General features: G+C 34.5%; 2 protein-coding genes across 2 annotated transcripts; one reads left to right on the top strand and one right to left on the bottom strand.

Annotated features, from left to right (window-relative positions):
• Positions 1-37574: 37574 nt before the first annotated feature.
• Positions 37575-52195, bottom strand: LOC127075114 (AP-1 complex subunit gamma-2). Its single transcript, XM_051016561.1, has 18 exons — positions 51828-52195; positions 50047-50349; positions 49283-49424; positions 48664-48837; positions 47789-47968; positions 45067-45221; positions 43777-43867; positions 43517-43680; positions 42937-42991; positions 42357-42479; positions 42178-42273; positions 40919-41046; positions 40491-40595; positions 40118-40386; positions 39061-39306; positions 38799-38974; positions 38265-38369; positions 37575-38153 (listed from the first exon to the last, which is right to left on the bottom strand). Exons 1-18 carry the CDS (start codon positions 51857-51859, stop codon positions 38058-38060), a joined length of 2640 nt encoding a protein of 879 aa, XP_050872518.1. The 5' UTR covers positions 51860-52195; the 3' UTR covers positions 37575-38057.
• Positions 52196-59037: 6842 nt separating this feature from the next.
• Positions 59038-61422, top strand: LOC127075112 (uncharacterized). Its single transcript, XM_051016560.1, has 6 exons — positions 59038-59187; positions 59271-59444; positions 59549-59713; positions 60379-60576; positions 60706-60806; positions 60891-61422. The coding sequence occupies exons 1-6, from the start codon at positions 59121-59123 to the stop codon at positions 61344-61346; spliced, it is 1161 nt and encodes a 386-aa protein (XP_050872517.1). The 5' UTR covers positions 59038-59120; the 3' UTR covers positions 61347-61422.
• The last annotated feature ends 10667 nt before the right edge of the window (positions 61423-72089 follow it).

Here is a 72089-nt window from a genome sequence, read left to right as displayed (position 1 = left end):
GTGAGCGTACTCCTTGAACGTCTCCTTATCCTTCTGAGACAATGACCTTAACTGGTCCCTATCCGGCGCCATGTCCATATTATACTTGTACTGCTTTACAAATGCTTCACCCAAATCATTGAATATGCGGATGCTCTCACTATCCAAACCCATGTACCACCTCAAAACGACACCAGTCAGACTGTCTTGAAAGTAATGAATCAATAACTGATCATTATCAGTTTGCGTCGACATCTTTCTAGCATACATGACGAGATGACTGAGCGGACAAGTATTTTCTTTATACTTTTCAAAGTCGGGGACTTTGAACTTTATCGGGATTTTGACATTAGGAACCAAGCAAAGTTCTGCAGCACTCTTACCAAACACATCTTTACCCCTCGAAGTTTTCAACTCCTTTCGCAGCTCAAGGAATTGGTCTTTCATTTCGTCCATCTTCTCATAAACATCTGGACCCTCATACGGCTCAGAATGATAGATGGTGTCTTCAACACGGGGTAGAGTATGCACAACTGGTGGTGGCATAGACATGATTGGGCTAGATGTCAGCATGGAAGCAAATGTAGGTGCGAAACCTTCAGGCACAAAGTTAGGTGGCATTCCCCATGGGAATCCGACAGGCATGGCAGGCGCAAAGTGAGCACCAGTAGCAGGAATGGTAGAGGTAGCAACCTCGGAAATAACAGCCCTCTGAGGAGGAGGATTTGTAGGTGTTGGAGAAGATTGGCTCTGAGCGGCTAACACTGACTCCATCATGGCAATCAAGCGGGTGATCTCGTCCTTCAAGTCTCTGTTCTCTTGTTCTAGATGTTCCATGATCCTTGAGTGATTGGCGCGGGTATTGTATTGATGAGTCAGCTTGGCTGAAGCACAGAAGAAATACCAATAAGACATTTGGCAAAAAAGAAACTTGTTATGCAAATGATGCATGAAATGCAATGCTTGATTGTTTTTATTTTCCAAGGAACTTACTATATTATTTGCATATATGTATGATAATAACGATTGCAACAATTTGATTGACCATAAAAATCTCTTTTATTTATATAATTGGAAGGATTACACTGGGTACAATTTCAGAAACCAAAAATACAAAATACAAGAGCAAAGGAAACTAGTCATCCTAAGGATCCCTAACAACAACTACATAGGATCTAACTGTAGGTGTGTACTTCCTTCTAATGCGTCGAATCTCAGACTCAAAAGAAGTCTTCATCTGAGTCTTCTCGAGGACAAGCCGATCAACAATCTTCTTCCAAGCAACGGAAGGTTGAGGCGTACTAGATGAAGATGAAACCTCTAGCTCTCTCTGTCTCTTCATTACTCGATCTTCAAGAAGCTCAATAAGTGCATCTTTTTCCTTAGACTCAAGTTGCAACTCCTCATACTTTCTGCTTAAAGCATGGAAACGCTCTTCCCACATGTCCTTCTCTTGCTTCATCTTGGCGAGTGCGTCTTCCAACTCCTCTACATCTTGGTTAGGGAGAGTTAATGGCTCAACCACAACCATAGACATAGGTCTTTCACAAGCATAAGGCATCTTCAACTCCAAAGCTCTCTTTTTCACCCAAGGAGAGTAAGCTTCCAAAGCTACACAATTGCACGGACCGAGCTCGAATCTTCCTTTCTTATGCACCTTATGCCAAGCATGCACAATCTTCTGCTTCAAACTTTGGGGATCTTTACCCTCTTTATAGAAAAGACCATCTAACAAAGTGTTATTAGGTTTGTCTCTCAAGGGGAACCCAAGTTGACGTCGAGCCAAAGCAGGGTTGTAGTTGATTCCTCCTTGTGTACCAATGAGAGGCACATTAGAGAATTCACCACAATAATCAATAATCTCCAAACTACTTAATGAATGATCATACCAAACTATATCATCATTAGTGAGATACATAAGTCTCCGAGACCACCGTAGACATTGTTTGTTCTCCACAAAAGCAGGCGTCTGAGGCAAGTGCGAAATAAACCACTTGTACAGAAGAGGAACACAAAACACAATCGTTCCACCACCTTTAGAATTCCTTATATGCAAAGAGAAGTACATATCTCCTAACAGAGTAGGCACGGGATTCCTAATCAAGAAAATTCTAATGGCGTTAACATCAACAAAACTGTCAATTTTAGGGAACAAAGCCAAACCATAGATGAGCAGCACAAAGATGGCTTGAAAGGCGTCCACACTACTGGCTTGAGCAAAGGCAGTAGCTTCCTTGATGAGGAAATCGGAAGGCAACCCAAACAATCCTCCTTTATTCACCCAATGAACCTCTATCTCAGACTTCTTCAAGTGAAGAGCTTCAGCTATGATGTGAGATCTAGGAATCTCCTCCAATCCACTAAAGGGCACTTTGTTAGAAACAGGTATTCTGAAGAGATGGGCGTACTCCTCTAACGTAGGCACAAGCTGATAATCAGGAAAGGTGAAGCAACGGTAGAGAGGGTCATAGAACTGAACCAGCACACTCAAAAGTCCTTCAACCACATCAGCAGACAAAATAGATAGAAGCTTCCCATGACGTTGCTTGAAGTCCAAGGGATCTGATACAAAAGATGATAGCTTCCTTAACTCTTTCAAGTCTGGACATCTAAAACTGTACTTCTTAGTGTTCCTTCGTCCACAATCCATGGTCTGAAAATATTTGCATATAAGACCTCAGTTCCTTGAAATTTTTGGTGCGATGAATGTTATGATGTGCATGAATGCATGAATGCAACAATCACAAATAAGGGATCACACACAAGGCAAACAAACAAAGGTCAAGGGATGAATCAAGTCATTGTCAAGATCAATCATCCATGTTGGTGGATTATGGCTTTCGCCTTATCAACACCCAAGTTCCATTGATATTGACAAGACTTGATTGGATCAACCAAGAATCAAGGGTTCGTTGTGAGTCACGAGCATGGAGTATGGGTAAGAACCATCCCAAAGGAGTGTACTAAGGATAAAAACATGTAGATCATGGTCTAAAAAGTTCCCAGAGTCTTAATTCCATCTATCGGATATTACAGGTTAGGATGACTGACTCATCAACCCATAATATTCTCAAGAGAAACTCGTCTGAGTGTAGTATCGCGTAACAACTGTTATCAAGTCTAGACTTGAACAGTCTCTGCACTACATCCCAAATAGGCCAAGAGGGGTTAAATGTTCTACGATCCTCAGCTTCTCGGACCCCAAATCAGAGGAAGTAATGCCTAACCACAAATAACTTGTGTGACATCATAACTCCAAAAGGGTCTCCACTGAGTAGATGGGTCTCAAGCCAACTTGCTAAGGACTACTCCACACAAGTCGAACATGACTATACCATCCTCATATCTTAATTGCACTCAAGTTAGGGTTAGAACTTATTTCACCACTCAGAGATCACCAAGCACAACAAGCAGATTATATCATACAAACAAATATACATACATCAAGTATACAATTATATACACACAAAAAAGCAGGTTAAATCCACTGGAGACTACTCCCCAACAGAGTCGCCACTTAATTTCTATAGCGGTAAATTCATGACCATCAAGCTATGGATAAGCTAGACGTCAATTAAACCAGAGTTGCCACCGCGCTTTTATTGTTTCCAAGGGAAAAGGGAAAAGTACGAACAAAACCCAAAAATAAGAATTTTTCAAATCAAAACTAATAAAATGTCAGAGATTACAAGTAAGGGGGTTGGTTACACATAGGGAAGGTGTTAGCACCTAAAGTGTCCTAGGTACTCCTAGGGAGCCCTTTTTTGTGTGCATATGTGTTTTTGTACAAATTGATATTTGCAATAAATAGAATCGAGGGATGAGAAAAGAATTCATTAATTATATTTTTATTTTTGACAAGACCTTCATACTTGTGCCTACGTACCAACATAAGAACGAGTGATCAAAACCTCGTAGTTCGTGGTATCAATTTCAAAGTGAGTGGATTGCTTTTAACAAAATTTTAAGTTTAACAAAGGCACAGGAGGCCTATAAAGGTTTGGATGAGTGTTAGTTCTTTTTTGCTTTTAAAAATTTTAAGTCAAGTATAGTTAAGTTTACTTACAAGTTTGATTTAGGAATATAAGTTTGAAAATGCAATGGCATAAGGCCAAAGTTTCTAATTTGCAATATGGTCTAAGTTTAGAAAAACCCAGTCAAAGAAGATTTTTAAAAGGAGGGAGAGATTTTGAAATTAAAGAAATGGGGAGGAGATGAAGAGACTAATCCTAAGCATAAATTTAAAAGTTAAGAGTTGAAAAGATCTGACCAATGGGCTGCAATCCAATAGACAAGAATGTCATATAAAAACCCAAGTTTCTCTTGGACTTTAGAATCAAGCAATATCAATACACATACAGCAAGATGAAGAGCAAGGCATCAAATAAAGACAGCCACATCCAAGCTTAACAACTTCATGATCTTCAAAATTTCCCATGCATCAGATGACTTCAGAAGTTAGCATTAGACACAGATTCAAAATAACAACTTCAATATGATCATGTTGCAGATGAACTCAAATGGATCTTCAATATTGTATCAGATGAATGTTCACTTCACAAGCACTTGGTTTCATGAAAGTTGGCATTGTCCAAGTCCTTTGCATAGGGAGTGTTGCCTAATTCTAAGTCCAATGTCTTGGATCAAATCCAACAGTCCACACAAAATGTTTTTTAGGTTTTTTGTTCTTATTATGTACATTAAGGTCAAAAGACCATAAAAACAAACAAGTATATACAAGCACAATATATCACAACATATGGCTCAAGTGAGCAAAGTGAAAATGACATTAAGATAAACAACTTGAATGGTATGAATAATGGCAAATGAATAAAGCTTGAAATTAAAGTGCAAAAAAGTAAATGGCTTGAAATTAAATGTTAATGGTTAGTTGATTAGAAGTTAGTATTGCTTTTTCTTTTGTATTGTTGAAGTCATTCTTTGGAGAATACTCAACCCACTTGTCACAAGCATGGATCCTTGAACCAAGACATCTTCCAAAGGAAGGAAAAAAGGCCAAGTTTCCACATAATACCATGAAAGAGTGGAGACTTACAATCTCACTTACTAGAATGTTATGCCTTTTGTGTCACAAACTTAGCGCTATGTTAAGCAATCATAATTGAATTTATGTAAAAGTCACAACTATTTGAGGTCGGGCAATAGAATTTTGGTGTTAATGCATGTTAGAGACATAGTATAATGGACTATGCTCATAAAACATAACACACACAAAAAGAATATGCAAAATGATGGACCTAATCTCATTCATACTCATGTTGATTTTGCAATCAACTAGCCTTAGGATATAGAGATGTCATAGGTCCATGACATGAATGAATAAAGAAGAGGAATGAGATGAAGATGGAGGGGGAATGGAATCAACACAAATTGGTCAAAGGAAGACTTTTACCAAATTAAAATCATTCATTCATTTTGAGAGATGAAATATACATTTCATCAATCCCCTAAATCCAATTATCTTAACTCAACAAAGTCAAATCAACCTTGACCAAGGCCCAACAACACAAGTCAAACTCAACAAGTCAAAGTTAGAAGCTCAACACAATTTATTTGGCATTTAAATAATTAAAATCAACTAAAATATGCATTAAATTAAATTATGGTTGGTCAATTTCCTAAAACCTCATCAAAACACCAAAGAAATGGCCATGAGATTTATCGTAGGTCAATTAAAGTCAAAGGACCTTGGAGAAAAAATTTCATCATTTTTGGAGACTTAAAACTATTTTTTAACAATTAAATTTTTCCATAAAATCAATTAAATCATGAAAAATAATAATGATGATCCAAAAAATAATTTTAATTCAGAAAATGAAAGAGGAATTTATTTTAAAAAAATTGGTGAAACTCTCATATTTTTTGGATCAATATTAAAATTAATATGAATTAATGAAAATAACACAAATAAAATGAAAATCAAATAATCAGAAAAAACGTGGACCACTTGATCTCCCTCATTAATTGAGGTGGCAGATCAAGTGGCCACAAATGCGCAATCCATGATGGACTCTAGTCAGCGCGCCACAAACAAGATCAAACAAACCAACGCTCGTGATTAGATTAATTCAAACAGATCATGTGGCTCTGGACCTTGCCAACTAACCATCGGAGCAAATCTCCGGTCTCCTTCTCAGGCGAGCCTCGTCGGACTGGTCCAATCATAACCATCACTAAAATTAAAAAGAAGGACCTGATTTTAAAGTAAAAATGGCACTGAGCACGAATCTGGCCTCAATTCATCCTAACTCCAAGTATATTGAGAGATACAAGGAGTTGAAATTTGAGATGCATGATCTGAGTTGCTTCGATTTGACCTCAAAGCAACTCAATCTTGTTGCCTACATTGGTAGGACTTCAGACAACCAAGGATCCAAGAGAATTATGGAGAATTGAGTGAAATCTAAGAGATGAAATTTTCTGGAAAATACCTTCAATGCAGGTCTGGATTCAAGTGTTCTTGCTTTGGCTTGTGTTTGATCTTACTCAGGATGCTTGCAGAAGTAAATTAGAATGCACAAAAGGTCTTGGATCTCTGGAGTTTTGAATCTCAAAATAGTGAGATTCAAACTCAATTTCCAAAGGAAATTCTCAGGATTATCCTCTCAAATGGAAGGGTTTGGTGTTTGGGATCAAAGCTGGCGCAAAGGAGTCTTTAATTCTGAGCATAGGGTCTCTATTTATAGCTGAATCAAGTGTTATTTGCACCTTACAAATGAGATTCCAAAATTCGCAATGAGTGATGCATGTGTGCATAGGCGTGTACAGGCCCATGCGATCATTCCATTTGATCCATAATTGAGTGTGAACAAGTCTGAAATCAAATTGGAGTGCTTGGTAATTGTACATGGAAGCTTGAAGTTTGATTTTTACCAAATGATGATACAATGTTCAAGCCATGTGCAGACCATTCAAATCTTGTCCAAAATGGATGAAATTGGACTTTTTGGAAAGGTTAGATCAAGAGGAACAACTTTAACATTGAACACTTTGTCATTTGAAGCTTGTATCATGGTGAATTTCGAGGTGGAAGTTTGAAAATTTTAACATATCAAAAAAAATTCTAAGTGTCAAGCCATCTGTTCACTTTTTCCACCTTGGCTAACTTTTTATGTGAGCCTAAAATGAGAAACTTTCCTTCATAAAAGTTGTATCTTTTCAAAGTAATTAAAAATGATCACAAATTTGACCTCATTTGGATTTTGATATGAAGGAGTTATGCATTTTTGAAGTTGAGGAAAATCACTTGTTCAATGGTATTGGTCCAAAATGACCTATAATGTATCCTCATATCACATGCTCATAAAAGTTGAATTAGCTCTTCTTCAAAACATAAAAGTTGAAATAGACATCCTGAATTTGGTTGTGCAACTTGGAAATCTTTCATCTCATAAAAATTGAGCAAGTTATGGTCTTGGGAAGTTGACCTCCAAATTAGGGTTCAGACAAAATGACCTATAATCGTTCACCATAAAAAATGACTTTCCAAGCAAAACTAGCTCTAGACCTCAACATGAAAGTTGTTTGGAATGTCATTTAGAGTAACGTTTATCTTGGAATAATTTTCATATAACAAAAATTGTAGGAGGTAGGGTCTAGGGGACCCCAGATTTGATCAGATGAATTCCTCTGGTCAACCACATCAACCAACTTGCTAGCTTGCAAATCTATTGACTTTTGGGACTCATGGAAGATCATATATGCATAAGATGGTGAAATTTGAAGTATCCCTTGAAATATTTGATCAATTTTTGAAGAATCTTGATGAAGAAGTTACACAAGATACCCAGATGAACTAGGGTTTCCAAGGCAAACCAATTCCAAACTTTTGATGAATTCTTGACCAAAATAACATGTGATGCTCATGGGGATCCATATATGATGCCTAGAGCCATTGTGGATCATTTATTGATTGAGCTCTTAGCAATGGGGGTCTTAAACCCTAGATATGAACTTGATAGATCACAGGTGATCATGTGCCCTACCTACAAAAGAGTTAGACAAATGCAAAGACATATTTTTGGTATTTTGGTTAGTAAAGATGATAAAATACAAAGTATGATACAATCAAATGGTGCTTGGTGATCTCTCCCCATCAAACCCAATGAATGAGGGGGAAGGAGGATGCCAAGGTGTGATCCCAATGCTAATGCATATGATGAGATAGCATGAGGGATCTTAGGGTCAAAATTGGGGTCTTACAGGTGTCCACTTTCCCACGATTGAATCCTTGTTTGATTAGAAATCAACTTCATCACTCATACCAAGATTTTGGAGCTTGTTTGAGACCATAGAGAGCTCTTTTCAATTTAAAAACATGATTAGGATTATTGTGGTCCTCAAAACCCGAGGATTGTGAGACATGCATCTCTTTGCTTATATGGCCATTAAGAAAAGCAGATTTAGCTTCCATTTGGTAAATCTTAAAGTCCAAGGAACAAGTGAATGCAAAAAGGAGTCTAATAGCTTCTAGACGAGCTATATAAGCATAAGTATCCTCGTAGTTTATTCCTTCAACTTGAATATATCCTTTTACCACTAACCTTGCTTTATTTCTAGTAATTACACCATTTTCATCCATCTTGTTCCTAAATATCATCTTGTGCCAATGACGATTTTATCAACCGGATACGGAACAAGGTCTCAAACATCGTTATGTTTAAATTGGACTAGTTTTTCTTGCATATCAAGTAACCATCCCTCGTCAAGTAAAGCATTGAATATTGATTTATGTTCAATATGATAAATGAAAGCATAAAACTTATTGAAATTATTAACTTGTGACCCTAGTACTTAAACCTCTTTTGATATCGCTCAGGATTTGATCTAACTGATTATCCTTTTCGATTGTCCAATCTTGAGGCAGCTGGTTCGAGGTCTCTTGTTTTTCATCCTCGTGTAAGATTTCCTCTTTATCTTTCATAATGTCCTCATCCTTTGTTAAAGAAGTAAGATCATATTTTAGAATTTCTCCATTGATCAACTTTTCCATTATTACACCTGAAACATCAAAACAAATATCATTCTCCGTCTTTTGGGGTGAGAACTCATCAAAAGCAATATGAATGGACTCTTCTACAGAAGCAATTCTATGATTGTTAACCCTATAAGCCTTACTCGTAGATGAGTACCTTAAGAATATAACTTCATCTAATTTAGTAATGAATTCACCAAGATTGTCCTTTCCGTTATTTAAAATAAATCATTTGCAACCGAAAATGTGAAAATAAGAAATATTTGTTTTCTTACCCTTAAGTATCTCACAAGGTGTCTTCTTTAGGATGGATCTGTGAGGGCAAAGGTTCATAGTCCTTGTTTTAATGATGCAAAACCTTTTAGTAGCTCATAATGTGTACTTTGGACGGTGTCATCATATCATAGAATGCATTCATTCCTTAACATGCTCAAAGTATCAATTCAATGTGTCTATGTATATAGCAGCATCTCATATATGTCAATATTGCACTTGATCATTGTTGGTACCTTACGTCCATAAGAGAATGGTTTGGGTTGAACAAATACATCTTAAAAACTCATTTTTGACCATTTAAAATCCTTGAGTTGACTCATAAAATCTTTGAGTCGTCTCATAAAATCTTTTAGTCGACTCATTCATGCATGTCATTTTCTCTATAACTCACGTGTCTGAGCAGGTCGAGTCTTTGAGTCGACTCATTTTTGGAAAACAAGATGAGTCGATTCATCTCCTGTTAGAGTCGACTCATAACCTGTTTAATTTTAATTGTGTTATTGCGGGTCTGAACAGGACAAGTCTTTGAGTCGACTCATTTCTGGAAAAACGAGATTAGTCGACTCATCTCCTTTTTGAGTTAACTCATAACCTATTTTATTTGAATTGTGTTGCTGCGGGTCTGGACAGGTCAAGTTTCCAGTGTGAACAGGTTGAGTGGTCGCTGATTTCACTCATCTTTCTGCTGTGCATTTTTGCTAAAAAATTCTACTGTGTTTTCACTTGGTACATACATCATATATATATTCTTGAGTCTCATTTTCAATATAACAACAAGAAAAGTAAAAGATATACACTAAAGTTACTTTTCATCTTCATTCTTCATTGCATGTTTCAACAACCACACATAACAATTTTTGTTGATCATAGTGCATTGTTATGGTGATAACATCCAAATAGGATTGTGTAATCTTGGTTTGGGTAGAGGTTTTTAGTGGATTTTTCTTGAATAAAATCATAGGGTTTTTTCCTCCAAGATTTGGGTTTTTTTGCATAAATCTTTGCTTCATAGATTCAGCCGAGTGAAAGGTTTGAAGAACGGTGGGTTCATTCGAATGAGTAACGGTAACCTGAGGATTATGAAGAAAGGTTTGGGTTCAAGCGTGTTGTGATTGAAATCAGCCGAGCTAGAGTTTTGAAGAGCTTGGAGTTATTGAAATAAGGTAGCTACAATTGGAGATTTCACGCATATCCAATCGAAACCAGTCGAGATAGAGTTTTTGAGAACTTGGAGTTCTTGCAATAAGGTAGCTACAATCGGAGGTTTGTTCAGAATGTTTGATGCACTTGGTTCAACTCGAATCAAGGGGAGAGAAGTGAATAGGATCTACAACAACACTTAGGTTTGCTTGGTGGTGGTCATTTCTTCTCTTGTATAAACTTTGCAATTGATAATAAATATCTCAATTCTAGTTTTAGAATTGGGGGCAGACGTATCCTAAGCGATGACGAAAGGGGAACTGCCTAAACAAATTTGGTGTTGTTCTCTCTTTCTCTAACTCTTTAATTTATGCATAAATTGAATCTTGTATGAAACTAATTTGTAACTTCATAACGCTTAATTGTTGTGCATTAAAGTTGTTTGATAAATAGTTGTAATCACTTTGGTTGTAACTAAGGAAAATTATGCACAGTCAATTCTAGTGAAATTAAGACTTGGTGTAGTGCACACACAAGTGTTTGATAAAATTAACTTCACACAAGTTTGTCAATATTTTTCTTGTTTTCTCATTATTTTAATTCATTATTGGTGGTAGTCATGTCAAGGAGTTGTGTATTTGATTGATTGATTAAGATTATTGTTGATTAGCTTTATCTTAGTCATTCCATTAGGTTTCATGCATATTCGATCTCTCCAGTAACGGATCGTTTAGACGATTATGGTCTAGGGAGCTTTCACAACCTTTAAAAACAATTTTAAAAAGTGCTAAAAAATTTAAACATTGATATATTCAAACCCCCCTTCTAGATCGGTACTATCGTCTAACAAGTGGTATCACGAGCACCGATTCATCTAGTTCTTCGCATATAACTTTTCAGAAAAAGGATAACGATCCTAAAGGGGCGTACAATAGAGTGCCTATTTTCACAGGTAAAAACTACAGTTATTGGAAATATTGTATGCGTATTCATATCAACTTTGTTGATAGGAAGGTATGGAAAGTCATCCAAGATGGTCCTATGGAAATAACTGTGACCAATATGGATGATGTTGTTATACCTAAACCTGAAGCACAGTGGAATGAAGAGGATGAGAAAAAATATAGCTATGATTGGAAATCCAGGAATATGATCATCACCGCCTTAGGTGTTGATGAGTATTATATGGTTTCCCATTATAATAGTGCTAAAGCTATGTGGGACTCGTTGCAAATTTCCCATGAGGGAACCAATGATGTCAAACTAGCTAGAATCAACACTTTGACTCAAGAATTTGACCTTTTCATATGAAGGATGGTGAAACCATTACTGATATGCAAAAGCGATTTTCTCGTCTAATCAAACGGTTAAATTCTCTTGATAAAACTACCCCTAATGATGTTGCTACTAACAAAATCTTAAGATGTCTTAACACGGAATGGCAACCAAAGGTCACCGCGATTAAGGAAGCCAATGATCTAAGAACATGGGATATGACAAAATTGTTTGGTAAGCTTAAAGAGCATGAGCAAGACCTCATGAACCTTGAGAAACATGAAAAGATTCAAAAGGAGGAAAAGAATAAGAAAGCAAAGGACACCAAAAAGAAGTTTATCGCTTTAAAGGCTTCAAGTTTTAAGTCATCCAACAATGATACGTGTGAGGGTGAATCAAGTGATGATGATAAAGATTCAAATGAAGATATGTGGTTGTTTGTAAGGAGTTATAATGGATACCTTAGAAAGAATGAAGTTCAACATTCGGATAAAAATCTAGTCAACTATAGAAGACAATCAAAATTCTCAAACTCAAGAAGAGAGTAAGACAGCTAAGTCAAGAGGCTCATGTTACAATTGCGAAAAGGCCGGTCACTATAGGTCAGATTGTCCATTGTTGAAGAAAGACAAAGGAAAATACAAACGTGGCAAGAAATCTAGCAAAGCTAGAAGAGCATACATTACATGGGAAAGCGATAGTGAGTCATCAAGCAATGGTAACTAAAGTGATAAAGAAGAAAAGGTGAATCTTTGTCTTATGGCTCATCAAAAGAATAAAAAAGAATGTAAGTCATTATAAATATGATCATGTTGATAAAATCTCTTATTTGGATTTGCAAAAAGCCTTTAGTACTCTACACAATGAGGCCAAGGAAGCTTTTAAACGCTTAGCCTCAAATAAGAAGATTTTCTGGTATTTAGAAAAGAAGGTTTCTGATTCCAAAAAGGAATTAGAAACTCTTAAGAAATCTATGATAGAGGCTACTAAAGGAAAAACTGAAGATGATAGGGGATTTTGGTTTAGATGGTCTGGATGTGAAACTTGTCACATTTGGCAAAGAGAGGTTAGAACTCTTCAAGCTAAATTAGACAAGGCTTTACAACCTAAAGTTATCTTTGTTGTTGATCAATCACATTCTAGAAGTAACATGAATAATCCTTATCAAAAATACACTTATGTGGTAAAAAATCAAGTTAGCGAAAGCAACTCTCATCCAAACTTAAATTGTTTATATTGTTGCAAGAGGGGACACATTATTGCTAAATGCTGATTTAGGAGATTTTTGGTTCCTAAATGCATTTTCCAATGGTTGCCCAAATGCAACCAAAGTTTCACTCACACATAAGGACCCAACAAATATTGGATACCTCCTTCCCTTGTTTAATTTGAAGGTGGAATGTCTTGAGGCTACGGAGAGAAGATGGTTTCTCGATAGTGGATGCTCAAGACATATGACGGGTGACATTTCCTTATTCTTTGACTTTGTGGCTAAGAAGAAAGGATTTGTAACCTACGATGATGATGACAAGGGAGCTATACTCATAAAAGGTAGTGTAGGTAATCCCTTTTCTACTACTATCTCAGACGTCCTTTTAGTTGAAGGACTTAAGCACAATCTTATTAGCATTGGCCAATTATGCCAAAGGATATAAAGTATCATTTTCAAAATATTGTTCCATGATTGAACATAATGATAAAAAGAATGATGTGTTTAAGGGCTTGAGTGTAAATAACGTATACATGCTTAACTTGAATGAAGTATCTTTGACTAGCACTAAATGTCTTATCTCCATGAGTGAAGACTCTTGGCTTTGCCATAGGTGATTAGCGCATGTCAATTTTGACTTGCTGTAGCGGTAAATTCGTGACCATCAAGCTATGGATAAACTTGACGTCAATAAAACCAGAGTCGTCACCGCGCTTTTATTTTTTCCAAAGGAAAAGGGAAAAAGTACAAACAAAACTAAAAGGTAAGAAGTTTTCAAATCAAAACTAATAAAATGCCAAAGATTGCAGGTAAAGGGGTTGGTTATACAAAGGGAATGTATTAGCACCCAAAGTGTCCTAGGTACTCCTAGGGAGCCCTTTTTTGTGTGCAAGTTATTTGGCTTAAATTATGTTTGATAAAATATAGAATGTGGGGGATGAGAAAAGAATTCATTAATTATATTTTTGTGTTTGACAATACCTTCGGTCTTATGTCTACGTATCAACATAAAAATGAGGGATCAAAACCCCGTAGTTCATGGTAAAAATTTCAAAGAAGTTGGTGAATTAATTTTAACAAAAGTTTAATAAGAAAATACATAAGAGGCCGAAGATTTGAATGGGTTTTTTAGTTATTTTTATCTTCTTGAAATTTAAGTCAATATGGTTAAGTTTATTTACAAGTTTGATTTAAGAGAAAAGTTTGAAAATTCAATGGCCTAAGGCCAAAGTTTCTAATCATTAAAATATATCTAAGTTATAAAACACAAGCAAAGAAAGTTTTTGAAAAGAGGGAGAGATTTTGAAATTTAGGAAGTGGGAGGAGATGAAGAGGATAACCTAGACAAAAATTAAAAGTTAAGGGTTGAAAAGATCTGACTAGTGGGATGCAATCCAACAGACAAGAATATCATATAGAAACTTATTTTCCTTTGAACTTTTCCAAGCAACAAGCATAAGCAACGAGTAATATCCAAGCATTATATGAAGACCAAGGCATCAAATAAAGATATCCATAATATCCAAGCATGGAATCCAATAGCTAGTAGTCTTCAATCTCTTCCAATGCATCAGATGAAATATTCCTTGATCAACTCAGAACAAAACATCAGACATAGACAATAATAAAAAAATAACAATTAAGCATAAAGACAGAGTAGTAGATGAATCAAGGGCACTCAAGGTCTTGCATCAGATAGAGGCATAAGCAGAGATATCTCAGTCTCAAATGTTGGCATTGGCTAAGTCCTTTAGCACAGGGAATGTTGCCTAGTTCTAAGTCCAGAAGTTAAGATCAAATCCAACAGTCCACCAACATATTTTTTAGGGTTTTTTGTTGTTATTAGATGTTTTAAAGTCCTAAGACCATAAACAAAAACAAAGACAAACAAACAATATACATAATCACAAGATATGGCTCAAATGAGACAAGTGAAAAGGACTTGAAACATAAACAAGTTGCATGAAATGTAAAGGAAATGGATGATAAAGGTACTTGAAATTTAAATTGCATAAAGTAAATGACTTGAAAATAAAACAACATTAATTAAGAGTTAGTCAATGGTTAGTCAAATGTCAGTGGTGAGTTTTAATTGATTAAGTCATTCTTTGGAGAACACTCAACCATTCATTCACAATATGAATCCTTGAACCAAGACATCATCCATGAGAAGAGCTCCAACTTGGATAAATCAACAAGTATGCCACTAGCTCTCATGAATGAAAAAAAGGTCAAGTTCCCACACAATGCCATGAAGAATGGGAGACTTACAATCTCACTTACTAGAATGTTATGCCTTGCGGGTCAAATTTAGCTCTATGTTAAGCAATCGTAATTGGAATTATGTAGAAGTCACAACTATCTAAGGTTGGGCAATAAAAATATAGGTGTTAATGCATGTTAGAGATTTGGTACAAGGAACCAAACTCCTAAAACATACCACACACTAAAAGAAATGGGAAGGACATATCTCAGTCAGACCTATGTTGATTTATCTGACGCAGGGTCATTGATGAACCAACTAGCATTTAGACATTAGAGAAGTCATTGATCAAATGAAGGATTGGGAAAGAATAGGGATGGAGATGAAGAGGGAAGAAGAAATAGAATCCAAGTTGATCACAAGAGGAATTTCATTCGATCAATATTATTCATTCATTTTGGGAGATAAAATGTACATTTCATCAATCCCCTAAATCCAATAGTATTGGTCAAACAAAAGTCAAATCAACCATGATCAAGGCCAAACACAAAGTCAAACATCACAAGACCATAAAAATAGTTCAACATAATTTTCAAGCATTTATTCAATTAAAAATCAAATTAAAAGTGAATTAAAATGGATTTTAATATGGACAAAACCTCAAATCCCTTCAAAACCCCAAATAAATGGCTAAGGGATTTATCCTAGGTCAAACAAGGTCAAAGGACCTTAGACCAAAAAATTCATGATTTTTGGAAAGCCATAAGTATTTTAAAACAATTAAAAATATGCACAAAAACATTTAATTCATGACAAATATCAAAATTAATCCAAAAAATAAATTTAATTCAAAATATGAAAGAGAAAAACATTTAAAGATTTTTGGTGAAAGTCCCATATTTTTTGGATAAAAAATGAAATTTCTTTGAATTAAACAAAACAGAAGCAATTAAAAGAAAATCAGAAAATACAAAAAAACAAGGGCCATCAGTTCTCCCTCATTAATTGAGGTGGCAGATCTGATGGCCAAGCGTGTGCTATCCATGATGCATTTCAGTCAACGCGCCACACACATGGTAATCTGGCCCAAAGGTTGTGATTAAAACATTTGAAACAAATCAGAAGGTTGGGAAGGTGCCAACGCACCACCGGAGCCCTAGCTCCGGTCTTCTTCTCCGGTGGACCTCACCGGACTGGTCCACCACCAATCTTCACTAAAATAAAAAGTGAGTACACTATTTTAAAGAAAAAATGCTCAGGAGCTCGAATCTGGTCTCAATTTCACTCAATTTTAAGTATATTGAAAGATACATGGATTTGAAATTTGAGGAGCATGATTTGAGTTGCTTCAATTTGACCTCAAAGCAACTTAATCTTGTTACCTACATTGGTAAGTCTTTAGACAACCAATAATCAATCAAAATAATTGAGAAATAATGGAGAATCGAAGAAGAGAAGTTTGATAAAATTCACCTTCGAGTAGCTTCAATTGAGCTTGATCTTGATCTGAATCCACTTGGTTCTTCCTCCTCTTGCTTGCAGTGACCAATTAAGATGAAAAAGGAAATGAATCCTTAGAATTTGAATCTCAAAATAGAAGGTGAAATTCAAACTCGATTTCAAAGAAATCCTCAAGGTATCCTATGGTGTAGGGTTCATAAATGGTTTGGCAAGGGTTGGGAAATGTGTGTGTGAAGTTCTGAGGCAATGCACTTGTTTATATAGGCAAAGGAAATGCTTTCTACACCATTTTAATTTTTGCCAAAATTAGCAAGTTTGGTTGCATGGACGCGTGCATATGTCACAAGGCCTATTGAATGATGTCAAATGGTCCAACATTCTGTGTTAATCAACCTGAAATGATATCATGTAATCAAGCATTATAGAAATGAAAATTGAACATTGATCTTACCAAATGAAGCCTTGTAAATAACCCATGCGCAAGTCCTTCCATTCTTGTCCAAATAAAGTGATCTTGGATGTTTTGGAAATGTGACATCAAGGGAACAACTTTAATGTTAAACACTTTTTCATTTGGATCTTGGATCATGATTATTTTTTAGGTGGAAGTTTGAGAAATCGAACATGATTGAAAATTTTCTAAGTCCCAAGTCAAATGACCACTTCTTCCACCTTCAATAACTTTTGCTATGAGCTTCAAATAGAAACATATTCTTCACCAAAGTTGTAGATATTTAACTTCTATTCAATTTAGCCACAAACTTGACATCATTTGGATTTTGCATGAGGGAGTTATGCATTTTATAAGTTGAGGAAAATTGCTTATTCAATGGTGATGGCCCAAAATGACCTATAATGTTTCCTCTTGGCACATGCCCTTGCAAATTGAATTTGACATTTCTAAAAGAATAAAAGTTGGAGAAGACATCTTGAAATTAATCATTAAACTTGTATGGCATTCATATCATAATAATTGAGAAAGTTATGGTCCTTGGAAGTTGACCTCCTAACTAGGGCACAAACAAAACGACCTATAATATTTCACCATAAAAAATGACTTTCCAAGCAAACCTAGATCTTGATGCCAACAATAAAGTTGTTTGTAATACCATAAGGAGTAACGTTTCTCTTGGAATCATTTTCATATGACAAATATTGTAGGAGATAGGGTCTAGGGAACCCCAGTTTTGACCAGTTGACTTTTCTCTGGTCAACCTCTTTGAACCAACTTACAAACTTGAAGTTATCTTGATCTTTGGCTCATGGAGGATCATATAAGCATAAGATTATTTATAATGAAGTATCCCTTAATATATTTTACGAATTGTTGAAGAAACTTACTGAGGAAGTCACACAAGATACCCAAAATGAATTAGGGCTTCCAAGGCAAATAAGCTTCAAACACTAGATGAATTCTTGATCAAACTGATAAATGAAGAACATGGGGATCCGTATATGATGTTTAGAACAAATTTGGATCATTGTAGGATTGATCTCCTTGCATTGAGGGTCCCAAACCCTAGTTGTGAACTTGGTGGAGGTACAGATGAACACACACACACACACCTACAAAGAAACAAACACATACATAGACATGTTTTTGGTATTTTGGTTAGTAAATAAAATAAAATAAAGTATGATACAATCAAATGTGTTTGGTGATCTCTCCCAATGCAAACCCAATGAATGAGGGGTAAGAAGGATGCCAAGGTGTGATCCCAAAGCCAATGCAAATGATGAGATACCATGAAGGATCTTAGGGTCAAAATTGGGGTATTACACTTGATAAATAAAGTAGTTACAAAAGATTTAGTAGTTGGTGTAACACCCTTCTAAATACCCCAAAAATTAATTAAAATAATAAACATAAAATCAGAGTACTAGTGCACCAAGGGTGTCACACAACATTCCACACCATAGCCAATATAACAGTCATGCTCTTTTATTTAATTTAAATATAAAGTATTTGCACAACTACGCAGCGGATAGAGATCAACTCAATCATGCCAAAACATGTAACATCACATGTAATTTAGTTCAACAACAACAACAATAATAATCAAAGTGTTCCCGCCCGATGTTACATCTATCAGAGCATGACCCATAAGAACTACTCTAGACTCCAAGCATTAGCTTCTACTCGACTCATTTCTCGTTACCTGAAAAATAGGTTGTAAGGGTGAGTTCCTCAATCAATATAATAAGCATTATAGAACAACATGTAATGCTAAGTAAATAACACATCAATTCACCCTAACCAGACTACGCATTCAGCAACGGCAATATCCGTCCCAACATCATATTCAACAATAATATATATCATATGTATAATCCTCAAACCATATTCAACACCAACAACACAACACAACGATTTACTCACTAATTCCTCACAATGGGAATTAGCTACAGCCCCACAGGCTATGCCATGCATTCATTATGCAATGAGACTCCATGAAATGCGGTACCGACTCTTCTTGAACATACAGTTCAAGCTCACCGATCCCTCCGGATACGGCTACTAAGCTCACTAGTCCCACTCATTGAGATCTAATGACTCACTCACTAATTCCTCACAATGGAAATTAGCTACAGCCCCAAAGGCTAGACTCCACAATGATTCACTCACTAATTCCTCACTATGGGAATTAGCTACAGCCCCAAAGGCTAGACTATGCAAGCTAATCATCTAGTATGCAAGCATCAACAGCAATTATCACAACAATTCACTCACTAATTCCTCACAATGGGAATTAGCTACAGCCCCGAAGGCTATGCCATACACGCTAATCATCTAGCAATGCAGCATCAACAACAATTCACAACGGACATAAGCTCACACTCTAAGCCATACAACAGTCCATTTACAACACAGGTAATATATGTGCATACACATCATTAGGCATGCCCTCATACATCAATCAACACATCATTATCATGTAAGTCAATTAAACACCGTATTAGCACTCTCTACTAATACTTATACTGCTCACAACAGCGGGGTATAATCCCTATCACATCATGTGCCAACATAGGCCAGCTCTCAATTAAGTACACAACATTAAAATATCCATTTTTCCACTCTGCAACGTACTATATCAATTTTTTCCACAGCTCAAAGCTCACAGGTCGGCGCAAAGACTCTGCTCAACTGGAGGGAGTCAGCGCAAAAGCCCTATGCGTCGACGCATACAGTCGACGCTTAGCTTACTGGTCGGCGCAAAACTACCATGCGTCGACGCATGCAGTCAGCGCATGCCTCACGGGTCAGCGCACGCCGACCCTATGGTCGACCGCTCGCGCGCAGACTCAGATTTTCTGAGTTATTTCCAGGTTTCCGTCAGCTTACGTTTATCCGGTTTCCCGGCCGTTTCCTCAACTACGACCATCTCTGAACAGAACAATTCGTCCGGTAAATTGGTAGCGCCGATTCAAGTTTTCAATTGGGATTCGTGCCCTAGTCTAACATTCAAGACTCACACAACTACCGATTCAATTTACAAATTTTACACAGTTTAACCAACATCAATTTCAGCATATACAGTTCCAATTAGGGCTAACTTAACGGCTTATCACTACCCACTACATATTATCCCATAATACCCATTAATCGACGATAAACCCCCCTTACCTTAACAATCCGGCAGAATCTTTGAGCTTCAAGCTTTCGTCCTCCAACCTTTGCTCTTCAGTTCCTCTTCTCTGCCCTTTTTCCCTTTTCTCTCACGATGCTTCTCTGTTCTGTTTTCACGTGAAATGCTTTTCCAAATGAGAACTTTTCCTTATTCCAACATATATATATTTTCCAATAATAATAATCCAAAAAAATAATAATAATAAAATTTCCAATTATTTAATTAAATTAATAATTAAATTATTAACTCAATTCAAATAATTATTTTATTATTATCGGGGTGTTACAACCCTCCCCCACTAAAAGAGTTTTCGTCCTCGAAAACATACCTCAAGCGAACAACTCTGGGTAAGACTCCTTCATCTTACTCTCCAGTTCCCAAGTCACATTGCCACCTGCTGGTCCTCCCCAAGCTACTTTCACCAAGGCAATCTCTTTACCCCGCAACTGCTTCAATTCTCGATCCTCGATCCTCATAGGTGATGTTTCAACAGTCAGGTTATCTCTCACCTGTACATCATCTACTTGGACAACATGCGACGGATCATGAATGTACCTCCTCAACTGAGACACATGGAACACATCATGCAAATTCGCAAGCGACGGCGGTAAAGCGATACGATAGGCTACCTCTCCTATCCTCTCCAAAATCTGATAGGGACCAATAAATCGAGGTGTCAACTTCTTCGACTTCAACGCCCGACCAACACCAGTTATCGGAGTAACACGAAGAAACACATGGTCTCCCTCTTGAAACTCAAGTGACTTCCTCCTCTTATCATGATAACTCTTCTGACGACTCTGAGCAATTCTCATCTTCTCCTGAATCATCTTAATCTTTTCCGTAGTTTGTTGAACAATCTCCGGTCCACCCACAGCACTCTCACCGGACTCATACCAACATAAAGGCGTCCGACATCTCCTACCATACAAAGCTTCAAACGGTGCCATACCAATGCTCGAATGAAAACTATTGTTGTAGGTAAACTCAATCAAAGGTAAATAACAATCCCAAGCACCTCCTTTTTCTAAAACACAAGCTCTCAAAAGATCCTCTAGTGACTGAATCGTCCTCTCAGTCTGTCCATCAGTCTGCGGATGATATGCAGAACTCAATCTCAGCTTAGTTCCCAAAGCCTTCTGCAAACCTTCCCAGAACTTCGATGTAAATCTAGGATCTCTGTCCGAAACAATACTCGACGGAATACCATGTAGACTTACAATCCTCTCAATATACAGCTCAGCTAGCCTCTCTAACGGATAATCCATTCTGATCGGAATGAAATGAGCCGATTTTGTCAACCTGTCCACAATCACCCAAATGGCTTCAAAATTCTTATTTGTCCTCGGCAAACCAGAAACAAAATCCATACTGATACTATCCCACTTCCACTCTGGAATAGCCAACGGTTGCATTAGCCCAGACGGCTTCTGATGCTCAATCTTCGACTTCTGACAAGTCAAACAGGAATACACAAAACTTGCAAATTTCTCTTTTCATTCCCGGCCACCAAAATAACCTTTTCAAATCATGATACATCTTCGTAGCTCCAGGGTGAATACTCAACCCACTACGATGTCCTTCCTCAAGAATACTCTTCTTAAGTTCGGTAACATCCGGAACACACACCCGATTACCAAATTTCAAAACCCCATTCTCATCAACTCTGAATTCACCACCTTGACCTTGATTCACTAAAGTCAACTTATCAACCAAAAGCATATCGGATTTCTGACCCTCTCTGATCTCATCCAGAATACCACTCGTTAACTTCAACATTCCCAATTTAACACTATTGTGAGTACTTTCACACACCAAACTCAAGTCTCTAAATTGCTCGATCAAATCCAATTCCTTAACCATTAACATAGACATATGTAATGATTTCCGACTCAAGGCATCAGCCACTACATTTGCTTTACCCGGATGGTGATTCAAACCAAAGTCATAATCCTTCAGAAATTCTAACCATCTTCTCTGTCTCATATTCAGCTCTTTCTGATCGAACAAATACTTTAAACTCTTATGGTCACTGAAAACTTCAAACCTTGACCCATACAAATAATGCCTCCACAACTTCAGAATAAATACCACAGCTGCCAACTCTAAATCATGTGTCGGATAGTTCCTCTCATGAACCCTTAGCTGTCTCGAAGCATAAGCTATAACTTGCTTATTCTGCATCAACACACCACCTAAACCCAACAATGAAGCGTCACAATAAACCTCAAATAATTCCGACGAACTCGGTAATATCAGAATAGGAGCAGTAGTCAACCTCCTCTTTAACTCTTGGAAACCTTCTTCACATTTTGAGTCCCAAACGAACGCTTGCCCCTTTCTGGTCAACATCGTCAACGGTAACGCCAACTTAGAAAATCCCTCAATGAACTTCCTATAATAACCGGCCAACCCAAGGAAACTTCGAATCTCAGCAACAGACTTAGGAGCTTCCCACTTAGATACCGCTTCTATCTTAGAAGGATCGACAGCAACACCACCTCTGGAAATCACATGACCAAGAAAACTAACCTCTTCCAACCAAAATTCACACTTGGATAGTTTAGCAAATAACTTCTTTTCTCGTAGAACTTCTAAAACCACCCTCAGATGCTCAGCATGCTCTTCTTCAGATTTCGAATACACCAAAATATCGTCAATAAACACCACAACAAACTTGTCCAAATACGGATGGAAAATCCTATTCATATATTCCATGAATACTCCAGGCGCATTAGTCACACCAAAAGGCATTACAGAATACTCATAATGTCCATACCTTGTTCTGAAAGCAGTCTTCTGAATATCCTCAGTCTTCACACGTATCTGATGATACCCAGATCTCAAATCTATCTTGCTGAACACACTCGCACCAACCAACTGATCCATCAAATCGTCAATCCTCGGCAAAGGATACCGATTCTTGATCGTCACTTTATTCAGTTGCCTGTAGTCCACACACAACCTCATAGTACCTTCCTTCTTCTTAACCAACAACACTGGTGCACCCCACGGTGACACACTTGGACGAATAAACTTCTTATCCAACAAATCTTCCAACTGACTTTTCAATTCAGCTAACTCAACAGCAGACATACGGTACGGAGCCATCGATATCGGTCTAGTACCAGGTACCAATTCAATCGAGAACTCAACTTCACGCTCTGGCGGTAACTCATTCACTTCTTCCGGAAACACATCAGGAAAATCACACACCACAGCTAAATCGCCAATCACCAGTTTACCTTTAGCCTCCAAAGTCGCTAACAGCATAAACAACTCTGCTCCACCAGTTACTTCCTCATTCACTTGCCTTGCCGATAGAAACAAACTCTTTTCTTCTTCAATCTCAGGAAAAATCACAGTCTTATCAAAACAGTTGATATAGACTCGGTTAAACACCAACCAGTTCATACCCAGAATAACATCAATTTGCACTAACGGGAGACACACAAGGTCTATCCCAAAGTCTCTACCAAAAATACTCAAAGGACAATTCAAACAAACTGAAGTAGTAGTCACTGAACCCTTCGCAGGAGTATCAATCACCATACTACTAAACATCTCAGATATCCCTAACTTAAGTTTCACAGCACAATCCAAAGAGATAAAAGAATGAGTCGCACCTGTGTCAATAATAGCTACAAGAGGAAAGCCATTAATATAACACGTACCTCGGATCAAACGATCATCTGCAGAAGTCTCAGAACCCGATAAAGCAAAAACCTTGCCTCCTGACTGATTCTCTTTCTTCGGCTTAGGACACTGTGGACTGATATGACCCACCTCTCCACAGTTGAAACAAGTCACATTCTTCGACCGGCACTCTACAGCCAAATGACCACCTTTTCCACACTTGAAACACTTCATCTCAGCACTGGTACACTCATGAACACGATGTCCAGCCCGACCACATCTATAACACTTAACAGGAGCACTAGAGTCTCCCCCACTAGGCCTCTTCATCCCACTCTGCTTCTGGAAACCCTTGCCAGCTGCATACGGTTTCCCACGATCAACCTGATTCTTACCCCTCCTATCAACCCTTTGCTGATAGCTCTCTGCTCTAGCCTTGGAATCCTGTTCAAAAATCCTGCAACAGTCAACCAAATCAGAAAACACCCTGATTCGCTGATATCCAATCGCCTGCTTGATCTCGGGACGCAACCCGTTCTCAAACTTCACACATTTCGAAAATTCTCCCGCAGCCTCATTATAGGGAGTATAATACTTTGACAGCTCTGTAAATTTAGCAGCATACTCAGTAACAGACCGGTTACCCTGCTTCAATTCCAAGAACTCTATCTCTTTCTTCCCTCTAACATCCTCTGGAAAATACTTCCTCAGGAATCTCTCTCTGAACACAGCCCAAGTAATCTCAGCATTCCCAGCAGATTCCAACTCAGTGCGGGTAGCAACCCACCAATCATCAGCTTCCTCTGACAGCATATGTGTACCGAACCTGACCTTCTGGTTATCAGCACACTCAGTTACTCTGAAGATTCTCTCAATCTCCTTCAACCACTTCTGAGCACCATCTGGATCGTATGCTCCCTTGAACATTGGAGGATTGTTCTTCTGGAACTCACTCAGTTGACGAGCAGCTCCCATTCCCATAACATTCTGATTTCCTCCAAGTACTCCAGCTAGCATTCCCAGAGCCTCAGCAATCGCAGCATCATCTCTACCTCTTCCAGCCATCTCTATTCTGAAAACCCAACAAGCTAAACAATAAGTACTGATAGGGTTACACAACGCCTATCCCGTACAGGGGAATTAGAATAGTTACGACTCGACACGACCGACTATGCTCTGATACCACTAATGTAACACCCTTCTAAATACCCCAAAAATTAATTAAAATAATAAACATAAAATCAGAGTACTAGTGCACCAAGGGTGTCACACAACATTCCACACCATAGCCAATATAACAGTCATGCTCTTTTATTTAATTTAAATATAAAGTATTTGCACAACTACGCAGCGGATAGAGATCAACTCAATCATGCCAAAACATGTAACATCACATGTAATTTAGTTCAACAACAACAACAATAATAATCAAAGTGTTCCCGCCCGATGTTACATCTATCAGAGCATGACCCATAAGAACTACTCTAGACTCCAAGCATTAGCTTCTACTCGACTCATTTCTCGTTACCTGAAAAATAGGTTGTAAGGGTGAGTTCCTCAATCAATATAATAAGCATTATAGAACAACATGTAATGCTAAGTAAATAACACATCAATTCACCCTAACCAGACTACGCATTCAGCAACGGCAATATCCGTCCCAACATCATATTCAACAATAATATATATCATATGTATAATCCTCAAACCATATTCAACACCAACAACACAACACAACGATTTACTCACTAATTCCTCACAATGGGAATTAGCTACAGCCCCACAGGCTATGCCATGCATTCATTATGCAATGAGACTCCATGAAATGCGGTACCGACTCTTCTTGAACATACAGTTCAAGCTCACCGATCCCTCCGGATACGGCTACTAAGCTCACTAGTCCCACTCATTGAGATCTAATGACTCACTCACTAATTCCTCACAATGGAAATTAGCTACAGCCCCAAAGGCTAGACTCCACAATGATTCACTCACTAATTCCTCACTATGGGAATTAGCTACAGCCCCAAAGGCTAGACTATGCAAGCTAATCATCTAGTATGCAAGCATCAACAGCAATTATCACAACAATTCACTCACTAATTCCTCACAATGGGAATTAGCTACAGCCCCGAAGGCTATGCCATACACGCTAATCATCTAGCAATGCAGCATCAACAACAATTCACAACGGACATAAGCTCACACTCTAAGCCATACAACAGTCCATTTACAACACAGGTAATATATGTGCATACACATCATTAGGCATGCCCTTATACATCAATCAACACATCATTATCATGTAAGTCAATTAAACACCGTATTAGCACTCTCTACTAATACTTATACTGCTCACAACAGCGGGGTATAATCCCTATCACATCATGTGCCAACATAGGCCAGCTCTCAATTAAGTACACAACATTAAAATATCCATTTTTCCACTCTGCAACGTACTATATCAATTTTTTCCACAGCTCAAAGCTCACAGGTCGGCGCAAAGACTCTGCTCAACTGGAGGGAGTCAGCGCAAAAGCCCTATGCGTCGACGCATACAGTCGACGCTTAGCTTACTGGTCGGCGCAAAACTACCATGCGTCGACGCATGCAGTCAGCGCATGCCTCACGGGTCAGCGCACGCCGACCCTATGGTCGACCGCTCGCGCGCAGACTCAGATTTTCTGAGTTATTTCCAGGTTTCCGTCAGCTTACGTTTATCCGGTTTCCCGGCCGTTTCCTCAACTACGACCATCTCTGAACAGAACAATTCGTCCGGTAAATTGGTAGCGCCGATTCAAGTTTTCAATTGGGATTCGTGCCCTAGTCTAACATTCAAGACTCACACAACTACCGATTCAATTTACAAATTTTACACAGTTTAACCAACATCAATTTCAGCATATACAGTTCCAATTAGGGCTAACTTAACGGCTTATCACTACCCACTACATATTATCCCATAATACCCATTAATCGACGATAAACCCCCCTTACCTTAACAATCCGGCAGAATCTTTGAGCTTCAAGCTTTCGTCCTCCAACCTTTGCTCTTCAGTTCCTCTTCTCTGCCCTTTTTCCCTTTTCTCTCACGATGCTTCTCTGTTCTGTTTTCACGTGAAATGCTTTTCCAAATGAGAACTTTTCCTTATTCCAACATATATATATTTTCCAATAATAATAATCCAAAAAAATAATAATAATAAAATTTCCAATTATTTAATTAAATTAATAATTAAATTATTAACTCAATTCAAATAATTATTTTATTATTATCGGGGTGTTACAGTTGGTCTACCCAAAATCAAAATTTCAAAAGATCACTTATGTGATGCGTGCCAAATGGGAAAGCAAACAAGGATCTCTTTTAAATCTAAAAACATTGTTTCTACAACAAGACCCCTTGAACTTATCCATATAGAGATTTTTGGGCCATCTAGAATTAAAAGTCTATGTGGAAACTACTATGTTTTTGTTATTGTAGATGACTACTCTAGATTTTGTTGGACCATTTTCTTAGCAAGTAAAAGTGACACTTTTTCCGCTTTTGAAAAGTTTTCCAAGATTTCTCAAAACAAATTGAACACTAGCATAGTTACTACCCGAAGTGTCATGGAGGTGAATTTGAAAACCACCTCTTTGAGAAATTTTATGAAACAAATGGCATTGATCATAATTTTTCCGCTCCAAGAACTCCACAACAAAATGGAGTAGTGGAACGTAAAAACCGAGTTTTAGAAGAGCTTGGAATGACTATGATCAATGAAAATGTCCTTCCTAAATATTTTTGGGCAGATGCCATAAATACGGCTTGTTATGTCTTGAATAGGATACCCATCCGTCTTATTCTCATCAAAACTCCTTATGAATTGTTAAAGGGAAGTAAACCTAGTATTTCACATATTCATGTCTTTTGATGTAAATGATTTGTGTTAAATAATGGTAAAGAAAATCTTGGTAAATTTGACTCAAAAGTCGATGAAAGCATCTTTCTCGGATGCTCTCAATCTAGTAAAGCATATAGGATATACAACAAAAGGTTACGTATCATTGAAGAATCCGTGCATGTTTCCTTTGATGAATCTTACCCGAAAATTGTCGAAGAAGGTACTTTTGTTGATGGTGCAGATGTTCCTTCGAAAAATATAATAGAATATCAAGAAGAAAATAGTGTCGAACCCAATTCGAAAAAAGTTGAGGAGGAGTCAGATCATGTATCTGAAAAGAAAGAGGAGGATCATCCAATTAATAACAATGATTTTCCTTTGGAATGGAAATCTTCTAAGGATCATCCCATCGATAATATTCTAGGAAATATCTCAAAGGGAATCACCACACGGTCAAAGATAAGTAACTTTTGTTACCATTTCGCTTTCGTCTCTCAAATTGAGCCTAAAAACTCCAAAGATGCATTACTCGATGAACATTGGTTTTTAGCAATGCAAGAGGAACTTAATCAGTTCAAGAGAAATGAGGTGTGAGATCTTGTCCCCCTTCCGCAAGGCCATCGCGTAATTGGTACTAAATGGGTATTTAGGAACAAGTTAGACGAAAACGGAGTTATAACTCGTAACAAGGCTTTCCTTGTTGCTCAAGGGTATAACCAAGAGGAAGGCATCGACTATGAGGAGACTTATGCTCTGGTCTCCTGACTCGAGGCTATACGGATTTTGCTTGCTTATATTTGTTCTCAAAACTTCAAATTATTTCAAATGGATGTTAAGAGTGCTTTTCTAAACTGAGACATTAATGAAGAGGTCTATGTATCTCAACCTCCCAGTTTTAAAACTATGAGCATCCTAACTATGTTTATAAGCTTAAGCGTGCCTTGTACGGTCTCAAACAAGCCCCTAGGGCTTGGTATGAGCGTCTTAGCAAGTTTCTACTAGAACAAGTATTCTCAAGAGGGAAGGTTGATACAACCCTTTTTATTAAGCATTAAGGAAAACACTCTAATTTAGTTCAAGTTTATATAGATGGCATTATTTTTAGATCTACTAACATAAATTTGGTCAAGGAAATCTCTAAGTTGATGCAAGGAGAATTTGAAATGAGCATGATGGGGAAGTTAAATTACTTCCACGGACTTCAAATCAAGCAACTTGAAGAAGGAACTTTTGTGAGCCAAACGAAGTACTGTAATGAGTTACTCAAGCACTTCGACATGGAAAACTCCAAAGTAATCGAGACTTCAATGCCTACTACGGTAAATATGGACCGGGATGAAAATGGTAAGGTCGTAGATATAAAAAGGTATAGAGTTATGATAGGTTCCCTCCTCTATCTTACCGCATCTCGTCCAGATATTATGTTTAGTGTATGTATGTGTGTTAGGTATCAATCAAGTCTCAAAGAATCACACTTAAATGTCGTCAAGCGCATACTTAGATACTTCTGTGGTACTTCAAAGTATGGGCTTTGGTTTTCTAAGGGAAGTAATTATTCTTTGGTTAGCTAATCTGATTCTGACTTTGCTGAATGCAAATCGGATAGGAAAAGCACTAGTGGTACTTGTCATTTTTATTCAAATTCCTTAGTGAGTTGGCATAACAAAAAGCAAGTTTTTATTGCTCTGTCAACAGCCGAGGCGGAATACGTTGTAGTCGGTAGTTGTTGTGCTCAACTTGAACGTATTTCCATTTGGTGTGATAATACAAGCGCCATTAATCTAACCAAAAATCCTATACTACATTCACGCACTAAACATATTGAAATTCGGCATAACTTCCTTAGGGATAATGTTGAGAAAGGTGATGTCATTTTCGAGCACGTTGATAGCAAAAACCAACTTACCAATATTTTCACAAAACCACTTGCGACCGAATCTTTCTTCCACATCCGTAGGGAACTTGGTGTTCTCGATACCTCGGATCACTTTTAAATTTATATATGATGCTTGCTTTATATTTATGCTTGTCTATTCTTTGATTAATCACATTGATAAGTGTGAGTTATGTGAGGGCATTCATTATTTATCGTCATTGGAGGTAATACCATTCCTATCTATTTGAATTATCTTGATCATTTATATATGTATGTACTTATTCTATATAATGCACTTTCTTGATGTTTATTTTATGGTTTGGTCTAAGCTTAATCCATTTCTACGTTTGAAATATGTGTAAACTTGCTTAGGAATCATATTTAACATGCATTCATCATTAGGACCATTGTTGCATTTCATGTTTGTATGTTATTGTGTTTAGTTTATTTGTCTTGGAACTTATGTTAAACAAACTTCGCTATGTAGTATACTAAATTTCTTTTTCTAGTTTTGTGTCCTATTTATGATTATATTTCTTACATTAACTTCATTTTATGTGAATGGTTGTTAATGTTATCTATTGCAAAGTGGTTGATTATGTGCTTATGAATATATTTTGATTCCGATTGACCTTGTCCTTGTCTCTTTTTGATGTTGTCAAAGGGGGAGAAGTAATGGAAACACAACCTATGATTATGATAGCATATTTTTTCAAAGGAATGCATAAAATCAGGGGGGAGGATGTCTATCAAAGTATGCGATATATGAAAGATTGTTCCACGGTTTGCCATCATAAAAAGGGGGGAGTATGTGAGGGCAAAGGTTTTTAGTCCTTGTTTTAATGATGTCAAACCTTTTAGTAGATCATACTGTATACTTTGGATGGTGTCATCATATCATAGAGTGCATTCATTCTTTAACATGCTCAAAGTATCAATTCAATGTGTCTATGCATATAGGAGCATCTCATATATGTCAATATTGCACTTGATCATTGTTGGTACCTTAGGTCCATAAGATAATGGTTTGGGTTGACCAAATACATCTTAAAAACTCATTTTTGACCATTTAAAATCTTTGAGTCGACTCATAAAATCTTTGAGTCGACTCATAAAATCTTTGAGTCGACTCACTCATGCATGTCATTTTCTCTGTAACTCACGAGTCTGAACAGGTTGAGTCTTTGAGTCGACTCATTTTTGGAAAAACAAGATGAGTCGACTTATCTCCTGTTTGAGTCGATTCATAACCTATTTTATTTGAATTGTGTTGCTGCGGGTCTGAACAGGTCGAGTCTTTGAGTCGACTCATTTCTAGAAAAACAAGATGAGTCGACTCATCTCCTGTTTGAGTCGACTCATAACCTGTTTTATTTGAATTGTGTTGCTGCGGGTCTGAACAGGTTGAGTCCCCAGTGTGAAAAGGTCGAATAGCCGCTGATTTCACTCATTTTTTTGTTGTGTATTTTTGCTAAAAAATTATGTTGTGTTTTTTACTTGGTCCATACATCATATATATATATACTCTTGAGTCTCATTTTCAATATAACAACAAGAAAAGTGAAAGATATACACTAAAGTTCATCTTCATCTTCATTCTTCATTGCATGTTTCAACAACTACACATGACAATTTTTGTTGATCATAGTGCATTATTATGGTGATAACGTCCAAATAGGATTGTGTAATCTTGGTTTTGGTATAGGTTTTTAGTGGTTTTTTGTTGAATAAAACCATAGGGTTTTGTCCTCCAAGATTTGGGGGGTTTTGCACAAATCTTTGCTTCATAGATTCATCCGAGTGAAAGGTTTAAAGAACAGTGGGTTCATTCGAACGAGTAACAGTAATCGAAGGATTATGAAGAAAGGTTTGGGTTCAAACGTGTCGCGATTGAAATCAGCTGAGCTAAAGTTTTGGAGAACTTGGAGTTCTTGCAATAAGGTAGCTACAATCAGAGGTTTCACGCATGTCCGATTGAAATTAGTCGAGCTAGAGTTTTGGAGAACTTGGAGTTCTTGCAATAAGGTAGCTACAATCAGAGGTTTGTTCGGAACTTTTGATGCACTTGGTTCAACTTGAATCAAGGAGAGAAGTGAATAGGATATACAACAACACTTAGAATTGTTTGTTGGTGATCATTTCTTCTCTTGTATAAACTTTGCAATTGATAATAAATATCTCAATTCTAGTTTTAAAATTGGGGGCAGACGTACCCTAAGCGAGGACGAAAGGGGAACTGCCTAAACAAATTTGGTGTTGTTCTCTCTTTCTCTAATGCTTTAATTTCTGCATAAATTGAATCTTGTGTGAAACTAATTTGTAACTTCATATCACTTAATTATTGTGCATTAAAGTTGTTTGGTAAATAGCTGCAATCACTTTGGTTGTAACTAAGGAAAATTCTACACAATCAATTCTAGTGAAATTAAGATTTGGTGTAGTGTGCCCACCAAGTGTTTGATAAGATTAACTTCACACAAGTTTGTCAATATTTTGCTTGTTTTCTCATTGTTTTAATTCATCATTGGTGGTTGTCATATCAAGGAGTTGTGTATTTGATCGATTGACTAAGATTGATGTTGATTAGCTTTATCTTAGTCATTTTATTAGGTTTCACGTATATCCGATCTTTCCAGTAACGCGTCGTTTAGGCGATTATGGTCTAAGGAGCTTTCGCAACCTTTAAAAGCGCTAAATTTTTTAGACACTAATTTATTCAACCTCCCCCCCCCCCCCCTTCTAGATCGGTATTATAGTCTTATAGGATCGATTGATCACCTTGTTTAAGACATGGCATGCAGTATTAATCGCATCCGCAAAAAAAAATACTTAGGTGGGCTCATTTCATTTATCATAGTTCGAGCCAATTCTTCCAAAATACGATTTTTACGTTCAACAATACTATTTTGTTGTGGAGTTTTCGAACATGAGAAATTATGAGCAATCCCATTTTCGGTGCAAAAGTTTTAAAATTGATGGTTATCAAATTCACCACCATGATCATTACGGAGAGTGATGACTTTAAGACCAAAAAAAATTTAGACAAGCTTAGGAAAAATCAACGAAAGCCTTGAAAGTTTCATCCTTATGGGCTAAAAACAACGTCCAAGTAAATCTAGAGTAGTCATCAACAATCACAAAACTGTAATAGTTGCCTCCTAAACTTCTTGTCCGCGAAGGGCCAAATAAGTCTAAGTGGAGAAGTTTGATAGGTTTTGATGTCAAAATAACCTTCTTCAATTTAAACGACACTCTCGTTTTCTTTTCGACAATTCATTATAAGAATACTCATTATCATAATCATAATTATATACCTTTACAGTTTCACCTTTCTTATGTGCCATCAAACAAAAGTTGGCACACTCATCATCTGAACTCGAGCAAGAATCAGAGGACGAGCTCTCATCTTCTTTTTCCCACGCGATGTAGGTTCTACGAACTTTGGAGTTTTTTTCCTTTTGACTTGTAAAATTCTTTATCTTTACTTTTATGATGTTTGGTGAGGCTTGGGCAAGTGATTATATAATTTCCCAATTTTCTACACTCGTAACATGTGATATCATCATCATTTTTCTTATTTTCTTTCTTAGGTGGGTGAGTATTTCTGAAATTTGCTAGTCCTTTTGTCATAATGCTTGAGCTTGTTTCTCTTTAAGTATCTATTGTAGTGTCTGATGAAGAAACTCATCTCTTCCTTTTAAGAAGTTACTTCGTCTGAGTTTTCACTTTCTTCCTTTGACTTCTTCCTTTTAGATGATGAAGCTTTCAAAAGATCTTGTTTCTCTTCTTTACCTTTCTATTTCCATTTCAAATTTACTTCGCTATCAGTTAGTCATTTCAGCTCATTCTCATGCTCGACTATCTTTCCAAAAGTTTTGTAATATCTAAAATACTAGATTTGTTTGATTCTTTTATAGCGGTGACCTTTGGTTTCCACTCTCTGCACTTAGATCATAATATTTTGTTAGTACAATCTTTATTAGAAAAGGTTTTACCCAAGTTACTTAGTTTGTTGATTAAATTGAGGAATCTAGTTTGCATGGAATCCACATATTTTTCGGGTTCCATAAGAAATAGTTCAAACTCCTTGTTCCCTCATAGAGAGTTTGGAGAGCATCCCACATGCTTTTAGCCCTTGTATGGTGTGAAATTGAGTAGAATACTTTCGCGTTTAAAGTTGAGATAAGTATGTTCCTCGCTTCCAAAACATATGAAGCCTTTTTGTTCTCATCATCATTCCAATCTTTTGGATGTTTAAGAACGTTGTCATCGTCCTTGGGAATAATTGGTCCCTCAGTGACGGCACACCACAGATTTTTGTCAACTGATAACAAGTATACATACAAGTTCGCTTTCCAATAAATATAATTTTTGCCTTTGAAAACAAGTGATCTATTATACGCTCTCCTAGGATCATCATTGTCCGCCATATTCACAACTTTTAGATATCGGTTAGGCACAATTAAAACTACCTAAAAATCTCAACCAAATCTTCAAGAATGATTAGTTTCAAGAGCGTGTCTCCTTCAATCAATTACAGATCTATTGTTATCAAGATTTGAATCAAATTGAAGTTGAAGATGTAACAATTTCGTTGCAATAACTTTGAACTTTCAAAAATATAGGATATTGATTTTTCTAACAGAATCACACAAAAAATGAACATGAATTTGTTGATTCGTTACTTGAGAAATGATGACAAAAAGATTTTATAAAAATAGTTGAAAAAGTTAGTTAGATTTGAATCAAGAGCGTGTCATGATTTGAATCAAGTGAACAAGTGAAGTGGAATAAAAGAAAAATAAAATTTTGACCCTTTCTCAGTTGATTCGAACTAGGAGGAAAGTCTAATTTGAATCAGAGACCATGTGATTCGAATCATTTGTTAAATCTGATTCGAATCAAAACAGACTGAGCTAACTGAAAAATGTAGAAAATTTGTATGATTCGAATCAGGTGTAAAGTGTGATTCGAATCGGAGACCATGTGATTCGAATCATGTGTTAAATCTTATTCGAGTCAAACAAACTGAGCTAACTGAAAAATGTAGAAAATTTGTATGCTTCGAATCAGGTGTAAAGTTTAATTTGAATCAGTTGTGGAAGAGATTACTCAGAATTTGATGATTCGAATCGTGTGTAAAATTTGATTCGAATCAAATTGTTTGAAGGTTTTCTGGTTTGCCTTTGTCCAAAATGATTAGAATCAAGATTTGTGCTTGATTCGAATCAAACACCCAAAATCCAAAATTTTCAACATTTTCAAAAGACTTTGAGATTTTTCTTTCCACCTAACTTTAATCAATAACATATATGACTCTTATTGCACTGACTCATGCAATTGATTAAAAGCATCATGATCAAGTCCAAACCTAATCAATGGTTTATGAATGTTAAAAAAATAAATCATTTCAAAACTTGATCCAGAGAGGTGCAATCAAGAAGGAGGATCAATAATCGAAAATAAATCAAAATGAAAGCGATAAGACAAACAACAAAATAATTGTATTGAGGTGTTTCCCCTTAATATATTAGGAACATGCAACTACATGTGTGCCCTCAACCATATTAAATTAATGTAATCTTATTGATTTGGGATTTGTTGGACTTAAATTAACTTGTGAATGACCTATTTTTAGTGGAGGATCTAGGATCTATGAGAGACTAGATGAGGTCTTTGTAATGAAGCTTGGAGAATTCAATTCCCAAATGCTTATGTAAAAGTTCTTACTAGAATGAACTTATTAGATCACCATCCACTCCTCATAACAACAAGCACAAATGAAACAAGGAGAGTGGCAAAGAACTTTAAGTTTAAATGCATTTGGCTTTTGGAAGAAGGGTACGAAGATATGGTAAGAAGTACTCGTACATAGAATCATAATGCTAGTTTCAAGGCCAACTTAGAGAAAATCAAAAATCAGACTGAAGTTTGGAAAATGTATTCTCTGGATGGTATCCAAAGACAAAAAAGGAAGCTCTAAAGGAATCCAAACAGTTTTCCATAACTGTAGAGGTTATGAGAAGCTAAGAAGACTTGAACAAAACATTCAACAAGAGCTAGCAAAAATCCTTCACCAAGAGGAATTAGCATGGTTTGAAAGGTCAAGAGCCAAGTGGTTTACTGATGGTGACAGGAATACTAGGTATTACCATGTTAAAGCATTTCAAAGAAAAAGGAAAAACAAAATTTTAATGATTAGAGGAGATGGTGGGGAATGGACTGAAGATGCATGGAAAATAAAGAACAAATTCAAAGACAACTTCCATACTCTTTTCACATCAGATACTGAAACTAGTTACGAAGCTTTGTAATATATCGAGGCAAAGATTAAACAATGAGAAGACAATCATCTTGTTCTCTAAGAATACCATTCATTAGATGAGAAGACGGCTTATCCATCTTTCAGGTTTCAAAGAAATTCGAATTACATATAGATAGCATGGAAGTTTATAAGGCAATCACCTCGGAAGAAGATATAATTATGAGAGTTGACATTTTTTTTTTGTCTGATCTAGTTGGCATTAACCAACCTCACATTACTATTTTGTAGTTGTCTTTCTTTGGAGTTAGGTCCTCTTGTATCCAAAAATAATAATAAGATAAAAATAAAATTATACTATTAATCAATATTCATATTATATATTTTATAATTAAATTATTTTAACATATTATTATTTATTTTATTAATAAATTAAAATATTTAAAATCAACTAAATAAAACATTCATAAGTTTTTTCATCAACTTAACCTTCATCTTCTTTCTCAATTTCTTCACCTTCAACTTCTTCATTAACCCTAAAAAAAATGTATTTCTTCTTTATTTTTTTATTTATCATTAAATATCAAGTTAATGAAAAAAATTATCAAAACAGATGCTTTAAAAACACATTTCCCTTAAATCTTCCATTAATGTCTAAACAAAAAATAGGGTTAACAATAATAGTGTCTCATACCACCCTCATCTTAATGCCTTATGAGCATTAGTTTCACCCTATAAAAAATTAGGAATAACTTTTTCAAGTATAAAATATTTTACAAAAATAAACATCATACTTAATTTCGAATGCAATTTTTTATTTTTCAATTATACCATTTAATTAATACTTCCCATTTATTATTCTCATAATTCAAATACATCAATAAAAAATAATTTGTTAAAATGTCTCTTTTACTTTTCACATTTTCATAATTTGTAAAATGATTACAGAGAGTATATGATACTCAGGTATGAAAATGTTATTAAAATAAAATAGTGAGGTAAGACTATTTCTAACCATTTGGAATAGAAGATTCTCACATCTATGAGCAGATTAGAAGGCCGGAAAACATAGAAAGGAAATTTTCCTAAACATAAGTTTTTCCTAAAAAATAAAGTTGTATTCTCTTCTAACAAATATAGGTATTTTTATTTTCAACTTTAAATTCCCCTAAATATGTTTAGTATCAATGAAACAATGACACCCTTAATTTTCTATTGTAACATCACGGTAGCAATCTGAAGTGTTTTGCCTTCAATTTCACATGACATATTTATGAAAGAGATTAACATTCCAAATCTCCTCCACATTTAAATCAACCATAAAACAGATTAAAATTAAATGTAAAACCTCAAAAACCACAACTTAACAATTTATCTCAAACAAGTCTCCAAAGCAACTCATAAATAGACTCAATTCATAAACCAATAAAAAAACTCAGCAAGTGAAGACATATCTAAAAACAAAAAGTTCCAAAACCTACCAATCAAAGAAAAAACAAAAACATAAAACATAAACAATGTGAAAACAAAATCCCAAATAAAAACATACACCCAATTGAGAATTCCAGCCCTTATTTTATGTCCATAGGTGTCACGAACAACTAAACATAATGAAAAAATGTTACCATTACGGGTTTTATAGATAAATCAGAGACTTCATAGTGGAAAATATTTACTTTCAATTTAACCCTCAAAAATCAAAAGAAAGTATAACAGAGAAAGACTAACAAATAAGAAATACCTGATATAATTTTGGGATTAAATTATGAGGGGAGAAAGTTACACAATAAAATATTATATAACATTTGTTAAACTCTAAAATTTGTATCAGATATCAAACTGCTGTCAAAACTGACCCAAAACAGCCAAACCGGAAACTACCTACAGGAAGAAAAAAAAGCAAGCACTTTAAATGTTCTCAACATTACACTACTCAGTGTCTCGAAAGGAAAAATTTGATTTCGGACATTTTCATACAGGAATATTTTGTACTAATGTACATAAAATACGCAAGGAAGAAAGAGAAACATCGTAGAGGAGTAAAATGTGAAGCCACCAAACAGACATCAACTTTGATCCAGAGAGTGGTTCCAGTTGCTCAAACCATATTGGCCCCCTCATTTGAAAGAATGAAACACAAAAAATAGCAGAAGTAATATGAAATGTATAGAAAATGCAGGGCTTTGTGCATCACCATAATGACCACTGGTATTGACCATTTCGCCTTATAAATCACGAGGAAAATTAGTGATTTGTCCTTCTTCCAATGTTTCCTTGCCACTAATCTTGTATGTTATTCTTATACGCATGACAAGAGATTTCTGTAAAAGAATAGTTGCTTCCCGTCAGCCTAACCAGTCTACTTTAAGAAGATAAAATCGTAAGGTACATAATAGAGAACAAATATTTTGTAAACAACAAATAAATTTTACCTTTCCGTGTTGGCTGTTAGTAATTCTTAAGCTTTGAGTGAGAGACCCCTTTCCATTAGCAGGGAGAGTATTGCCGCTAGCTGGATCTAAGAGCAACTGAAGAAACTGAAAAATAAAATACCAACATACATAAGAAATAGATGATGAATAAAACAAGTCAAACTGGCCAAGATTTTCAAAATGTACAAATGTAGCACCCAAACGCCAACAAGCAAATACACTAATATGGGGGAAATGATTCAGTTAGTGACAGGTGCAGACACTTGTATTGCTAGAACTCATCACTTTAAAAGAAGTAACAGACTCAAGTTGTGGTTTACCGATTTCTGTGCGGTTAAGTTTATACAATTACATAGCAAACAAAGGAATGGGAAGATAATTTCAATAGCAATTGGTAATTGCAGAACTAAAGATGATAAATATCATGATCTATTAAAAGCAGTAGATCAGAATTATATTTTAAATTATCCTATGGGGATGTCTTAACAGTACATGTAGAAACTAGAAAGCACAACAGCACAAGGCTGGGAATACCTTTGGAACTGCTGCCTGGAAAACAAAATCTGTATATGCATTAGAGGACAGATTCATAAAGGTAGCTTGGATATTGGTTGTTTGTGGACTTCCTGGCTGTTTAGAGAGATTGAATGTCAACCTCAAGGAGCTACTCTCAAATGCAGTTATTGACGGATAAACCGGTTCATTGCTTTCTATTGAAGACAAAAGAAAAATGGCAATTAGTAATTAGACTTAATATTAATCAACGTTCTTTTTGCATTGGTTAATCAAAGTTTACCACTTGCTGATGGACCAGAGGCAAAACCATCCAACAAATCTGTCATAGAAGCAACTCCAGCATTTGAAGATTCCAGTGAAGAATGCGACACTGGTGAGAGATCATCCAATGATGATGCTGGTTCCCTTTTACTTGTGCCAGGGGATAATATATCAATTGTAGATGAGTTTCTTTGAGCAGAAGGTGATCCAATAGACAAAAGATCCAAAAGAGCATCTGTGCCATTTTTTGAAGTATGAGTAGCACCTAAATATCATACAATATGATAATGTTAGAATGAACTATTCACCATAAATAAGATTACACGTATCTTCGCTAACAAACTGTCCTCGTAAAAAATAAAGATGCATGCGTCTTTATATTGCAGTCTCTTGATTTTTCTACTAGTGAAGAAGACAGAACTATTTATTATATTTTTCAAGTTGCACGTCATAAACTACTTCAAATTTCAATGTAACTAAACCCAAAAAACACAGTAAACTTCATCAAAATACTTCTACAACTGATAGAAGAACCATATATCTTCTACAATCATAGTTCCTTTTGACTTTTGTAAAGAAGTGGCAATGCTCTGTCTTTGATGTTCTATAGTTACATTGGTTGGAAAGGAATGCCAGAACTTTCAAAGGGAAATACTCATATTTTGGATAACATTAGGGATAGTTTTACGTTTTTTCATATTGTCCTTCTCTATGTTGCTCTGCATGTGGTCTCTATAGGGATGTTTCTTTGATAGACATGCAAAGAAATTGGCATTCCCTGTTATAAGATTCAAACATTCAGGTTCTAGGTGTTTTATTTTCTAATTTTCTTGGGAGGATGTCTTGTCCTCTTTCTTTGTATTCTTTTTTTCCTCCTACATAAATTTTCTTTATCACCCTTGAAAAAAAAACTGTCAATTCTATATTTGATTCAGCCATTGACCAAGTGATTCAAAATATAAATAGAGCTACCTACTTATTTATGGAAAAAACTATAGTGGCAATTCTTAGATAAAAGATATTTACTTATACCTGCATTATTATTATAAGCAATAAGTTAAACCACAAACACTAACCAGACTGTTGTGACCCAAATGACTGATCAACACCAAGAAGATCGTGAAGAAAATCACCACCAGAAGAGCTTGGTGCAGGAGTATCATCTGCACCTAGATCAAGCAGATCTAGAAGAGGAGCCGCAGATTTGACTGCTCCATTCGGAAGACTAACTGAAGGTCCTGTTGGAGTTGAAGTTGGAGTTGAAGCTGCATCAGGCAAAGACCCAGACCTCCTAGCATTGAAAGCCGCCTCATCCAAAACTGGCATCCTTTCTACAAGTGTAGAACTGCAATGTCAATAAACAAATCTGATTATCGGGTTCCTCTTAAAAGTCGGTGGTAGAAACCCAAGTTCTCGACATATTATAGTAAGAAATTCGAGTAGCCTCACCTAATATTTTGATGCTTTGCAATAATTGAATTGAACTCTATAGATCTTTGCTGCAATTCTAACACTAGGTTCCCCTTGTACTGAATGATTATTTCTCTGATTCTCCTATACATATAGAACAAAAGAGAGATCAAAACATTCATGTCAAATGTGCAAATACAAGAGGATATGAGACTAATATAACTATACGAGTATTTGATTTATAAAAGGAGTAAAGAACATAGATGAAAAAGAACCACTTATTGTTATAGAGAAGAATACACATTCATGGGATCAATCAGGCTATGATTCCAACAGTTTTAAGCCAGACAATGCGGGGCTTATACTTAAATATTACATTACTATAAAGCAAATGCAATAAAGATTAAATATATTCATTTTAAGGTATAATGTATAGGTATTCACAAACATTAGAAAGCATATCATACTCTGCACAAGAAGGAAACCGTGAAGAGAGTTTCAATAAGGCAACCAAAGCCATTTCTTTTGTGGTAAGATCTGATGCATGTCGTTTTAAAGCATGCTCTACAGCATCCACGGCATCTGACTCGGTCACCTGTCCATATTAAATAGATGAAGAAAAGAAGACTTAAAGTAAAGAAAAATAAAAATGAAACAAAAGATTATTGATTATTTTCCTATGAGCTACTACTATGTGGAAATGATACAGGCTACAACATGCATCAATAGACAACAACAGTCCAACCATTGATAAGGTGACCTAATAACCTACATCTCTTTTATAAAGAAAGGAAAACACGAAGAAGGAATTTGGCATTGCCTCATTACTCCTACAAAAACGAACTAAGCAATGGGAATTTAAAAGAAAAGAGGCGGCAAGCTAGGATCTAAACTTTATGGTTTAGTGCCAAGTACATATCATGCCCAGAATTCTGTAAATTTAGCAAAGCAAATGTTGCGCATAGCAATAACATGCAAAAAATGTAAGTACTTTCCCATTGATTTCCTAACAATATATAGAATAATGACAAAAGAAACAGGAAAAGAACCAGATAATTTATTTCAACAATGATCAAGTGATTCTGAAACTGATGGATTTTATTTGATTTATGACATCAGTACTGCGCAAGGTAAGGCTTCCTACTATATAGACCTGCATATATATCATGTATCATCGTCTAAATATGAGGGAGCCATCAAAAAGAAACCCTGTCAGGAAAGGTATTGCTAGAACATATTTTTTTAATATTTTATAAACTATTAGAACACTATCATCGTTGATCTATGTCATGAATATTCAACAAAATACCATGTTTGGGGCAGCACCTATCGTGAAAAAATAGTAGAACCTTAGGTGGGCTTGTACGAGCCTCGATTAGTAAAGTAAATAAGATGGAGGGTGGCCCTGTAGTTAACTAGAGGAGCTAAGAGAAATTTTAAGTCAAAGTCAACTAAGAAAATATTGTATTTAAACACTCTATCATGAGACAAGGTTTACAATAGGACATTATGATGTTGTCTGATCCTTGAGCCGACCTCACCTCAAGAGAAAAGGCTTTTGTTGTTATTTTAAAATAGTTAGAGCATGTTATGTGTGTAGCTTCCAGTACCAATATGAATATCAACTTATTAAACCATTACTTGAGATTAAGTGACTTTATCATTTTCATGGAACCAGCAACAGTAGAAACATTGCGAATAAAATGTCAAGAATTCATTCACTTACTGTTATCGGATCTTCTATGTCAAGCATTTCAACATTATTGATTAATAAGTCGCCATACTCTCCAAGGCACCACATTGCAACACGAACAAAAGTTTCCTGATGGAAATATTCATCAATGTTATTGCATAAATGACAGCAGGTGAAAATCAACAGTATTGATATATTTTGTTTAAGAGCACCTGTTCTGTTGACGTCTGAAATAACTTGTATAATGCTCTTACAGAATATCCATGAAGCTTGGAAGCATTGCTTATCACAACAATTAAGCCATGCCATACTTCATCTTTTAGGAAATTTCCGGCCTACTAGCGTAGCATAGAGATCAATATTTGCACTTAATTTCTGAATTAATAGAAGGGCTCAATATGGACACTACAAGCATCGAACTAGTGATACAAGTATACAATAAAACACTAAATTTATCTAGTTATGGTTTATGACCACAAGTATACAATAAAACACTAAATTTATCTAGTTAAGATTTGTGACCACTACATAGAAGCAGCAGTGCAGCTTGGTATATAGAGATAGACATAAAAACAGAAATTGAAATATACATGACTGTCAGAAAAATGTAATACGCTGTTATGACATCAATTTTCATGGGATGTAGCATGCCAGTTGTGGAGATGGGAAACAATTAACTACTTATTATACAAAAATCAAATCACGGATTAATACCCAAAAAACTAGTATGGATAAGGTTTTTCATCTTGGAGATTTTAGATCACTACAAAAGCTTGTTTCTTAGATTCATACCTTGGACAGAACCTTAAGCATTTGATCAATGTACCAGATCTTCTCATGGGAAAACCTGAAGTGAAAATAATTGAATGATAACTAACCAAAACATACTATAGAGTCAACTGATGAAAAAACCTCTCTAGTTTATAATTTTAAATTGATAAAGGGGAACATGCTCATGCAAAATGAGCCAAGTCACATCTATTTTAAATACCAGGGAAAAGAAACAGGGTGAATAAGTCACAGAAATATCCAGAATGCATAGATTCCAGGATAAAATACAGAAAAGATGTTTAGTATTGTTAACCCAAAAGTAAATGAAAAAAACAGTTCATAAAGTTTCTAACAATATCATGAACAAAAGTGAAAAGTTTTAAACAAATTGTTCCATCTTATATTAATGGAAAGTCACGAATGGCCCAAAAATTCTTTTAATACAGAAGAGAAAAAAAAAACGTTTTAATTATTGATTCTAATAAACAATCAACTCTAGCTTGGTTTTCCCGCCACCAGAAAACATGAAAAAGAATACAAATGGTAAAAATGTCCCATGTGCAATAAAAAAGGAATGATATTGAGAACCTCCTAGACTCACTTTGAAACTATTGAGCAAATTTTGGTAGTAAGGTCCTCCCTGAAATCTTGATCACTGACTTCAAGATGATCTACTAGCTCTTTCGTTAGGGGCTTCACATTGGTTTCATTCACCAGAACATAAACAAGTTCAAGGGCTCTTTTCCGAATTGAAGCATCGGCATCCTAAACAAGAAGTCGAGTCACTATCTTCTCAAAGTGTAAAAGAAAACTCAGCTTCAACATCAAATAATGAAACAAGAAAGACTGATGAATTAATACTTTTACACATTCCAGAATTGTTGCACGATGTCTCTGCACTGCTTGAGCGTCAGCACTCACAGCCCTCATCAGCATGTTCAATGCCACATATCTGAAAGGAAAAGTTGGAAAATTTCATTTCTTTTCAATAATGTACAGCAATCAAAAAGAAACATCAAAATTTTACAAGAAAAAAAAAATCGATTGAGTATAGGTCCTGGTGAACAAAATGTAGGAACTACTCTGTTTTTATAAAGTACTAATTGTAAGAGATATAGCAAGGGTTTCACTAACCTACGTCAAGCTATTGTGAATGATTATCAATGGCAGTCATGCCATATAGCCAAGAAGAGAAAGCGTAAGTTTACAAGCTTCAAGATTACCAAAGTAATTAAATATGTATAAACAAACAGAGAAGGAAAAAGTGGTTCAAACAATTCATTTAATAGGTGTCAACCTAAAATTAGAAGTCCTTGATGACCAAAACGTAAAGAGAAAACTATTTTTAAAGGTATAGGTAGCTTCTGCATCTCCACTAAGAAGTGTTTTCTGTTTGTAAAGTAATACATAGTCTTTTTTGGCAAATGATCCTTGAAAAACTGAACTTAGACAAAATGTATTCCTTATTCCTGCCTTTACCCAAATGTTTTCATTTTTAGTAATCTGACAGCTTATATATACCTCTGCTTCCAAACAACCAGAAGCACAAGTGAGATCACTTATTAGAGTTTCTCAAGACAGGCTAGGTGTGAATTGATTCTGACAAACATGATTTTTGTAAAAAGAAATACAACAATACAAACTTTGGAATAGAGCGAAGCACATTTCACGCCTGTATCAGATAATTAATTAGCCTTCAGACCTGCTATTTGTCATAATCATGCTTAAATCATGGTCATATCTTTCAACTCCCAACAACCCTTCCTCTTTTTTATTCTTTTATTTTAAAAATAAATCTGACTAGTAGAAAGCAAAATTGGCAAGGCAAAATTGGCAAGGCAACAATTCACTCAATCAGATGATCCAGTGTAAGTAAGCTATTTTCAAAAGAAAACAAGCCTATGAATCTTGATGTTGCATACACGGCACAGATCCCTAATGATTTAACTTAATTTACTTTTATTTACCTGTTCATCTAAAGTTTTTTTTTTGGCTTCAGCTTTTAGAAGTTTCATTTTGCTTATTGGACTCTTAATGATATTAATAAATTCTATGAATTATCTCAGTAATTAATTAATGAAGGAAGGAACCTACATCACTTAATGTAACTGATTTGTAAATAATTCAGATGTTTTATTTCCTGAAAAATACCTGATATTGTTATCCCGATTTGACAAAAATCTTCCTAGGATGTTGATTGCAAGCACACGCAATCCACCATTATCTTCAATGCTCATTATTGTTTGAACACACTCGTACAAAATCGCATTCCCGGCAACTTTGTTTGACTCTGTCTTTGTAGCCACCTAAAAGATGGGCAACTTGAAAATTTTAACCATAAATTTAATAAAGAAAAAACAGTAACGAAAATTCATCCACTCATTTACCATTATATGGACTAGATAAAGAAAAAACAGAACAAAACAAATGCAGTAACAACTAATGAGCTTAATTTGATTATTTTGTCAAGTGGTTAAAATTAATAATGAAAAGGTGAGGCTTAGTGCATGAAAGTGTAGAAGAATTTAACAGTGACTAAATTATGGATGCATAACTACAGCAGAATATTTAATTGATCTAGGCCCAAACGTTTGGGCATGCATTGACTGCTAGAGGCCCTATTTTCCCTCCCCCTTGTAACCCTTCCTGACATAAGTAATTGATTAGTGGAATACAAACCTCAATCAATAGAGCAGTACAACTATACATGGAAATTAAAAATTAAAATATAAAAAAACGCCAAACAACTATCACAGTAACATGCTTAACTATAAATTGTAGCTACCCTACCCAATCTCACTTTTAAAAAACAGAAGGTTTGTGATAGAATTCTTATTATGGGTAGTTATTTTTGTTGATGTCGGTTATATGTAGCAGTTATGGTTATGTGTGTTTCTGTTTGAGAATAAATATAGAAAGGAAAGGAGAAAGTAGGGATGGGATAGTTTTTGAATGGTTTTGGGAGGGAGAGTGACCAAGACTCTCAAATTTCTTGGATAAGAATTCTTTCTTTAGTTTATGGGTGAATTATGTGTATGTTGTAAGAACATTCTGCCATAAACAAAAGTCAATCATTATTATTAATTTATACTTTGGTATTGGTTTCTATCGGTTTGTTTGGCCTTAGTGTTATTTGTATTGATATGCTTCTATAAGAAACTATATTAGAAATAACAAATTTGACTAAAACCTTTTTTTCCTATAGATTCCTAGTAGAGGCATCATTTCTTTCGATAAAACTACAAATTTATTGTTTCTTCTATTAAGAAAACCCATTTATACTTTGGCTATAAACTATAAAAATGAATTAACTTTAAAAGGAAAACGGTTTACTGATTTAATAACACACGACCAAACAGGATCTACAAGAAAGACTAAACACTCACATTACAACAAAAAAGCCCTACTGACAACTTCATTTAAATTATTGAACAAAAAGCATAATTATGAAAACAAAGGGTGCTAAATAAACTATTAGGAATGTCTTAAAGTTGTGTGATTATTAATTAGCTCAGAGATTAACCAATCCCCCACCCTCAATAAAAGAGAGTCCAAGCCCTTCCTTGTTTTCCCAGGTCAAGTGCATATTGCACTAGACAAAAATAGATGGTACCAATTGGTTGCAGGACATTTGAGCAAAGACTCGGATGCATATGATCAAAATGTCAAAATGTCATTGCATTGATGTATATGATCTCTATGACATATTAGTAGGTATTAGCCGGATAAGAAGTATTGTTATATCCATCACCACCATGTTAATCTCCTGACTTTCTCAACCCCGAGCACTAACTTAATTGAAGAAAATTCATTTTTGCGTTGTTTTCTTAATTCAAAAAGAATGGCACGTATCATGATTTTGTTTGGAATTCCCTCATTCTTAGTAAGAAATCAACCCAATCAACCATAGTACCATACATTCATTTATTCCATAAACACCTAATGTGCCGACCTCCAGACTAGTACTACACAAGCATACCAATATCCTGAATCATGTGTCTTTTTCCATCTAAATCACAGTACTCCTTTAATGCATTTGTTTGAAGAATGCTTTCATCTTTATGGATGTCACTTTAAAATTCTTGTTGGATAGGATTATGTTTATGGTACATCACTTTGACTCTAAAGTTCTTCTTGAAATTTTTGGTTCACTGTTACATCTAGTTTTTTCAAATTTGTACAAAGCATACCAACATCCTGAATCATGTCTCTTTTTCATCTAAATCACAGTACTCCTTTAATGCATTTGTTTGAAGAATGCTTTCATCTTTATGGATGTCACTTTAAAATTCTTGTTGGATAGGATTATGTTTATGGTACATCACTTTGACTCTACAGTTCTTGAAATTTTTGGTTCACTGTTACATCTAGTTTTTTCAAATTTGTACACAAGCATACCAATATCCTGAATCATGTGTCTTTTTCCATCTAAATCACAGTACTCCTTCAATGCATTTGTTTGAAGAATGCTCCCATCTTTATGGATGTCACTTTGACTCTAAAGTTCTTGTTGGTTAGGCTTATGTTTATGGTACATCACTTTGACTCTAAAGTTCTTCTTGAAATTTTTGGTTCACTGTTACATCTAGTTTTTTAAATTTGTCAGATATCTTACCCTCCTAATTATACTTTCCCTGTTTTCTCTAATAAAATATCTTTTTCATCATTTTTGAATAACTAAATAACAAAGAAACAAAAAGCTTCCTTCTACGAAATCATCCAATCTGTGGGGAAACCAGTAATTAAGAACAAAAAATTTCCTTCTACGAAATCATCTCTTTTGAAAAACTAAATAACAAAGAAACAAATAATTCAGCTATCGCAGCAGGAGAAATAAAAATAAAAAATATTTAAATTGCTGATATACACTGACCTGGGCAAGTGTGTCGTTCATAGAGTCGCTAGCATCCGCATCACCTTCACCCAATGCCCGCAACAGTCTAAGCAATTTGATATGGAGAAAGGGGTCTGTAATGCCAGCAATATCATACTCTGGTGAATAAGGACTGTTTGCTAGATCCTTTAGAGTTCTCACCAAACCTTCTGTGCATTTCTACAATAATTGTTCACTTTTGTATTACAACAAAGCTGACCACCGTCAAATCCACTTGCAGATATTTTTATATGGCTTTACACAAGAACATAATATTTATGTGAAGCAGACATGCTTGCAAAGACTAACAAGTGGTTCCATAATGTAGAAAATTGCAAGCTAGCCATTTGAAACGAGATCTTACAAACACCAAACATCATATTGTTAACTCAAACACGGTTGAAACGCAGTAACAGCAACAAGACTGCATGTGTGTTTGTAGATATTGTGGCACGTAATGATTTTCTCATGCAGAGTCTTATAGTGGATAAAATTATCTCAGTTCATATCACAAGTACATGCTAATAAATACACTAAGGGCCTGTTTGGATAAACAGCTTATTTGAAGCTTATAGCACAAGTGCTTATCAAAATAAGCACTTATGAATACGCTTGCATAAGCTATTTTTACAACAGAAGATAAAATAAATTTAAATTTAAATTGTTTTTACATATTCTCTAAGTTATTTCCGTATGTTATCTTGGAGAATTAATAAAAATAAACTTAAAAAGTTTAAGAAAAATATCATAAGTTGTTTTGATAAGAACTACCAAACAGTGTCACAAGACTTATGTCAGTAGATAAGCTCCAATAAGCCAATTCAAACAGACCCTAAATCAGAGACAAAATGACTATAAGAAAGACAGGAAAGAACCTTTCTAATATGTTCAAGAGCTTCTGAGCTAACTTTACACAGCTCTGTACAAAGCTGAACCCCGGTGATCAAAACTCCATGATGCTTCTCCCTTAGTAAGGCAGTAGCGGGATTGACAAAATTTTCTGCCAAGTCTGGGACTTTCTTTATGATTCTTAAAGAGCATAATGCTGCCTATAAAAAAGTGAGTATAGTCAACTTACTATAATGAAATCTATTAATTTGGCATATTTTAGGACGGGATGCAGACGAGTTGTACAAGAAAAACAAGTATGCCTCATGGGATATACAGATCCATACAACAAAGATCTTTTGAATCCATGAAATAAACACCATCAAACAAAATAAGAAACAGAAACAAATAATAAGCCATAATCTTGCAGAGTAAAAGCAGAGAAAATTCAAAACTAATTACTTTAAGTGAAGAGAGAGTTGTCGTCATAATGTAAAGGAGACATTGTGACTTGTGAGCCATAAAATAAAAGCATTCACAGTATGTTTTCCTCTCCTGAACATTCAACTACGTGTAACTTCAATTATCCAATAAATGCATTAAGTTCAATTGTTCCTAAAGTGATAACAATCTTATGAAAAGACATAAAATATAACGAAAAGTTACCTTTTTCCGAATATTTGGATCCCTAAATTGCAGCAACCTCTCAATCTCTGGTGCAAGATCACGAGCCATTTCTGCTGAACAAATGTTCCCTAAAGCACAAAGAGCAAGTCCCACTATATACTGATTTGTATGATTAAGATCTCTGATATTTAATTAAGGCTTCCATTGGAAAAATCAAGTCGCACATATTGATTCGAGTCACCCATCATCTATATCCATGCACCAAGCTCAATAGCTTTGCGCATGAGGAAGGGGGTATGAAAAAATCCAAGTATCCCATAGATGAAAGAGCCTAAAAAGAGTGGCACCCTCACCTTTCAAGCCGGTTTTGTAATAATGAGCTAGGTCCAATATAAAATAAAAACCTAACATGGTATCAGAGCATATCTATAAAGGTTATCCATCATTTATATCTAGGCATCAAGCCCAGTGATGGTGGGTGTGAGGGGTGTATTGGAAAAACCAAGTCTCAAATATCGATTCGAGCCACCCACCATATATATTCACACACCAAGCCCAATAGTATAGTGCGTGAAGGAGTGTATTGGATAAAACCGAAGTCCCATATAGATTAAAGATAGAACCTAAAAAGAGTTTATAAAAGAGTCACACATTCACCTTACAAGTCGGTTCTGTAATGATGAGTTAAACTCAGTATAAAAAAACTAACAGTTTCTATAACATACCTTTAAAATTACTCATTTATAAATGGACCTACAAAAAGAGCAATAAAACAGGGGAAATATTGACTTGAAACTGGATACTGTTTCAAAGAATTGGTGACCAACATTAGAACTTCTTGTCTTTCATCAACAAGCAACATAAGGCCAAGGTAACCTATTCTCTTCTCGGGAAATCCAGGAGATGATATCAACTTGAGGCATTCCATTTGACCAAAATGTGTGGGGTAGCCAAGCATATGGATGAACATTAGCTTGGACATATTCCGATGTCTATAGTGTTGATCATTTTCATCAATTGAAGCACGAATGGCAGCACATTCTTTTCTTACAACAGCACGCTCCTCTGCCGCAGTTTTGCAAGCACGTATGGCCCGAATCATGTCCCTAAAAGAGGGGGTATGAACAAGATGGTTAAAAGATACTAATAATAACAATTAAACTATCATGCACAAACTATACAACAAACAGTAATCATCTTTGCAAAAGAGTAAAAAAAAAATAGAAAGATGTTAACTGCGTTTGATTTTGCACACAAGTACTATGAAAACTTTCAATCACAATCACAAGATATGTAGAACAAGAAAACAGAGTTTGATTCCCAGTGACTGTATGGGAGGGCTGTACTTTCAATTTTCAAGTATGCATTATGTAATACTAGAAAGAGCAAAGTTATCCCAAAAGAGATGGTTAAGAGAATCTCATTCTCAGTACAAAAAAAAACAGAAAATCAGTACAAGAGGACTTCCGAATCTCTATATACCATCAAGGATAGGCCAACGAAACAAATCATCAGAAGAAGTCAACGATGAAACCTATTCTAAAAACCCTGTAGCGGCATAGCCTATTGGTTATTACTTTCCATCTGCAAAGAGTGAAAGATGGCATATTGGCACAACACAAGGTCTTCAATCATGTTCCCTGCCAAAATATTACAAAGCTGGTACAGAAAAAAAAGCTCCAAATTGTTGCCCCGTCCTTCTAGTTATTCTTAAATCTTCGCCACTCTTCTTATATAGATATGACATATGTATATAGACTTATGTCACAACATTCTGAGCAAAGTGTGATTGACTCCAGTGACATCCAAACCATATTCATCAAATTGGTTATGGCTTTATAGGGAGCCAAATAAAATCTTATTCTTTTACAATTTGTACATGAGTCCTGAACCTCATGGTCCCTGCTTCACTTTTCCTTCCCGTAATTTTACAAGACTTCCAAACATGAACACATTCTCCTCATTGCAAACACAACCTAAGTTTCCGAGAGTGCTAATAATTTCCCTCTCAAGTAACAACTCACATTGCATCAATAATAACATCATCATTTGAGTAAAGCATCACAATGACACAGCCCATAAGAGTACCCATATAGGCAAAAACTTTATATAGCCTCGACACTTCAGACTAAAGGCGTATCTATCTGGTGACCAACACCAACACCTGTGATTACATCCGCTCACTTTCATTTTCTCAAATTATTTGCAGTATCCACTACGTGCCAGTGTTGTTGTCGTGACTGTGTTAGTGCAGCATAGAATCTCACTTACTCTCTTTTCAACAAGAAGCTAAACTCTTGTGATTGTGAGCAAGTAAAAATACCACATGTGCAACAATTTCAAGTAAAAGCCATTCAGGATCTAGCAATTTGCGATGTTTTCTATATAAACTCAATTATAGAAAAATGATGATAATAATGCCACAAAAATTACTAAGTAATTAGCTTAATTCTTTGCTAGTTGCATTGGTAATTTGGTAGTAAACAATATCACAAATTTTGAGCTTATTATTCTCAGTAAACATTAAGCAATGGTTCTAATTCTTGAGGAACGAAATTGAAACAGAAGGATTTGTATTGCAAACCTCAGACGCGTGGCTGAAGAGAACGGATTCATCGTCGGAAGTTGAATTGGATCCAAATTGAAGGTGAGATCCGAATCGGTCACGACGGAGAAGAAAGGGATGGAGATTTGGATCTGAGAGTGGTGTGTGAATGTGTGAGTCTATGAATTTACTTTCTCGTTGTTTCTTACTCTTCCCTTTTGCTGTGAATTCCACTTGCAACCATTGTTAATGGAACGTTGGTCGTTTTGGTTTGTTTCTGTTTCTGTTGAATTTTCTGAAATGAGATGAAATGAAAGAGAAAAGGGGAATATCTAATTGCACCTGCAAATGTCTAATTGCACCTTTCTGTCATTGTAGTGTCCTAACATAAATAATGTATTCCCCACTCACTTCTCTCCTAACAAATCCAACTAAAAGAAGTAATAAAGTATATTAGAGCATCTAACTTACCACCCTCATATTTTTATATTTTTGTTATTATTTATCAATTAAAATTTTACTTTTATTAACATTCTAAAATCAATAAAATCAAATTTTTGATAGTGTAGACGAAATAATTGATACGTTTTTTTTTTTTTGTGTGTTTTTTGAAAATCTCCCAATTTTTATTAGAATTTTATAAATTTCCGATAGAGAAATATCAAAATTTTTGAAAATTCAAGTAATTTCCATACCGAAAATTATTGAAATTTTCAGAAAATTATAAAATTTTAGGAAATCTTACCCATACTCAAAATTTCTGGTGGGAGTCAACCGTCCATTGTATCTTCGAGACATCTTTATTTGTCTCAGTTTCATGATTTCTTATCTCCATGCATTAATGACATTGTTGATGTGGGTGTCGAAGGGAATTTTGGTTTTCGAACTATTGCAGTTTTATTTGGATGGGGCGAAGAATCATGGCCTTTGATTCGGATGCAATTAGATACTCAAGTTTATCAACACCCTCAATTGTTTTCCAATTTGTTCTATGACACGGTCTCTGAAGTTAAGAATGTGTTACGAGTATAGCACTTTGGTGTGCATGATATTGATAAATAGATGATGATTCCTGATATGGGTTACCTTATTGCTTATAGATATAGTGTCGTATTTGTCTCTCTATCAAAGAGATTTAATATCACATTTTCCCTATTACCTTAACTTCACCTATGTATACGAGGAGATATAAAATCATTGTTATTGATTTTGTCAACAACAATCATTGAGTTCAGGTAAAGTTGAAACTTGATTGTTCATTACTTCTCGTAATTGACTGTTGGAGACAGTATTGTACTGAAGATGCAAAAGTATTGGAATCACCATATGAATGATGCATTAGACACTGTGAAAATGAAGTTAAGAAGTCATCCTAATTTATTTTGTATTCTTGTATATAGCACAGTTTTTAGTATATGTATATATTTTATTGAAAGGTTTTTTATTGAAGTAGGGAAAAAATGAAGAAGTCTCACTAATTGAATACCGGAAATTTCTCAATTTCCAGAATTCTCTGACAAATACCAGAAATTTTATAATTTCTGAAATTCTGTGGCCAATACCGGAAATTCCATAATTTCCGGAATTTTATGGTAATTCTATTATTTTAAAAACCGGACAGAACCGACCGATTTAACCGATTGGATCGGGAATCGAAGATGAATCTGGTTGGATTAACCTTCCAAAACCACTAGTGGATCAAAACCGGAGTAAAATCGAAAAATCGGATTGAACCGTCCAAAACCATTCAAACCAAAGAATTGGAGTCGGTTTTGTAAAACTGTCTGATTCAAAAAAATGCATCAAATTGGCATTTTTTAAAATAAAATAAAAATTAAAAAGTTTAATATTTCAATATCAAAACTTAATATACATTCTCCAATCACAAAAAAGAATTCTGTGTTTTTTTACAACCATACAAACTTCTATGTTTTGTCACTCCATTATAGTTTTTCTTTCAACCACATTTCATCATCATCACGTTGTCTCTTTCAAACATAGTCACACGGTCTAGCTCAATATTGTTTGTCGTTCAAGTCAATATTGTTTGTTGTTGTCAATTATGACTTTTTTGTCATAGTTCAATTTGAATTCGATTTTTGTTGTTTAATTAAGTATATTGTATTATTTACTTTTGGTATTCCATCTTATTTAATTTAGGTATTCTTAATTTTTTAAATTTTATTTTAGTTATTATATTTTATTATTTTAATTTTGTTTTGAATTAGTTTAAGTTATTTTATTATAATTCTTTAATTTGTACGAATTATTCTTAAATGAATGTTGAAATGTAGTGTACAACTATATTATGCTATTATATATATTATCAATATTGTTGTATTAAGTTTATAATGGATTTTTGAAATATTTATTTTATTATGTTGTAAATATATAATTATTTGTGACATATTTATGAAATTTAGTTTCATATTATTAGTTTATTTAATAAATGGTTCAACCATAGGTTTAACCGGTTGAACCAATTGAACCTTAAACAGGAAGTCTCATCGATTCGATCTCTGGTCTGGTTTTTAAAATATTGGGTAATTCCAAAATTTTCGATAAATATAGTTGTATGTATTGGAAATTTCACAATTTTCAATATAAAATTACATGTCTCTACGGAAAATTTTAAAAGTTTCGATAATTTTATACCGGAAATTCCAAATTCACGATACTTGTGCCTTTGTCGCCGTAAAAGAATGCATCTTTATAAAATTTTCGGTACATACTCAAAATTTCCAATAAAAAAATATATATTTTAAAAAAATGGTATTTCATGAAGGGTATAACAATAAAAATACTTTAAATGTGAGGGTGTTAGATACAACTAAAGGGTGACAAGTTAAATGTTGTATGTTGCCATGGTTTATTTATTTATTTTGTTATAAGGTTAAAAAAAGGAAACAAAACAAAAAGGATTAAAGGCTAATGGAGCAAACGAGACATGTACATGGTCATGTTTAAGCCTTAAGGGTGGAAAAGATGTGAAATAGAAAATTTAGATTAAATTAAAAGTTATTTTTCACTCCAAAATTAACACATTGTTGATATTGTTTATTGTTTGTTCAGTAAAGTGAAGAGTGTGGATAATTATAAATTTACCATTTTCACTTAATATATTTTAGATGTGTTGAATGATCACAACATAGGTATGATACTTGTTTTGGGGAGTCTTGATAAGATTAATATAATGGAAGGAACATGTATGACAAATTAATTAGTTGATGTGGATTTATATACTTGTGTGTATAATCGTCGATTAGTTTTGATGATGACATATGTCAAACAACTTTTAAAGATGATAACTTCTTAAATCAAACAGATTTTGTATGGTAATAACTTTTTTCAATAGTTCTTTGTGACAATTGTTAACGGGGAAGTTAATATAAATTGTTTAGACATTCTTGATGATGTCATCTAATCAAGAAGACGATATATTAGTCTTATTAGTTAGGTAAAATTACATCAGAGATCCTTTATGTTATTTTTTTAACTGGTTGGTCTTTTAAGTTTTTTTAACAACTTGGTCATTTGAGTTAACAAACGTGTGCAACATTATCCTTTTTTAACAGAGTGAATGTGCTAATTGGGGATGCAATTATTTTGAGTGTTACGAAAATGATGAAGTGGAACCAAAAATACAACAAACACGCTTTTCTAAATGTTTAAAATGTGAAAAGAAAGATGTAGAAATCACCCTAAAGGACCAAGTTGTTACAAAAAAACTTACAGAACCAACATGTTAAAAAAATAACTTAAAGGATATCTGGTATAATTTTACCTATTAGATAGATGGTTCAAAATTTTAGTTGAAGTATAAATCAATCATTGAATCAAACCGAGGATCTTGAAGACTAAAAGTGTGAAAGATCGCATGGTATTGCTTAGAGTGATCAAATTAAATTATAAAAGGTCGAGAATAAGACTTGAAGTACTAAGGCAATCACACAAGCACACACAAAAAGTCTTCTCAAACTTTTTTTGGTTTTTCAAAACTTCCTAAAACATATCAAGGTATGTGTGAAATTTATTAAGAAGTATTTCTAATCAATTAGAAAAGTTAACTCACTACCTAATCAATTAAGAATTTGGTTCAATCTATTAAAGCAAAGAGAAAAACCTTCTAGTTGATTAGAAAAATTATTAATCGTTTCATTCATATAGTCGTTTTACGATTTCCATTATTTGAGTATTTCATGATGGAATAAAACAGTTTTGTCATTCTGCAAACTAGAGGGTAGAAAAAATGATTCAAAATGATGGAATATGATGGAATTCATTCCATCATGCCCCGCTTTATTCCATCCTTTTTTAATCAATCAAAATGATGAAGCATAACCTTATTTCATTGCATTCGGTTTCATTCCATCGTATTACAACAATACAAACATACCTCAAATTACTAATTTGATACTAGTTGACAAAAATAAATAAAGTATGGTTAAATATGTTTGGGGTCCCCCCTAAATATCTCATAATTTAATTTGAGTCCCTCTAAAAAATTCCTTCGAATAATGGTCCTCCTAAACTTTTTCATCTGCAATTTTGGTTTTTACTGTCTACTTTCTCTAACGGAAGCTGATGTGACAAGCCACATGAAAATTTTTTAGTGACTAGGCGTATGCGTAGCTGTGGCAGCGTGGCAAAGATGTCGTCATGGCAATGTCACATTACTTAAGATCAACATCATACTTCACTACAAAAACACGTTAGATTGCGGAGGTTACGAACCTCCTTAATTAATCACCTAATGGAATTTTAAAATTCACATGTGAACACAATGGAATTTAGACTAGTAAACTTACTTATCTCGTTTCTTAACTTGCCAAAAATATTGTTAGTAGAAAGTGATAATTGTTCCCAGGCAAATATTGAATACAATGAATATGGTAAATGACCAAAAAATGAATTGGAATCTAAATGTAACCTTTAGAGATATAAAATGCATTTATTCAAACCTTCAAAATCACCATCAAAATAGTTTGAATATAAATCAAGTGTGTGAAGAACCTTTAAAGAATTGAAAATTTAAGAGCTAAATTTATCAGTGAATGGATTGTTACTCATATTTAGAGCAAAAAGATGTGTAAATTCAACATAGTAGAATAAGAAGAAGTCTTCAAAAAGTGAATTACTTGAAATATTCAACATTTCAATGGGAGACAAGTCATAAAGTGACTTAGGAACAAGTCATGACAACATGTTATAGCTCAAATAAAAAAACTTTTAATACTACAACTTTGATAAATCTTGAGGTAATTGACTCTCTAGATGATTGAATGAAAGGTTCAACACGTGTGATAATCTAGTTTTGATAAAGAAGATAAAATTATTATATTAAGACTCATTTCAGAAAGGATCAATTTCGTCACTCTATTAACAAATTCTCCATTATTGTCACTACATACAATTCCAATCCATTTGCAACAAACACTATCATTGGACCATAATTTTATAATGGGACCATTTGTAAGGTTTCCTGCAAACTCTTTCAAAGCTAATAAATCACTAGGATCAAAATATTGAGATCTATTATCAAGACTCAAAGATAAACAAAGTAAGGAGGACAAGACACAATATAAAAATAGTGTCAACCAGGAACATCTTAGTAACCCCATTGTTGAAACAAAAACAATAAAGTTTAGCTCAAAAAGAAAGAGGCTAAGCTCTCGTAGACAAACCAGAACAAAAAAGAAATGAAAGACAACAATCAATACATAGACAAGAAAATTTTAGAACTTTGACCCAAAAAAACATGAAAGAAAAAAACCAATTCAAGAGAAAACCTGTATGCCGAAAAATAAAATATTTTGTTAGTTTATATGGTAGAAACAAGTGAATGTTTGAAATTTAAGGTGAATAAAGAGAAGGGGAGGTAGACATAAACAATGTGAAGTGAACTTAACCTCAAAAAAACTCTCATGAAACAAATTTGGTTCAAGATTTCCAAACCAAACCCGCTTTTTAACTGTCTTGAAAAAATTGTACTTTTATTTGTTTGTGATGATTTTGAAAGGAAAACAGTGATAGTAAATGATATAAAATCTAGAGTAAGACAAAGATAAGAGAAATTTTAAATCAAATGAGGCATAAGATGGGTCAGAGAGATAAAGAGCACAAGTCTTATTAGAGAAAAAGACATGAAATGAAAGTTTTCTTATCTTTCATAAATATAACTTAGCATTAGAGTGTCCCTTTTGACTTTTTATCACTAGTGATTTATGCAGGTAAAATGCTTCAAGTGTCCTAATATTGGAAAAAAAACAATAGACTCTACTTAAAAAAAATTCCTAAGGTATCCCACTTTTTCAACACCCTAACCATTTATTGACAAAGGGTACGGCATTTTAAAGAAGATCCTTGACCATCCATTGGAAAATATCTTTTTCCTTTTTTTTTCTTTCCATTTTTAAGTCATTTTATGGGGGTTATTTAGCATGAGTTTTAAACTGCTATAATACATATAATTTTTAACATGTACATTACGTTGAGGAGGTGAATAACCCCCTTAAAATATTTTAAAAACCTCTACCATTTAAAGCTTTTTTTAACTATATCAATTTAAAATCCCCGTAAAACAACCTCGCGAAATGATTTTAAAATGAAAGAAAGAAAGGAAAAGGGCCTCGTCCAATGGATGGTCGAGTGTCTTCTTTAAAATGCCACATAGTATACCCTCAAGCAATAAATTTGTTGAAAAAGTAAGATATCTTGAGATTCTTTTTTAAGTGAGGTATATTAAGCATTTTTTTTATGACACATGGAGCATTTTGTCGGTTTATGCTTGTAATGTTGCTCATTCGAATGACTTAAGATGCAATGCACATTTCTTTCATTATAAAATAGAAAGATGATGCGGTCATTATGCTCTTCTGCTCCCCACAATCTAACATATATTTTATAATGAAGTGTGATGTTGACATTGTCACGCCAGCTTCCGTTAAACGAAGTAAATACCAAAGATCAAAATTGTAGGGGAAAAACTTTAAGAGAATAATTATTCAAAATAATATTTTAAAAATTGAATCGATCATCAAATCAATAAAGGCATTGAGTCACTGATTCATTGGTCGAACCACATTACTAAACTGAATTAAATTGAATAATTGATTCGAGAGATAGGTCTATTTCAGCTTTTAAAACACTTATTCAAATATTTTTTTTTATAAAAGTTAAAATTAAATTATGAGTTATATAGGGAAGAAAAAATATTTAAATCAATAAGTAATAATAGTACTATTCAACAAAAATATATAAAGTAATCCTCATTCCTCCATCATTGAAGAGTGGAACAAACAACAGTGCTCACTCTTCATCAAAGTGAGAAACATGCCTTCTCCGTCCACCTTCCTTACACTCCATCTCTACCTCATTTTCACCCTATTCTCTCTCCACGGTAATTCTTCCTAAATCACTCTTTCTTTCTCTATATTATTTTTTTCTTCATTTTTAATCTCATTTTTCAATTTCAATTTTCAGTTCAAGCAAACCACGTCATTTCCGAGGACGGTTACTCCGTCACCACCGTTCTCGACGGTCACAAGCTTCACATAAACCCCTTTTCCGTTCTCCAACGACCCCATTCCTCCGATCTCATCGTTCTTGACTCCTCAAACAGTACTTTCTACACCGTCCAGTTACCCATTTCCCAAGGTTCATTCTTTTGCTTTTTTGTGTATTGGGGTGTGCTAAAGTTTTGATTTTTTTTAGGGTTTTGGTTCATTTCTATTTTTAATTGTTTTTTTTTTCTGTTGCAGAGAGTGTTTTCAAGAGGTTTTCTGGAAATGGGTTGCCTGGGTATGATGATGGTGATGTGGGTTCAGCAAGGTTTGATAAACCTAGAAGCTTTGCTGTTGATATTAGGGGGAATGTGTATGTTGCTGATAGGGTTAACAAGGTCATAAGGAAAATCAGTACCAATGGTATGTTTGTAGATAAACTTTGGAATGGCTTGGTTCTATCTTGTTTCTGTTGCTTTGTTTTTGCATCTAAATTTTCAGTTTTTATCTTCATGAAATTGCTTTGTAATGGAAATCGCATGACCTAAATTCATAGAAAGATCTGTCTAGTGAACTAATGTTGATGTCATATCTATGAAGCACATATACCGGAAACACAACACTGCCACGCCACGTCACGTCGACACTCGTAATAATTTAGAAAAAATGAATAAATTAAACATAATCACAAGGGTCGGTGTCAGTTTCGGTCAGTTTCGATTCGAAAAGTGACACTGACACACCTTTTTCATAGATGTTGGTGTTATAGAGTGTTAAATCAGCCTATGGAGTTAATGTGCCATGTTATAGCCTCCAACGACAAAAGCTAATAGAGATTTTGAATGACATTTTACAATTTCAGAAATGTATTTCCCAATTCGCAGAAATGTTACTATTCAAACAACTATATATAAAACAGATACATTGTTTTTCAATGAATTTAAAATAGGAACTTTGGCATATAATAGTGTTCGGGGAGGGTGTAGACTATTTTGATTGATGCTTACAGTTTCGCAGACTAATTTACATAATCATTCAATTAGTCTGAAGCTCGATATTGAATGTTGTCTATTTTGATTTCTGACTAGGTGTCACCACAATTGCTGGAGGGTCTTCAGAAAAATCAAACATCAAGGATGGACCAGCACAAAATGCGTCATTTTCAAATGATTTTGAGCTAACTTCCATTCCGGCCATGTGCGCTCTATTAGTGTCGGATCATATGCACCAGTTGGTCCATCAGGTTAATTTGAAGGAGGAGGATTGTACTATTGGATCTAAATCTGGTGAGAATTTAGTATTTGCCGCATATTATAATATGAACTTTTCCTTTTCCTTTACACACTTTATGTTTTCTAGTTACTATTCTTCTTAGGTTAAAGCAATTGTAAATCAATTTTTTCTGCACAAATCAGGGCTTGGTGCAGTTATGACTTGGACTCTAGGGTTAGGACTATCATGTTTACTCGGCTTAATAGTTGGCATTGTGGTCCGCCCCTATATTTTCCCTCCTCATGTAAGTTCCTCTTGATTTCTTGCAAGTTTTTTACGCGGCAAAGTTTTTTTACTTACACCAAATCTAACCGAACTATGTAGACAGGAATGCACCAGCCGTTACCATTTCACCGTGACATGGAAGCATTGCCAAATCAGTTTGGGGAAGCTACTACCGACACTCTACTCCGGCATAAGAAGCGCAGTTGCTAGCTGCGATTGCTCATCTGTATTTGCGGTTGCAATGAGACTTTGGAGATTGAGTCTTTCTCTTCTTGTTCTAGTGTTTAATATCGACTTTGTTTTTCCGAGGCGGCCACATCTCGAGTCAGTGTCTTTGCTAGATTTAGATGCTTGCAATAGTGGTGAAATATCGAAGTCAAGTAAGTATTTTGACCAAATGAAGGATTTGATGAGTTTTGATGAAGATGTTATGGATTCAACCAAGAAAACCTTAAACCAAGGAAAGGATACCAGAGGCAGCATGAGAACTAAAGATAGTAGTAACATTCTTCATCAAGAATCATCTGTGGCTAATTTGGGTGTTGTGAAGAGGAGATGAGTTTTGTATGATGCTAAAGTGTTATGTAAATATTTTGCTAATATTGACACAGTAATTCACATGCACATTTTTCTTATTTTGATTTAGATAGCAACCATAGAATAGTTTCATTATGAGTAAAAGAAAATCAGTTTTTTTTGTTAAAATTTAAAAAGGACCAGCAATATAAAAATTCTGTTTTTTAAGTAATAAAATCTAATTTTTTAGATTCAGTTAACAACTAATGTATCAGATATATCATCTATTTAATTAATTTAAAAAATAAGTAATTTTTTGAAAAAAGCATTTAAAAATATAGTACTGAAGGACGAATTCAAAAGTTCATTAGACGTCATTTGTTACAATTTATTTTAATATTAAATAATGGTAAGAAATTTTGTGTGAATTTTAGCGAAAATGAAATAAAAAAATGTGATATGCCATTGACTAATATTGTTCGCTATCCAACAAAATTTAGAGGGTTTCAAAATGTTCGTCATAAATAATAATTTTCTTTTAAGTAGTTTGATTTTAGAATTTATTTTTTAAGGGTGAATAAAGGTGAAAATTCAAATTTATATAACATCTCTACACAGCTATAAAATAAGTTGTCTTGATGGAAAATGAATTATTAATAGGGGAAAACACACTCATTTTTCTTGCGATATTTGTTCGAACATACCGGAGTTTGATGCAGAAAATTCAATTTAATTAGATTTAAGTTTGAATTTGGATTTTTCCTAATTTAGAATATGAGTATGAGACAGGTAATAGGACACTAACATTCATCCAGAATATGTCACGTTGATAATTTAGAATATTTTATTATGATAATTTTGATTTTGAATATTAATTGTTTGATTAATATATTGCTGTTTGATTAATATATTGATATTTGATTTGAATTTTATTATTTGAAATATATCTCAAAATTTTCAAGATTATTTTTAATTTATTATTTTTAATGTTTATAGAGTTTGAGATATATTGTGTGTATAGGAATGAATTATTTCATTTTAAAAAATTAATTTTGACGTGGGGATGAGACAGGTAGAAATACCCGAACCCGTTTGAGGGTGGATTCTAGATTCAATAATTTATCCTCGATTGAGTTCGAGTTTAGAGCAAGAAACCGATATTTAATTGAAACTTAGGATTGGATTTGAAAAACGTAAAACTCATCGTCATCCCGACTCGTTGACATGCCTGGCCGAGGTTTACTTAAACAACCATCACACCCTTATAGTTTTAAATCATACATTAACTCAACATAATGCAAGTCCCAGATTGTTTTGACTAAACTTAGTTTAAGTGTTTATATGGTATACTTAACTTGCCTTAGTGTCAACTTATGGATTGGAGAAATATTGCAAAGTTATGGGCCTCTGGCCAGAGAATTTATTTTAAAAAATCGTATTAATTATTTTTAAATAAAAAGCTTAATTAAAATTATTAATTTTTTTAAAATTGATTAATAAATTATCTAATAATCATTACCACATAATTGAAATATTTTATTTATTCTAATCATCACTACCACGTGTTAAAAAATGGAGGGACCAACAAAATTCGAATAGAAACAAAATTGAGGGACAAATTTATTTTTTAAAATAGGAGATCAAAATTTTAAAACAAAACGACCAAAAATGTATTTAAATTTATTTATTTTTTAATTAATAAATTGTCGTTTTCTTTAATTTGTAAAATTTGTATCCAAGTAAGTTTAAGTGATGACTGAATTAGATAATTTAGTTGTGTCAAATTGTCAAAACTAACCAATTTAACATTTCTTTCTATTCGTTAAATTTTTTAAAGTATTTTTTTAAATGTTTTTGGACAACTGTTTGAATTTTTCATTGTTTGAAAAAATATCAAGTATTTTTTTTTGGATTATCTTTGATGAATTATTTGAATTTCTCCTTATTTGAGAAATTATTTTGAGTGGCAAACGATCATTTAGAGAATTATTTTAATTTTTCATTGTTTGAGAAATTATTACGATTGATCTTTATACAAGATACTACAAGTGATATTTATATCATATTCGAGTAGTCTTTGTACTACCATTATCTACCATGTAAGTAGTAATCGTACAATATATAATTGATTTGTTTTATCCTTGAGACGTCGTGATTGATTACTTGCTTTGCTCAATTTTGTGTAGTATCGCGAAATATCTTAAAGAGAGCGACCTAGTCTGAGATTCGATCTAGTAATTTCTTCAGTGACAGTTTTCAAAAATTATGAAACAATAATTTAAAAATGTTTTCAAATTGCCATGACTATCAAATAAATTATTGGTATTTTTGTCGTTGTCTCTGACAATCCGCTCAAGTTTGAGGGAAGTTACTTCTAACATTTCTAACTAAAAATGCGTTTTTTCTTAACTTTAAAAAGATTGCCAATGTTTGATTGATGAAATTCCTTTTTCTCCTTCTGGATCAACCGAACAAACTAACGACAAGGAATCATTGGACTCAGATGGAACAATCAATTCTGATGAAATTGATTTTGTTACTCAAATTAAAGAAAATGATTTATAGCTGAGGAAAGAAATTGCCTTATGGAAAGATAATGATTTATAGCCGAGGAAAGAAATCACCTTATGGAAAGATAATGATTATCTATACAAAATCAGATTCTGAATTGACTCACAAATGATATGTATGATTATTACAATAATTGTGATACTGCAAAATAGATTTGAAAAGCTTTATAAAAGAAGTATGATATCGAAGAGGCAGGAGCAATGACATATGTTGTTAGTCGTTACTTGAAGTATCGGATGGTAGATGAAAGGTTAGTGGAGACTTATTGTCACGAACATCACAAGATTGTTAATGAGATCATCATTGAAGATATGTCCTTAGATGAACAATTTCAAATTGCTTTTATGATTGACAAATTTCCCCATAATTTGAAAGAATTTAAAAACTTTGCTTCACCACAAAACAAATGAATATTTAATTGAGAGTTTGATTATTCACCTACAAATTGAAGAAGAATTTCAAAGACAAGATCAAAAACAAAAAACTTGGTTGTTCAAACAACAAAAAAAATTTGGTGCAGTTTTGAAGTCATTTGGCAAACCATTAAAGAATTTGAATCACAATATTGTGAACTGGATTAAGAATGAGAACCCTTAAAGGGTCCAAATTACTCTAATTAATAGGCAACAACCACCAAACCAAAGAAATGGCATTGATGTTTTCTCTTTCTTCAATTATGGAAAACCATGTCATATGACTAAGAAATGTAAGATCAGGCATAAACCTCGTACTACACCTGATACACATGTTAACCTGACCAATGGCTAATTTATTTCAATTATCATTAAAATCAACATGGTTGGTGGATAGACATTGACTCCTCTCATCATGTATGTATGATCGTGCAATATTTAAAGCATACACGAATATCGAAAATAAAAAGTGTTGTTGAGAGTTTCCCGCACCGACAACTTTTGCCAAAATTGGTGAATGGAGATGAAGTCCACCTTTGAAAATACTTTAATCTTGAAGGATGTCATCCATACTCATGAGATTAGAAAAAATATTATTTCTGGGTTTCTTCCGAATAAGGAAAGGTTTAGCCAGTCTATTGGGATAGATTTGTACACCATCACTGAGAATGATATTTTTTGTAAAATTTATATGTTTAAGATTCATGTGAATGACATTGAAACCAATTTAGTAAGAAAATTAAAAGACTTCATAGTGATAGGGTAATTGAATATGAATATCTTTCGACTAAAAAAATCATAGGGTCTCCACCATATTTATTAATTCATAAGAAATATGGAAAATAATGATAAAACCCTAAAGGAAAAACGATAAGAAGGTCATCTTAACCGAATATGGGTTTGGGAGTCAGTTAAGTGAGGGGAAGGTGTCAGACACCCCCCACACCCATTGTACTCAACGAGAACCTTATCTAGTCCAAGGTTTAGTGTGTTTGTCTAAGGGAATGTTTGTATGTTAATTATTTCAACTTGATTTTAATTACTTAGATAGAGAGGGGTATGTACAAAAGGATAAAATGAGAGAAGAGTTAGTTTTAAATTAGGGGACTCGTCAGGGTTTCACAACCTTATGCCTACATATTCTCATTGAATGGTAAGAATGTCAGAATCTATGTAGTTCAATATTTTGTTGGTTGATTGAGTTTAGTTTGTGAAAAAGAGTTTTATTGCACGGAGAAAAAGAAATTAATTTGTTGCAAGGGGCAAGAGAAGAAATTGATTTGATGGGTGACGTGAATTTTAGGGTGTGAAGAGAAAGTCGTTATTATTTTTTATTATTTTGATTAAATAAAATATGATATTTTTGACCTAAGCGTAAAAATAAATATTTTTGTTGTATTTTCTTATTTGTATTTTTCTTATAAACAGAAAAAGTGAATCAATTGGCAAAAACTAGAGATTAACTAATAAAAAGGATCAATTCGAGAAATAACAATTAAACAACTAAAATTAAAATTGGTTTGAGAACTTTAATTCCAGAGATGACTAGAAATCCTAAAAAAAATTAAACTAAAGGGTAAATTAGACAAAATGATCAACTAAAATAAGGCTTCACTTGGTTTAAAGAAAAAATTTGTCTTTACTTTTTCAAAGAAAAAAACCAAGGCTTCACTTGGTTTATTTTTGTAGCCTCTCCCGGATCGACATGTGGCATTTGATACAAAAGAAAAAATAAAGAAAAATCATAAGCATCAGAAGTAATGTACTCATATATGAACTCCCCTTGTTCAGACTCTCTTTCTCCTCCTCTTATTTCCAACTTAAATTTAAGAAAGACAAACATCCTTTTCTCCCCTCTCTCAAATTCATTGCAAGTTAAATACATATGCAATTCAAACACAACACCGCAAAAATAAGTGAACAAAATCGATCAGAATAGGGGAATTGACCGAAGGAATACGATGAAGAGTGATGGAGTCGGATCGGCGTCGTTGCTCAGAGAGAGGTCGACCACCGCTGTTGGTGTTCCACGCGGTATTGAAGGTGTGTTCGATTGAGATTTCAGTCGGAGAGGGTGGTTGGTGTTGTGTTGGTCGTAGGCGGTTAGGTTCACGGTTTTCGTCAAGTTTCTGATGATGGTTTCGCAGTAACCGCGGTTTCTCTCCACTTCTATTTTGTTTTCAATTTGGCAATTTTTCCTTTGTAATGTACGGTTATTGAATTTTCTATGGTGATGTTGTTGGAAAACAAGTTATGATATTAGTGTTTTCAACTTTACATGAATATAGTGTTTGAGGGTGTTGTGTGATGGTTTTGATTAGTGATGATGGATGTGGTTGGGGTAAGTTTGGAGTGAAAGGTTATATAAACATAGATGTGTATGTGTGTATGGAAAAATGACAAGGTTTCAATTTGTTGGTGTTTGGTTTGTGATATGGAGTAATAATGCGGCTAGTGTAACTTAGTGTATGAGAGAACATAAGTATTGTGTAGTGGCCATGAATTATTCACTGTGTGAATGAGAATTTTACAGTGTCCCCCCTCTGTGTGAAAAGAAATTTGTCTTTTATAACTCCCTAGGGTCAACTCAAAAAGAAAGAAAATAAAACCACATGACAATTAACATAATTTCCAATTTAGATTTTCCGGTCTGATGTTATCTTGAGACTGTCTTGAAAATAAAATATGCATTATTTAAAAAAAAGGAAAATCGTTATTATTAGAAATATTACATCATATACAAAAAAACAAAGGTTAAATAACAATAATAATAATACATTTTTGTTTTTTTTTAATAATAATAAAACTGATAAAAAAAATGAAAAAAAGAAGATAAAATAGAAATAAAAAAGGATAATGGAAAAATGAACAAAAGTCTAAAACACAAAAACAAGTCCTTAGTATGATTCGAATCATGGACTTTACGCTTGTCATTCTCACACACTACCAACTAAGCTATCTCATTTATCAAAATTAAAAGCAACTAAAACCCATATAGTGGTAAAAAATTCCGGACAAAATTGGGGTATGATAACTGCCCCTATTTAATTATCCTTAGACCCGAGAGTGTGAAATACGAAGTCTTCGCACATTCGTGGTGGACAAACCAGATATTATGACAAAGTTCTGGACCAACCAGATATAGTGGAGAAATTTTTGGATGGACCAGATGTTGGAGAAATTTCTAGATGGACTAGATATAATGGAGAAATTTCGGACAGATCAGATTTAATTGAAAATTTACGGATGAACATGATATAGTAGAAGAATTTCAGACGAACCAGATACTAAAAAGGGTTTGGGATGGACCAGAGGTTACAGAGAAGGTATAGACGGACCAAAGATAAATGAAAAAGTTTTTGGACAGACCAAAGGTAATTGAAGAAGTTCCGGACGGACCAAATATGATGGTAAAATTTCGAATGGATAAGATGTATGGAAAAATTACCGGACGAACCAGATAATAGAGAAACTTTCGGATGGACCAGAGATATGTGGATGTTCTGGACGATACCAGGGAGAAACAAGGTTCTGACTGTAGCGGGGTATTCGTTACCATTAGAGATATTGACTAAATCCAAGGTAAACCATACAAATCGAGTCGCCACCGCACTTCTATTTATCCAAAGGAATGGTTAGAAAGCGAACAAAAACCTAAAAGTTTTAACAAAAACTAGTAAAAGAAACAGAGATCTGGGTAAGGGGGTTGGTTATGCAATGGGAAGGTGTTAGGCGCCCAAAACATCCTAGGTACTCCTAGGGAGCCCTTTTCATACTTGTGAAGGTTGTTGTCTTGTGAAAATTTTGTTTGTGCAAACATGATTGAAGAGATGAGAAAAGAATATACAAGTTTATTTACATTTTGTGTTTGGATGGATAAACCCATTGCCTACGTACCATCTTATAAAAAAGATTAGGATCAAAACCTCGTAGTTCGGGGTAAAAATCTCAAAATGAATGAGTGGATTGATTGGTCCAAAAGTCTTAAGGTCTTTTGTTATCAAAGGGAGAAAACTCAACCTAAAACCACAAGTCCACCATGTGAGGATAACTTCAACATGCTAGTGAGGGGTTAACCCTATAATAAGCATGGAAGACTCATTGTCCATCACTAAGGACGAAGATGAGTATTACATCTACCACAAAGATAACTAAAACCTAATAGCTAAAGGTTATGAAAAAATTTGATTAAGAAGTGGCCATTGAAACCACAAAAGAAATTTGAATGGGTTATATTTACCAATTAGAAGTATATACAAAAAATGGTCAAAGTGGATTAAAAGGTTCAATTCAAAATAAGTATTATGAAGAGAAGGTTTGAAAATCAAAAGCATAAGGCTTAGGTTTCTAATGTTGAAAACAAATGGTAATGTTTGCACAAAAAGTTTTGACTTGGGTTAGAGTGGAGAGAAGAAGAAGAAGGGCTAAGTCCTAAATGAAATAAAAAGGGTAAAGGGATAAGAAAATGAACCACACTAGGAGTTCCTCTCTTGAGATCATATTGATGATCCAAGTAGCTCCCATCCTTTGGAATAAGCAATCACAAGCAAATATTTCAAGCAATCAACACACAGGTCATGCTTCTAGGAATCCTTCAATGGCTTTTGTATCTTTCTCTTTGGATGTTCATGGTAATAGTTCCTCAAAGTTACTCAAGGTTGGAATCCCCTAGCACAAGAAAACACACATCAAAAAGTTCTATAAACAATCAAAGAATGGACAAGAGGAAGTTTAGAATATGGTCCTTCCAATCCATCTTTATCATTAAGATCCTTTTACTCCAATTTTGCATAAGGAAAGTCCTAGAATCTAAGTCCAATTCTCCATTTCTTTGCATAGGGGAAGTCCTAGAAACTAAGTCCATTTCTTTGCACTTTGGTCCACAACAAACAAAGCAAAACACAAGCACAATAATATATACACAATTATGTGCTCAAGTGAGCAAAAGGCAAAAGGCAAATGACATTAACATAAACATGTGCTCAAATGAGCAAAGAGAAAATCAAATGAATAATATGTGCAAGAATAGTAAATTGCATTAAAGTAAATTGCATGAAGTAAATGTTAATTGTCAATAGTTAGTATTAGTAATTAGTGAGCCATAAGGCAAATTTAGCGTTATGTTAAGCAATCGTAATTGGACTTATGTAGAAGTCACAACTATCTGAGGCCGGTCAATAATAATGTAGGCAACAAACACAAGTTAGGAGTCTTGATTAGTGAACCAAGTCCCAACAACTTGCCATGCCAAAAAAAGGAGAAGAGAATTGATCTTGTATTGGTTTAAGCCTTATGCATGATTTAAAAGACAACCTATCCTTATTGCAAAGTCATTCACTTGATCAATTGATCAAGATGAATTAGATTTGAATCAAGGAAGGTTAAATTCCTCTAATCAATGCTAACTTATCAACCTTCAACTCATTGATCAAAAAGAAAAAAAGAAGAAGGAGAAGAAGAATGAGACGGATAAAAGAAAATGGAAAGGACAAAATGGTAAAAGAAATATAAATGCATTAAATGGAATATCATGTACCAATCCTCATATGTTGACCAATAACATTGAAAGTCAAGGTCAAACTATTAAAAACAGAAGTGAGATGAAGATTGGAGGTCAAGAAATGAATAAACTATTTGTTTTGCATTTTTTAATATTAAAAATAAACTTGAATTAAAATGAATGGAAAGGTCAAACTTCAAAATCACTTCAAATCAACCTTGAAAGGTCCAAGTGATTTATCCTAAGTTCAACAAGGTTAAACAAAGTTTGACAAAAAATTTCAACATTTTTAAAAGTCAGAAACTATTTTTAATCAATTAAAAATGAATAAAAATAACCTAATTGAACTAAAATCTCAAATCAATTCAAAAATTGATGAGAATATTTTTCATAGATCCATCATCATTCAAATAGGTTAGGAAAATATTTTTGTATTTTTTGAATATCAAAAACTATTTAAAATAAAATAAAAATAACCAGAAAAGAGAAAATTCACAAAAAATATCAAATGATGAAATAAAAAATATTAAAAATCAGAAATAGAAACTAGAATTTATTTGGGAAATAATGCAATTGGTCCCATAATTTTTGGAATTAAAATGAGAGAGATATGATTTTTTGAAATAAAAGGAAATAAACAAAATAAAAACAGAAATTAGAAAAATGCAAAAAACGAGAGCCCTTGGATCTGAGCTCATTAATTGAGCTGGCAGATCCAAGGATCCAGAGGCGCGCGCTCACGAAACACCACAGTCAATGCCACCACATGGGAAAGAATAAAAGGTCATAACAAGCAATGGCTATGATTGAATCTGGAGATCACATCCAACGGTCCAGATTCAAACTGGACATGGTGAAGCCACCGGAGCCTTCATCTTCTCCGGCGAGCTTCCCAGATTCCGGCCAAGTTGTAGAAAATAAAAAGGCAACCAAAACGTGCGATCTATATATCAATCGAAAGAGGAAGTGATGTACATCACTCCTATGCCATGCACTTCCACTCTAGATCCCTATAAATGGAGAAATCAAAGCTGGAAGTATGATGGTGTTCATCATGAACTTCATGTTTTTGCAAAATTGAAAGCACAAATCAAATGCCTCTATTGAGAGGACTTCAGCCAACAGTAGATCCAAGCAAAAAAGTCCATGGATGAAGAGAATCGAGGAAATTATCAGTTGGAGTGCAAGCTTGAGTTCTGGTGAATGGAGCACGAAACCTTGCTTGCTTTATCAAAACAGAAGTCCAATGGATCAAGGTGAAGAGGTCTAGGAACTTTTAGATCAAAGAAAACAGTCGAGGAAACTGAATTCTAGATCTGAAATTTTTAGAGAAAAGAGAGAGTTCCTTTGAGTGTGGTTGAGGATTCAATTCAGCAGAGGTTCAGGCGCCTTCAGGTTAGTGAAATGAAGCTCATATGCAATGTATTTATAGGCAAGGCAATGCTGAATGCATGATTTCAAATTTGCATGAATGGAAAGGGCCTCCATGCATGGGCCTGTACAGGCGCATGGAGGGCCCAATTCCACTTGGTTTTGGCAGCTGATCATCATCATGTACAAATTGGACGTGCAGATTGTGTATTAATGGATCATGCATGGCAATTGAAATGATTTTCACAAAATGCACTATTTCATTGAAGCCTTCGAAAATGCCATGTCCAAAATCAAAATGCAAGCTTATGAGTAATGGTTGGAAAGCTTATTGCATAAGGAACAAATGTCATGTTGATCAAAATTTCATTTGGGCCTTGGAAATTAGTGAAATTTGAGCTTGAAGGGTGATGTGCAAAACATGTCAAGGCAAAGTTTCTAAAATTGGCCAACTTTCAAGCCCTTCTGTTTTGATGATACAAGCTCCAAATGGAAAAACCTCCAACATGAAAGTTGTATATCTTTTCAAGACAATCAAAATGGACTTAAATGTTTCATCATTTGGATTTTTTACGAAAGAGTTATGGGCACTTGAAGTTGGACTTTTTTGACTTTTAATGCATTTGGTCAAAAAGGACCTATAATATCTTGCATTATCACATGTATTTTCTTTGAGATTTTGAATTTTTTTTCAACATAACATTTGAATTAGACATCTTAAGCTTTCCAATTCATTTGATCTCACCTCAAAATCATAAAAAATGAGTGAGTTATGTCCTTCGGAAGTTGACCTAAAATTAGGGTTTCAGTCAAAATAACCTATAATGTATTGGAATGGAATATGGTCTTCCAAGCTTCAAATAAAAATTTTATAAACATGAAAGTTGTTCATATTGTCCTTAAGAACATATTTTCTTTTGGAACCATATCC

The sequence above is a fragment of the Lathyrus oleraceus genome, chromosome 4 (assembly GCF_024323335.1).
Source record: "Lathyrus oleraceus cultivar Zhongwan6 chromosome 4, CAAS_Psat_ZW6_1.0, whole genome shotgun sequence".
Taxonomy (NCBI): domain Eukaryota; kingdom Viridiplantae; phylum Streptophyta; class Magnoliopsida; order Fabales; family Fabaceae; genus Lathyrus; species Lathyrus oleraceus.
This window is presented reverse-complemented; position numbering and strand designations above follow the sequence as displayed.

What these genes read in the sequence shown, in the direction of transcription:
- LOC127075112 (XM_051016560.1), top strand. Translation starts at nt 59,121, where the DNA reads ATGCCTTCTCCGTCCACCTTCCTTACACTCCATCTCTACCTCATTTTC. An exon ending in CCAGTTACCCATTTCCCAAG is followed by an intron (nt 59,445 to 59,548) that starts GTTCATTCTTTT and finishes TTTCTGTTGCAG; the next exon opens with AGAGTGTTTTCAAGAGGTTT. An exon ending in CCTATATTTTCCCTCCTCAT is followed by an intron (nt 60,807 to 60,890) that starts GTAAGTTCCTCT and finishes CTATGTAGACAG; the next exon opens with GAATGCACCAGCCGTTACCA.
- LOC127075114 (XM_051016561.1), bottom strand. Translation starts at nt 51,859, where the DNA reads ATGAATCCGTTCTCTTCAGCCACGCGTCTGAG. An exon ending in TTCAGACGTCAACAGAACAG is followed by an intron (nt 42,274 to 42,356) that starts GTGCTCTTAAAC and finishes TATTTCCATCAG; the next exon opens with GAAACTTTTGTTCGTGTTGC. An exon ending in CTCTGGTCCATCAGCAAGTG is followed by an intron (nt 38,975 to 39,060) that starts GTAAACTTTGAT and finishes TGTCTTCAATAG; the next exon opens with AAAGCAATGAACCGGTTTAT.